The following is a 72,089-nucleotide window of genomic DNA, read 5'->3' as shown; positions in this document are numbered from 1 at the left end:
TTAGTGTCATAGCTTCCCCTAAACTCTTTGCAGTCCTTCATCATGACTCATTTTAAATACATTTTTTAAAAAGGCTAGATTGAGCAGGTCAGAATTTTATTCTGCTTATGTTTCACTTTGTCCTTGTTTGTGAGAATGCATCTCCGAGATGGGCAATGTGATACGTCTTGCATTTCTACAAGCAACTATGTCCTTTTGTTCAAATCAATAGAGCAAATTCATTTTTCCATCCAAAATGTTTGTATTTGGGATTAATTTGATTCCGTGTTTTGCAAATAAAATTTAACTGAAAATTAGAAATGGCTGTTGACAGTTCAGTATCTACAAAGCAGTATATTTTAATGTGATTTTGATGCACGTCTTTTTTTTGTAGCTTGTGTGATCCAGAGTTAAAAAAAAAATAGTAATAAAAAAGATGCTATGTAAGGTTGTAATATTCTGTTATAATAGTATGGTAAACAGTTGGTTGCATTAAAAAATACTGAGAAGGGATCAGTAAAAAATGAAAGCAACTGAGTAGTGGTGGTTTAATTTATTTGCTCTATGAATATGAAGGAAACCCACTAGCTATTTTTCACTTCAAGAGCATAAACAGTAGAAAGAAGACAGCGTGATATGAATTTACAGGTATGTTGTTTTGGTAGGAAATTAGATATTCTGTTGAATGATTGAACTACATACATCCATATCATTTAGTTTTGTATAGGTCCTTATATTAATTGCTTATCTGGTGCATTCTGGAACATTTTTATGCTTCCTATTTTTTTTCCACTGAATATATGATTGACTGATAAGTAATTTTTTTTCCACTTTTAATCACATATTTAGTAAAACTTCACTTTGTTGTCTTTTTGGAAACATTTAGTTGGTTTTCAAAATAAAACTGTACGCAGTAATGTTGGCAGAGCTGAGGAGACTGAGACACAATTCTTCCTGCATAGCCCTTTTTTAACACTCATCTCTGTCCTAATTCCAGTAGTTGAGAGCTGACTAAAAACCTTGTAAGCACAGAAAAACTTTAAAATAAATGAGATTTCCAGTAAGCTTTCTGAGATACATTTTTTAATTGGAGAAACTGGTTGAAATCGTCATTGTGCTATACTGTGTGCTGGGCTCAGAATTTCTAACTTAGGTTGCTGTGTGAGTAAAACATATGCAGGTGCTTTATAAAGTAAACCGGCTAAGAAAATTTAGACAAAGGATTAACCCAACCTCTCTTCTTATTTGTTGCATGTTTTCATGTTTCTCATTAGCGTTTGTAAACCTGTTCTTCTTTTGTACTCTATTTAATCATACACAACAATTCCTGTGGGGCAAAAACATAGAACACTGCCAGTTTACAGAATTGTCCAAAGTGACAAGTGGATTATTGACCAAAGCCTTCATATGTACTTAAATTCTTTTTTGTGCTACTTCACCTGAAAGATTTACCTAAAGTCCTGAAGGGAATCAGAGCAGGCAAGTGATTTTACATTCACCAAGTTAGCTCCACAAGCTCTTAGCAGACTTTCCTTTTCCTATGATCTATAACCTCCAGTTGAGAGTGTTACCTGCATTTGTATCATTTGAGGCTGAAGGTCAATGTATTAAAACATTTGCTTATCATTCAGAGCTATGTTAACAGAATTCAAGTGCATAGATAAAGTAATTGAAAAGGGTCATTAATACTGATGCATGCAATTTTATCTGCTAAATTGAACAAATATTCATGGACACCTTGCTGAACAACTGTTCAGTTGTAAATGGTACATGAAGGCATTGCTCTTTGTTCTTAAAATCTGTCAGTGCTTCCAGAGATTTTATGGTCAAGCTAGGTCAAAGCCAGTGAGAAGGCAACTGTTGAAGATATTTCTCTGTTGCAACCATAACTACAGTGCATGGGTACCCTGTTACTTTTGGTTAATATAAACACTCCCAATCATATTTGAAATATCTTTATTTCAAACAACTGTAAAAAGTACATACTGCTAGCCAGTATTTCACCTGCATGAAGCAAAAATTCTTCATATACCTTTCACATCTTTACATTTGTTGGAATAACAGATGATCACTAGAACCCTATTTTATAAGAAGTTCAACAAGCACGAAGCTTTGAAGCACTTCTGCTGGTGTGGTCCTTAATGCAGACGGTGAGAGTGTTTTACATATATATATATATATATATATATATATATATATATAATTCATTAGATAAAAAAAAATGAAGGTCACATAAGCTACAGATATTCAGAGAAGCATATTATACACCAAAAATTCTCATTAAGCAAGTCCATATGGCTCTGCTTTTGTTTTGCTTTTCTTCCCCAAAATGATTGTAACTAAAAATTTATTTCTCTATTGGTGCTATTTGCTAATTCATATGCTTCTCACTGTGAACTGGATCAGCATCAGACTTCTGTTTCTAACAAACAGTTTTTCAAACCTCTTTAATCAAATGCTTTGATATCTACCCATTTTATCATTGCTCATAGGAGACAATATTGTTATTGAAAACAGGATATCTCCTGGACAGTTTTTACTATCATAATAGATTTTAATGTCTGTACAATTTGTAAAGTTATGGTCAAGAAACTATATAAATGTATTACAATTTCAGAGTAGTATTGTCTGTGGTGACCATCTGTATATTCACTGTTAAAGAGTGTTAAACAATAGGGGTGAAATCCTGTTTTAACTCAGTGGTGAAATTCCCATTCAGTTAAGAAAAGCCAGGATCTTGCTCTCATTTTTCTGTTGCCTTTGATGTTATGGAAATGTTCCTGCTTTCTAAATAAGTTTAGCACTGAGTATAACAAATAAAATGTAACTGATAAATTACATGAGATTTAGGAATGTATGGTCACGGCCAATCTTTTATGCTGAATATGTACACTTTTTCCTCAGCTTTTCTAAAAATGATGTGTGTAAGAAAATGGCTACACAGGTAGACTGCACATCTTATTCCAGACACTGTCCCAGTGGCAGTTGTTATTTTGTTTTTCTCTTGCTGTGTTGTTTCTACATAAAATGTTTATCAGCTGCAAATGGCCTACCCAGGGAAGCAAGAGAGAGAGGATGAGAGGAAGCAGTGGAGAAGGTCAGTGGTAAGTATTGAATACTTCAATTTTTTGATTTATGTATAAGAACACCTTCTACTGATCTTTGTTGGCATTGGAAGAAAATATGGTTTTGATTTTTCCCTTGAAATGTTGAAGAAGTAATTTTCCCAATATGCTGTTGCTGTCAAACTTTTCACAGACATAGAGTCTGTATGAAGCTTGAAAACTTTCTAATGACAAGAAAGTAGTACATTTTACTTCATTATCCTCTGGTACTCTTCAAGTAAAAAGTATGGATTTTTTAATGAGTTTTTACTTATTTTGCCTTTTTACTCAAATATATCCGATAGTTCTACCACATTCCTAATAAAATACTGCATTGAAATTATTTCAATATTTAGTGATCTGCCTCAGATCAGTGTTGCATGAAAGTCTGCACATCTGCCTTTAAAGCTTATCCTAGAATCAACTTCAGCATGTCTCATTGGATTTTTTTTTATTTTTTCATCATTCAGAAATCAATGTACATAGCTGGAAATTCTGCAAGATTTTCAGAAAATGTGCTTTCAGTAATGTAATTGGAGTAGAAATAAAAGTGCTATCAGTTACACTTGATATTTCTTTACATATAATTTTTTTTTACATATTATCATAACGAATAAGTGAAATTGTTCTAGATGCTGTTTTTGTTATTGTTACTGAGGCAGGGAGGAATAAAAGAAATGATGCTCCAAGTCTTTTTTTTCTGTGTCTAATTCTTTTAGCTTAGCCTCGTGTGACTGTTTACAGACAACATCTCTCTTGCTTCATCATAATAAAGTTTATCTGAAGTCTTAATCTAGTATTTAACAGAATCTTCTTATCATTCAGACTTCTGTAAACTAGAGCAATAGAATGCATCATATAAAACAAAGAAGTATAAAAAATCTGTTTTGCATATTAAAAATTATATTTCTCTTTTTTTAGAGCAAACATTTGCACTTCTTTCTTTGCTTTATATCTCTTAAGCTGCAATCTTTATTTCTAATGATTCTCCAGTATAATTTGTGCTTTTTAAATAAGAATGTTAAATATTTGGAATGTAGGACGTAGTACACAGATCAGATCACATATATGTGAAATAAATTATGAAACCTAAGTGTGATCACCTGCTTTCTCAGTATTTTAATTATTTTATTGTAGGAATTGTGTATAAGTAATTGTAAATTTATCAGCTTTGTGCCAGATGATGTTTGTGTAACTAAACCATAGGAAATCGTTGGAAATAGTTCAAAATGACCAGTCCTTGAATCCAGTTAATGTATGTTTTGCAATATATTCTAGTGATAAAGAAGACTGCACAAACCCTTTATGGTTAAGTAGCAGAACAGGAACCTGAACCTGCTCCTGATCTCTATTTCTAAGTCACTGTTTTTTGGAAGGTTAACCCTTTCCTAATAGCTGCAGGTTTAAAAATTGAAGTATAAGAAACTTTTCTTTTAAATTGTGTCTACACATATGAAAGAGAGACTTAGGAATTCATAAGTAAAAACAGGAAATCAGGAATGCAGTATGCATACAACCTAGTGTGGGCAAATCTTGGAAAACCAATTTTATGGTTCCAGGTTCTCTTTTCTCCTGCTTTTATTGCAAAATTAATCCAGCTCAATTTCATATACAGAGCAACAAAAATGATCTGCATCACAATATGTGCTTTATCAGAGATACATTTGTACAATCCTTCTATAAAATATGTTTTGCTTATTTGATCTTTAAATGAGTAATGAAAGTGAGAAATAAAAGTGAAAAACTGATACCTTTGTGCACTGAAATCATATCCCCTAGCAAACTGGAACGGAGCCCTCAGTGGAGACACAGATTGAAAATAGGAAAATCACCAGAAACAAGAAACTTTGTAATTACTTCCTGAAAATGATTATTACAGATATTCAAAACCATTTGCTGCTCCTGCTTTGTAATGAGAAGTGAACAGTACAAATAACTGGAGTAAAGCCTCCATGAAAAAACTGGAAGTGTGAGAGAGCTCTAAGCATACTCTCAGCAAACATCTGTTGATGGCAACAAAGTCCTCCTGGATTTTCAAAAGCCTTTTAAACAAGGTCTCTCATTAAAAGGACCAATGGCATGAAAATTACTACTTCATAGTTCCCACACTGATTGGATAAAACTTCTTCTAATGAAATTATGTACTTTGCATCTTTTTGCTTGGGAAGACCATGGATCGGATCCTTCTGGAAGACATGTTTAAGCACATGTGAGATGAGAAGGCAATCTGAGAACCCTAGCACGGCTTCACCAAAGGCAGATCATGCCTGCCCAATCTGATGGTCTCCTATGATGGAGTAACAGCATCAGTGGACAAAGGAAGGGCAACTAATGTAATCAACCTGAACTTGTGCAAACCTTGAACCTCCTGAACCTAAGCCTGAACCTCCTATAGTGTAACTTAAGGCCGTTACTTCTTGTCCTATGGTTGCTACTTGAGAGTAGAGGCTGACGCCCTACCTCTCCACAACCTCCTTTCAGGTCATTGTAGAGAGTGATAAAGTCTCCCCTGAGCCTTCTCTTCTCCAGACTAAAACATCCCCGTTCCCTCAGCCACTCCCCATAAGCCTCGTGCTCTAGATCCCTCATCAGCTTCGTTGCCCTTCTCTGGACACATGCAAGGACCTGGATGTTTTTCTTGTAGTGATGGGTCCAAAACTGAATGCAGTGCTCAAGGTACGGCCTCACCAGAGCTGAGTACAGAGGGACAGCTCCTTAGTGCTGCTGGCAACAATATTTCTAATACAAGCCAGAAAGCCTCCTTGGCTACCTGGGCAAACTTCTGGCTCATGTTCAGCTAGCTGTTGATCTGCTGACTAATACCCCCAGATCTTTCTCTTCAGTGCAGCATTCCAGCCACTGTGCCCCAAGTCTGTAGCTATGCATGGATTGTTGTGATCAGAGTGCAAGACCAAGCACTTAGTCTTGTTGAACCTCATACAACTGGCCTCAGCCCATTGATCCAGCCTGTCCAGATCCCTTTATAGGGTCTTCTTGCTCTCAGACAGATCAGCACTTCCTCCTCCCAGCTTAGCATCATCTGCAAACCTACTAAGTGTGCACTCAATCACCTCATTCAGTTCATCAATAAAGATATTAAATGGGGCCAGTCCCAATACTGATCCCCGGTGAAAACCACTAGTGACCAGTTGCCAGCTGGATTTAATCACAGTCACCAGCAGATTTCACCCAACAAAAACTACACCTATCCAAACCATGGGCTGCAAACTTCTCCAAGCGAATACTGTGGGAGACGGAGTCAGAGGCCTTACTAAAGTCTATGCAGACTATATCCACAGCCTTTCCCTCATCCACTAGGAGTGTCATCTGATTCTACTCATCCCTCCTCTTGCTGTTAATGTACTTGTAAAAATATTTTTATTATCTTTAAAAATAGTGGCCAGATTAAGTTCCTGCTGGACTTTCGTCTTTCTAGTTTTCCTTACAAATATCCTAGCAACATCATTTTACACTTCTTTAGTTGCCTGTCCTGCCTTCCCAAGATGATATAAACTGTATTTTTTTCATGGAGTCACAGCAAATGTTCCCCATTTAGCCATGCCTGTCTTCTTCTCCAACAGCTCATCTTACAGAATATAGGGACAGCCTGTTCCTGCAATTTTAAGACTTCCTTCTTGAGGAGCATCCAGCTTTTCTGTCCAACAGTATTCTGGGCAACATCAAAAGAGAAGGTGGCCAGCAAGGTGAGGGAGCTGATGGTTTCCCTCTACTCTGCCCTCATAACACCACATCTGGAGTGCTTTATCCAAGCCTGATGCCCCCAGCACAAGAAAGATGCAGAGCTGCTAAAGCAAGTACAGAGGAGAGCCAAAAAGATGATAAGAGGGCTGGAGCATCTTTCCTATGAAGACAGGCTGAGGAAGCAGGGGTTGTTCAGCCAAGAGAAGGGAAGTCTTAAGGGAGAACTCACTGCAGTCTTCCAGTACTTGAAAAGAGCTTACAAGCAGGAGGGGAACTATTCACTGTCTGATAGTGATAGGGCAAGGGAGAATGGCTTTAATCTAATAGGGGGGAAATTTAGGTCAGATGTTGGGAAGAAATTTTTATTCAGAGAGTGGTGAGGCACAGGTATAGACTGGTCAGAGAAGCTATGGATGCCCTACCCCTGGAAGTATTCAAGGCCAGGTTGCATGGGGCCCTGAGTAGGCTAATCTGGGGAGTGGCAACCCTGCCCATGGTAGGGTGTTGGAATGAGAGGTCCGTTCCTACCTAAGCCATTCTATGATTCCATGATTCTATGATCTTAGCTTTCTTGCTATATGTCTGAGACAATTTGTACCTGGATGTTATCTCATACTGTAGGCACAACACACTGAGATACATTTACTTTGATCTGAAAGCAGGTAAAATACTTAAGAAATACTTAAATTTCTGGGGGAGGAAACAGACATATGTCTATTGAGTTTTCATTCACTTTGCTTCTAGTAAAAACTATAAATCAGAACGTTTGCAAGAGTGATGATTGCCCTGTGTGTTTTGAGCTTTACATCTCTGTGAAATGCTAAAATATAGTCAAAAATAGCATAGTGAGAAAAGCACAGAAGGTATGGTGTAGTGAAACTTTGCTCACAGTGTAGGTGGTTCTGTAGAACTGAAAGATATGGTTGGGAGATCATTTTAAAAGAACTTTATGCCAGGAGGAATGAGTTAAAACTGAAAGCATAATTTATGGCAGAAGATATAAAGCTGGATATGTCCTAAAGACTGATGGTAATATTTCTACCACATCCTGGATGGAGAAAAAAAAAATGAAAGAACTATGGATTAGAATTCAGTATCAGAAGGATTAGTTGCAGACTTTTTAGAAACAGAAATATCAGCAGTGCCCAACTGAGGAGTGAAGCCTTCATCTGTTCATCAGTACAATTCTACAGACTTCATATGCTACTCTTTGCAGCAGACTTTTGTTCAAATAAGGAATGATGAATCAGATCCTAAACTATTGTTATAAATATTGAGAATATTACTAAAAATAATATTTTAAATGATTAACTTAAAACTATTCATGTAATACACATATAAATTTCTGTTATCATACCATAAAGTTTATTAGCTCATAAATGAGCAGTAAGTTAAAACCCTCTCACATTCACACATGAAGAAGAAAACAATTCAAACTGGATTACAATCCAGTTAAATGGATGACAAGCTAAGGTTGAGGCTGAGTCAAAGCTTCAATTACAGACTCAAAAATCTTTTTAGTGATGAGAATTTGAGGCAAACAAGAATTTCACGCAGAATAAGATAATCACATAGCAAAATTTTCTCAAAGCATAGACATAATCTTGTGTAAAGATTATTTGTGTAGAATTTGTAAAATCCTTTAAAACTTTAATTTCATCCAAAATAAAATTATTATACCTTTTGCGGTAGGTATATGAGAAGTAACTTTAAGGAATAAATGAAGATTTGAGATTTAGAGTAGGCTGTTTGTTTGGAATGTGTAACAGGTCAGATGTGTGAAGTTACTTTTGGCTTATTTTTGGCTCTGACATCTTCATTATGTGCATTCCTGAGACAGACATATATTACATTGATGGTCTCTCACTTTATAATGTTATCAGGATGTTTTTATTGTGTTTGACAGATACAATGTCATTTTTAGAGCCAAGTTAAATTTGTAGTGAGTTGTGTATCTTTTCAATAGCTAGCAAGCCTGGCTCTTAACTGGAAAGAATGAAATATTTAGAGATTTACTTTATTAAAAACACAATAAATGAAAATAAACACGCCTTGAGACTAATCAAGTATCTGTTGAAACTAAAGTTCATGTCTTGATATTCTATGAGTGAGAAAACAAAGACTGGAAGTCTAAACAATATCTATTGTCACTGCTAAACTTGGAACTGAGAGCTATTTTCATGCCTGAAATTCTTCACTTTATTTCCTGTAGTAATCTGTTGTTATTGATGGGTGGAGTAAATTACATTATTATTCTGAAGCTCTGTAAAGTCTTACTGCCTCTGTCTGCATCATTACCTCCCTATAAAACAACAGAATAAGACGTATCACTCAGAATTTGACTTTTTTTTTTTAAATTTTAGTGCAAAATTTTTTAGAAAACAAGATTTGGAGATTGTTGCTAAATGAAACAACAGTACAAATTACATGGAAATATATATTTTAAAATTACAGTTATCCACACTATATCAAAAACATAACCCACTGATTTTTCCATAAATGGCAAAAAAATGTTTTTTTTTTAATAAATCAACATGAAAAGAGCAAAATTAGTACTGCTAATGATACTTTGTGAAAACAGTTGACACACATATATTATTTTCAGAAAGGAAAAATGCATCTTCCATTGCAACATAGTATGAATGGATGAAGTAAATGCCATCTACATGAATCCACAAGAAATATTTGTTGAAATATCAGTGGGACAAAGCGTAACTTATGGTTTTAGAATAAGAACCCACACATCTCTGTTTCAAGTGACAGCATACTTCAATATACAATGAAGAGGTAAAAATATTTCAATTCGTATAACTGTGACATCCTTCCTGATTCTTATTAAGTGCTTATCAAAATGCCCAGTACTTTGACTTCTTCCAGAACAGGTGGATGTAGCTGAGACCTGGGGCCTATTTTTATTGCTCCCAGCAAACATCCAACTCAAATCTCCCTGGCTCAACTTGAGGCCATTCCCTCTAGTCCTATCATTAGTTACGTGAGAGAAGAGGCTGACCCCTCACCTCTCCACACCATCCTTTCAGGTAGTTGTAGAGAGTAATGAGGCCTCCCCTGAGCCTCCTCTGCTCTAGACTAAACAACACCAGTTCCCTCAGTAGCTCCCCGTAAGATTTGTGCTCCAGACTCCCTGAGTCCTCCATGGGACTCAAATATATGGGTATGGATTCTTCTTACTGTTGAGCAGCAATACAACAAGGCGCAATGGGAAGAAACTGAAACAAAGGAAGTTCCATTTGAATATGAGGAAGAATTTCTTTACTTTGAGGGAGAGAGAGCACTGGTACAGAATGCCCAGAGAAGTAATGGAGTCTCATCTGGGGATATTTAAGACTCATCTGGATGCTTTCCTAAACTTTCTTTAGCAGGGAGTTGGGCAAGAAGACCTGCAGAGGTCTCTTCCATACTCTATGGCTCTGTGATTCTGTGAAATCTTTACACACAGTAGATCTTCAAACAACACCCAGAAAACTTGCTGACAGACTAAGACAAAGAAAGGCTGTTCTTTCAACATGAAGTTCAGAAATTAAGCAGAGAAAATGAAATACAACTGGGACATGAGCTTTTCCATGGCACAGCTATGGAACATATAATGACCATGAGTGGTCAAGATCTCAATTATACACATTTCATGAAAAAAGAATAAAGTCTATTCAACAGCACATTTTCTTTTAACACTGTGGTCTGGAATTTCACCAGTCATGACAAAAAGAAGTGCTACTGCTACAAATCCACTAAAGAATCTGGTTCCTGGTGCTTTTCTAAAAAGTTTCTATTTACCTGAAGGTCAGATCAGATCCTGACTAATTTTGGTTTATCAGATATGAAAAGATCTAATGGAAATATTCCTTGATATTTACAATTTCTTGGTTACATTGTTTTAAGATGTCAGAAAGAGAATTTGTAACTCTAAATAAGATGTATAACACTAAATCACTCCCAAATCCCAGGATTTAGTCTTTTTAGGATTTACTTTACAGCTAGCTTTACCTTAAAAGGTGTATGCATTTTGAAACCTGTTATCAAGAGGTTGTACATGTTACTTTTCCAAAATAACATAACTTTGTGCAAGCTGAAGAAAAAAAATCTTTTTGTGAAATATTAACTTCATGTATGTGAGTTTCCTTCAGAAGGATTAAGCACATCTTTTGTTGTTTTACTGAGCTGGGCTAGAGGCAGTTACTTATACAGTGTATAATTTAGATATGGCAGAAATAGCTGATATATTTTATATGCCATATTCCTGAAAACATTTGAATTAATATCTTTCCTTTTGTTTACGTGGCTCTGAGGTTTAGTTAATACAGGACAGCTAATCTGGATTTGCACATATAGCATAAATGTCAAGCATAAAAAAAAAAAATGCTCACAGTTTTCTTACTTGTTTTCTTGCTTGTTTGCTTTCCTTCTCCATTTGTTTCTTTCTCTTTCTTGTCTGGTCATCGGTTCACTTTAAATACTTTGTGAGTCTGATTTTTTAATTATTATTATTATTACTAAATGAACCTGTTTCTCTGTTTAACCACAATGAGACTGGAATTTAAGGGTTATTTATACATTTTTTTTTACTTAACTGTCATTACAAAGATCAATAAGCATTTTTCATGCCCTTTCAAAAAGATCGATAAACTACTAAATGCCAAGAAATGGAAATAGGTTATTATCAAAAAAAGCCTCAATAACTTATCTAAAATCATTTTTGGTTGATGGTTCCCTAAAGTCCATGGACTCTCAAGCCAGTTCTTTGTGATAATGTAATTACATCTACAGTAGATATACATTTCTATGTTACTTGATATTTTCTATTAACCAAAAGATGTGGTAAATATACTGTAATCAGAAGATGCCTTAGTGGCATGAACAAATAACTGGGATGGGCTTTTCTAACCGTCTGAAAAAAAAATGGACGGAAAGCAGTATTGCCATAATTACATGGTATCCCTCACCTTAAATAAGCACTGGAAGAGTTATGAAGATTTCTTTGATCTTTGAAATAAAAAGAAAGGATGTCATCCTTTTACTTCCAGATGATCCTTAATGAAAAAAAAAATCTAGATCTGAATCTATAAGAGACCAAGAGGCAAACAGTGAATAGGACTTACAGGACTTGATAGATCCCCATTTCTCTTATCCGCATCTTCTTCAACAAGGGGAATAAGAAAGACCCAGGAAACTACAGGCCAGTCAGTCTCACCTCTTGTCCTTGAGAAGGTCATGGAACAATTTATTCTGGATGTAATCTCCAGGAAAGTGGAAGAAAAGAAGGTAATCAGGAGTAGTAGTCATCATAGATGCACCAAGGGGAAATCATGCTTGACCAATCTGGTAGCCCTATATGATGTCATAACTGGCTGGGTAGATGAGACAACAGCAGTGGATGTTGTGTACCTTGATTTCAGCAAGGTGTTTGATACTGTCTCCCACAACATCCTTGAAGGTAAGCTTAGGAAGTGTGTGTTACATGAGCAGATGGATTGTGAGGAGGCTAAACAATTGGCTGACTGGCAAAACTCAGAGCATTGTGACCATTGGCACAGAGTCTAGTTGAAGGACTGTTATTAGCAGTATTCCCCAGGGATGGATAAAAGGTCCAGTCTTGGATGAAAGAATAAACTATGCTCTCAGCAAATTTACTGTTGATTCAAACCTGGGAGGAGTGGCTGACACACTAGAAGGCTGTGCTGCCATTCAACAAGACTTGGACAGCCTGGAGAGTTGGACAGAGAGGAACATGATGAGGTTCTACAAGAGCAAGTATATTCTTCCACCTGGGGAAGAATAACAGAATGCATCATTAGAGTTTAAGGGCTGGCCTACTTGAGAGGAGCGCTGCAGAGAAGGACCTGTGTGTCCCGATGGACAGTGGATGGGCTATGAGCCAGCAGTGTGCCCTTGTGGCCAAGAAGGCCAGTGATATCCTTGGCATACATTAAAAAGAACTTGGCCAGCAGATAGAAGGAGGTGATCCTCCCCCTCTCACCCCTTGGTGAGACCACATCTGGAATCCAGTGTCCAGTTCTGGGCTCCCCAGTTAAAGTAAGACAGGGAACTTCTAGAGAGAGTCCAGCAGAGAGCCACAGAAATCGTGAGTGGCCTGAAGCATCTCCTGTACAAGGAAATGCTGAAAGACCTGGGAGAGTTCACCGAATCATAAAATGGCATAGATTGAAGGAGACCTTAAACATTATTTAGTTCCAATCCCCCTGCCATGGGCAGGGTTGCCACTCACTAGATCAGGCTGCCCAGGATCCTATCCAATCAGGCCTTGAACACTTCCACCCAAGGTATAGGGCATCCACAGCCTCTTTGGCAACCTGTTCCAATGTCGCACCACTCTCTTAGTAAAAAATCTTTTCATAACAGCAAACTTGCTGAGGGTGTAGTTCAGCCTCGAGAAGAGGAGACTAAGAGAGGATCTTAGCACTGTTTATAAATATCTAAACCGTGGGAGTCAAATGGATGTAACCAGGCTATTTTCAGGGGTGTCTAGTTTCAGAAGAAGGGGCAATGGGCATGAAGTGGAGAATAGGAAGTTCTATCTGAACATTATGAAAACACCTTTATCTTGGGAGTAACTGAACTCTGGAAGAGGATGTCCAGAGAAGTTGTGGAGTCTCCTTCTCTGGAGGTGTTTAAGACCCACCTGGACACTTTTCTGTGCAACATACTGTAGGGAACCTGCCTCAGCAGGGAGCTGGACTTGATCTCCAGAAGTCCCTTCCAACTGCTTCTGTGATTGTGTGATTCTTTCCTGTAAGCAACAAAACAACCTAGTCAAATATCATGTTGCTGCATGTTTATTATTACGTACTAGTTTTAGAAGTTAGTTTTTTTATAGCTTTTCTAAATACTCATTTTCCATGAATGAAAACAACATTTGCTTGTGATAATCCTGACATCCTCAGCACTTAGTCTATGCAAGTGATAGATGATGCAGTGAATGAATCTGAATTGCAATGTTCTCCTTAACTGTTTTGCTAAGTTAAAGAAGAGAACACAACACACATTTGCATTAAGCATAGTCTCTTTCTGGTGAAGAAATGAGCATTTGGAATTTGAAAACTGTCAAAAGAATATTTTGTTGAAAGGAAAGCCTTTTGATTTTGGCATGTTTCACTAATGGTTTTTACTGACAAAGTTTCTTTCTGAACATCCATTTTCTACTTTTGAATATCTTGTCACTTAGGCTTTAAATCTTCTGTGTTGTCCTTTTCCCTGAAGTTGGAAATTTCAGCTACTGTTGGCTCTGCTGTTAAATTTTACAGCTCAGTGATAATAAAATATCAAAGAAGCTATTTCATGGCCTTTTAGCAATGTAGATGGATGGATTCAGATCAGAGGAATGTATTTGACCATAGAACTCATCTAACATATGCTGTTATTTAATTGATGACAGATCTATTAGCTGAAAAAATACAGAACTGGAAATTGGTTTTATAATTTAATCCCAGTTATGTGACTTTTTTTTCCCTTTCACAGAAACATTTAAAAGATGCTGACTCTTAAACCACTGATGGCCATGCTTAATAAGAAATACTTCAATAGCAGATGGTGGGATGAACAACAAGTATAAAGTATGAATAATTTGCTAATCCCCTGGAGACAGTATATTACCTTAAACATTCCTAGCCTTGATTTGTTATAATATGTATTATAAGGCTTTATTTGCATCCTCCTTTTAAAACAAACATACTTCAGATTTTCATTTTCACAGCACAGTTGTATCTTTTGGGCATTCTGAAACTGTGAATAAGTAATACTGACTCCATTTCTAGGCAACAAGGCCACAGTTTAATTTATATTCCATTTAAGTCTATTTTTTTTTCTCTGTGATAACTTTTATATATCAGTGTGCTGAATTATAGAAAGGAGCTAGGAAAGATATTGTAATAATTGTACTTGTACCAATTAAGTTGTTGCCTTTCTCATACTTAAACATTGGTTTTGTGAATCAGCGCACGAACGTTACTCTAGAAATAAATATTACTACTCTGATCATTTGATTAAAATTACAGAATCAAGGCTCACATTTGTAACATTAGATCTAGGATTCAAATTCCTTAGTGTATATTTCCCGAAAAGATTGTAATCATGCTTAGAAGAAACAGTCTTTTGGTAAAAATCTTACGAGAAGGGTCTTGAAATTAACATTCACACTTAGCTATACAAAATGTATGCAGGGGAATTTTAAAGAGGAAATTAAGAATTCATTTACTTTATGTGTTACCTTTGAAGTATTATGACACCAACACAGATAAATATTCTAGTTTCAGAGAACATTTTTATATTCTGCATAGCAATAAATAATATCATAAATAAAACAATCTGGAATTGTCCTATCTCTGACATCTTCATAAAGACATGCTTGCCAATAATACTTGTTTTTTTCTCCTAGTGTCTTGTAACAAAATATTATATATTGATTTCTTTTAGAACAATGACTAATAATTTAACCTTTGAGGAACTGACAACTTCCAAATGAAAACACATTTCACTGCAGAAGTACACAGGTCATCACAGCAGGTAAAATGTAATTTAAAGTACACTATTTGTAAGGTAACATTCCTCATGTGAGTGAACAAAAATGCCACAGGCACATGACATAATTTTCTTTTAGGTTCATCCAGTGAAGTTAAGCTGACCTCTTTATTTTGTGTTAAGGGACAATGTTTTGTGGAGTTGCAAAATTCTTTGGTAAAACAGGAATGAAGGGTTAAAAGTGTAATGCTGATAAAGGCCAGTACCACTCTAGGCTTCACAAAAAATAACTGATGATACCTTGACTTTTAAAATTTTCCTGTCTAATGCAAGATTGCTTGGATATTAAGCAGGTTCCTTCACATCACAATTGATATATGTGAAACCTAGTAGAAACAGAGTATGTTATAAACAATTGCTAGATGTGTGATAAAAAGGGAGTGTAAGCAAGAAAAGTAAAGTTTTTATGGCCTTCTTGTGTCCTTGCAGTTCAGCAAAAAATATTCCACAGTTTGAGAGGTCATCCTATAACATAGATTAAAATGAACAAAGAATTAGAAATATGAGTAGTTTTTAAGTATCTTGGCCATTAAAATCCAGAATCCACAAAGAATCTTTATGTCTGGATCCTGTGCCATTTTAACAATGGAAAATTGAATTTACTCTGTAAGATATTTTCTTTACTTCCAGTGATGGTAGTCTCAGCATGAGTGAGAAACAATTTATTACTCAATGCTGCTATGGGCAGAAAGGATCTCTTCATATATATATGGAACTAAGATTTCACCATTAGTCTAAATATCTAAGGACCTCAGGAAAGCCTCAATATTAACATGATTTAAAAGGTAAAAAAAAAACTCCACACAGACTCCTTTTTTCTGGTGGGGTGATCAGATTTCCAGTTAATCCTTTTGCATCCTTAAGCTGACAGTCTCACTGTTCTACAAGAACAAGAGGCAGGATTGCACCAGGTTATCAGCATCCTAGGTATCTCCCTGTGAGAGGTATGATGCAAGGATTTCTTCCTCTCTGTCTTGGCTCTGGCTTGGGGTAACTTTTTCTTTTTCTTTTTCTTTTTCTTTTTCTTTTTCTTTTTCTTTTTCTTTTTCTTTTTCTTTTTCTTTTTCGTTTTCGTTTTCGTTTTCTTTTTCTTTTTTTTCTTTTTCTTTTTCTTTTTCTTTTTCTTTTTCTTTTTCTTTTTTTTTCTTTTTTTTCTTTTTCTTTTCTTTTTCTTTTTCTTTCTTTTTCTTTTTCTTTCCCATTCAGCTTCCTTCTCAGACAATGGAGCAGCTGTTTGACACACTCTGACTGCTCACCTTGGCCAGAATTGGGAATCACAATCCAAGCTGAAACAGGAGAATGCTCCTCTCAGCAGCTGTTAGCACTTGCAAAACAAACTGAAACTGGATCAGTCTTGGGCAAGGCCAAGGAAGTCCAGAGATCTGCACTACTAAATCAACACAGAGCCCATGGCATTTGGCATTTGGCTAGTGATGACAAAATCATATCCTGTGGATCACACGAGGCGCTTTGTAATTAATATACTGTGGATTAATTTTTGTCGAGAGTTTGCCTGTCATATCCTCCTGTAGAACAAAGTTTGCATCTTAAAAGGGAAACCTTCCATAACATGTAGGAGATTTCTTGTTTCCTTGTATTTTTCTTCCATAAGAAATTTCTTGTTTTCTGACTCATATTTTGGAAAATTGCAAAATGAGTTTCTTTTTTATCGTTGTTTTTTTTTTTTTAATGCCATTTTGTAGTTTAGACCAAAGGAAACTAAAGTCAAGCAACTGAGTTTCTCTGTCTACCACTTAATTTTTTTGTATTTCTTATTCTTGTCAAGTTTGAAAAGCAGATAGAATAGGAGTCAGCTTCTGAAAAGCAGATAGAATAGGAATCAGCTTCTCAACTAAATAAGGCGATTGGAGGTTTGGGGGCTTTCAGAAATGAAAAGAATATCTAACCAAGTTAGTCTGTAGTTTCAGAAATAGTAGTCAGGAAAAAATCTTTGCTTTGTAATTGCTACTAAATGAATTTTTAAAACTGTTGTAAGCACATTACCTTTTGTGTCAGCTGAAATCTGTGCATATGCCAAAGGTTCACTGTTGCTGCTTCACTGAAAGCAGAATCCTGTGGATCCCAATTACAGGCTTTTTCCGTAGGCTAACATCACAGAAACTGAAAATTGGGAGTCACCTACTTTATCTCTGCTTTGAATCTTGTCTTTGAACTGCAGCAATAAAGGCTATTTTCTGTCAGTATTTCTTAACAAGTGTCTGCAGAGTGTAGGAAATATTTGAAGACAAGTCAGTTTCCTGTAGAGTTAAACAGAATAATTCAGCTGCAGAGGCTATATTGTGAATATAGATATACACATTTTTTCCTTGGTTCAGCTTGGTGAGAAGTAACTGAAACTCAAAGCTTGGTAACCTCATACTGGCTTGACAAGTACACCAGGTTTCCTACTGTTGCTCAAATTAATTAAAAGACTTAAAAAAAGAGAAAAAATGTGTTGAAGACAGCAAAATATTAAGCCTTGGTGGATCTTCATCATCAAAGCCACTCGGGTCCTTGCCAGCATCTGAAAGGCTAATAATCTTTCCCACAAATGCATTCAAGCTACAGTAATTTAGTACTGCTATGCATCTGTAACTTTTAATTATCTGTCTAATCAGGCTGTGAATAAACTAAAGTAGGTTAATTTAAAAAATCCTACTTGTAGCAAGTGTTTTGATTAGCTGTGAAACAGAATCAGTACCAGTGAGGTCATGGAGATGAGAAAAGACAAATATAATATCTGGAATTTGTGATATTATTTTGGATATATCACAACATTACTTTGCATAAATCAGCAAACTGATTACTACTGTTTGCAATTAATGTGTTAAGTGGTCACAAAAAAAAACAAAAAAAAACAACCAAATGACTAGTGAAAGTCTGGACATGAGTGAAAAATATTTATAGTTATGTATCTTCCACTGTCTCACTTTCCAAAAGGTTCCCCTGCACGATAGTCTGCTAGGTCAATCTGTGTTGCATATCTATGTGAACCAGCACTGAATTTCCCTAATCCAGTTTATAGCCTGGAGAAGTCTGTTATTGCACAGCATCTTTTGACTACTTGAAGACTGTTCGTTTGCATGTCATTAAAGTGTAATAATAGTCTGGTGTCTGTAATGTGTATTGTTAATCTTGATGTTCATTATCTCCATTGTGTGCCTTCAGGGACTGCTATTTACATGGCTACGGAAATGCTAATTAATTTCTATATTCAAAGTGTCAGCAACTAGCCTCTCATTTCCACAAAAAATATGTACCATTTACATTGTCTTGCAAGAAAATTTAGGGGAAAAGAAGTTTTCTGAACTGCAGGGTGGAGAGGAATATTGAAGTTTAAATCACTCTGCACTACACTTAAATCTGCACTATGCTGAGCATTCATTCAGTACAGTACGTAATGCAGTGGAGCTCTGTTTTTGGATTGAAGACCATCGTTGTGCTTTCCAGTCACTTTTCAGGCTGCAGGAATTGAATGTGCTTTACTGAATATATCTGTGTGACTGTAAATTTACGAATATAAGAAAATGGCCAGGAATGTATATCAACTAAATGCTTTCTTCTGGTCTCAGAGACTGTTCTCATATTTTTTTCAGCTACCACTGGGTATATCAGATAATGATGAAAATCTGCTTTGGGCTTGAGATAAATAATCCACTCAAAGTATTGGTGTGTGCAAGTATTCAGGGAATAGGGATTTGTAGTTTTGTGATATATATATATATATATGAATTGCCTCACTGGGCCATTATGCAAAATAATTAATGCTCTTTTTAACCTTGAAAGGGATGGGAATTTGTTATTTCTCACATCACTACAGTTACGTCTTACAGCAATTCCAAGAGAAAAGTTAAAGTTGGCAACCAAGGAAACATACAGACATTTAAAACTTTATAATGAAAGAAGAAAACAGTCTTTAAAATAATGGAACAATCTCCCTTGATATTGTTCAGATTTGCAGAGAGGATTATCAGAAACCTTAAAAACAGAGCCTTCACAGATTTTGCAAGGTAATCATTTAAAATCTGAGAATCTCCAAACTGCTGTGTTTTGTTACTTGTACAAAATGTGCAGGAACAACATATAGTAATTTTCTAGCTTTACTAAAACATTTTTGTGATCAGAAAATTTGATAAGTGTATTTTTTACTCTACAAGATGTAACAATGTACATGAGTTTCTGTTATAAAAATGAGAAGCACGTGAACATGTAAGTAAAAATTAAAGCTTCCAACATACATTTTATCATTGATCAAACACAAAATTTATGAGCTATATTCCAAGTTAGTGTAAAATAAGACAGCTCAGATTGGTTTAAATTGTGTCACCAGAAGAATTGGCTCCAATTGTCCAGAAGGCCAGTTTGTTCCTTACGAAAATGAACTGCGTTGAGGCGATGGGATGTCAGACAAGGTAAATTACAATTTACTGTCTTCTAAAATGCTCCATTCTTTTGAATATATAAGTAGATGTGATGAAAAGGAATCTAATAACTAATTTTTCCTAGCTCACAGAAGTGCTCAGTAATAGAAAGGGGTTGATGGAAGCCAAATATCATACTTTTCTGGAGTATCAATTCTTGTAGCACAAAACAGACTGGGGAGGTTATTTAGTGCATAAAACATGAAACAGTTTTTGGGAACAAACTCTGGTGCTACTTTGCAAGCATTTTAAGTGTGACTGTAAAACAGTTGCATAAACAGGCCCATAATTCATACGTGCATGTTTTTCAAATGCATAGAAGTACAGGTGGACACTCAGCTGATACTACTTTTCACTAAAGGACTTTGTGAATAATAAGAAAAAATTCTATCATTATCTGTAGAAAGCAGATATAAAACAAAATATGTCCTATACGACTGTATAACAAAACGTAATCTAGTATGTAGCTTGGCAATAAGATGCAGCTTTTCTCCAAATACTGTTAGTTTTGAGATATTCTAAAAGTATGGAATTACATGCTTTGCTGTGACCTTATCTGTGCAGGGAAAAATATATGTGTGATGTTGTGAAAAATCACAAAGAGCTACACCATGTTATACAACAGATACAGACCAGATTTCAGTTCTTTTCACATAGAAGGTGTCTAATACATTAATTAAGAAAAAAAAAAAGAGGGGAAGAAAGAGAGAATTAACTATTAATTATATAGTGTAAATCTGATTAGCATGCAGTGTAAGTACTATCTCTACATCATATATGCAACATTGGTCTTCTGAAAGATTATGATTTCTGCATTTTTACTTAGCCTCATTTTCTATTGTGTTGGTCCATGGTGGAAAGGTTTTACAATGGAATAGATTAAGCTAACAGAGAGACTCTTTGTAAAGAAGTTTTGTGGAATAAAACCTTTACTGAATATTATCTACAGCTAGATCTACTGTTTGCCTGAAGAGATGCAGTAACAGTGATTTGTGAAGAGAGATTTTCCACAGATAAGTTTTGAGATAGCTTATGATCATTAGGCATACTAAGTTAGTGTGTTGTACATTTGAGTGCTTTTCTTATCTTTGCAAGGTGATGGTGTTATGACAAACTGATACATCAGGAAAATTAAATTTCAAATACTCATGTAATCCTCCAGCGCTCATGTGGCTTCGGAAGCTAAGGTTGGCTGAAAATCATCTTAAGTGGTGGCTTTTAAAAGGATGTGTATACAAGGAGTATAAAGATACAATTTTAGTAAGATTAACTGTCTGGACAGTATGATTTAAAGCTTCTGCTTTACATGAATTCTTTCCTCTTACAAACTGCAGTAAATTCTCTGACATTAAACTGTCATAAAAAAGAATTTAAACATTTTTTATTGAATCATACGGACACATTTCCTTTAAAATTTCAGATTTCTTTTTTAAAAAGAATTGAGTGTTCTAGGGAAAATGCAAAACATTGAGCTTATTGCCACGAGGGAGCCTGTAGCAGTTGTTTTCATCCTGTCTTTTAATGTTCGAGATTAGAATGTAACAGGAAGCCCTGAGTGCTTGCTTCACTACAGTTGAATGGATCTAAATCACATTCAGCAGTTGTTGTCACACATGCAGAACTATAGATTGAATATAAAAGGCAATGAATGGTTTGATGGGGCTATGGTAGACTTGGGAGCCTGCCTGCAGTTGACTGAGTCATAGCCTTTGTAGTAGCAGAACTCAAAATAAGGTGGTTGGGTTTCAGAAGGAGGTTTGCTATGATACCTGAGATGAGTAGACAGACTCAGTCCTGATTACCAATACAGTACCTAAGAATATAAGGCATAAACATTGCTCTGCCTAGCCGTGAATTCTGCCTTGGACACTTGCAATAGAAAACACAATTTAGAGAGGTTGTGCAAGACTGCTCTTTTTCTGTGGCCCCTTAGCATCCAGAAATGTTTTGTGGATAGTATTCCAGTATTTGTTTACAATTTGTCTGCAAATTTCTCTTTTTGAACCTGAAGATACTGTGTACCTCTACAGCCTCCTACAGAAGCAAGCTCCAGAAAATCATTACCCATTACATAAAGAACTAATTTCTTTTATCAATTTTATAATACTCTCTGATTAGCCTTATAAAGTGTCTCCTAGTTTTTGTGCTCTAGGATTTGTATACCAACAGTCCTGCATCTTATTTACTCTAATAATGGTTTTGAGCACTTCAGAAGACCATGCCCCCTCAGTCCTCTCCTCTTTGAACTGCAGCCTCCCTTCATACAGCAGCTGCTCCATCCTTGTTGAGTTGCCCTTCTCTGTACCTCTCCTATTACCACTGCAGGATGAGGTCACCCTGAAGGAGGTTGTCATCCTTCCCAAGATATGCTCTTGAAAGGGCCATAACTCTGTTCGTGTGTATTGCTTTTAGTTAATTGGCTTTCTTGAGTCAGATATTTATGATATACACTCATAGGTCTCTTCCTATCATAGATGATGTTATTTTAATCTTTAATATCTTTTTGCAGTAAAGCAGTACCAACATTCCCATTTAGAAGATAGAACACTGAGGCACAGAGAGTTTGGGAGCATCTGGCAGTAATTAATCGAATGTAAGTCTCTTAAGCTGATGCCATCATCATGGAAGCATATTCCTGCAGCCAATTAAATATGACTTTTTTATTATTAGCAGAAAGATACAGGCCTATTAACCTGGCATCATAAGATTTCAGGAGATTTCTGAACTTGCTTTGTCTAAGCTGATTTTCACTTGTTTTGAGAATTGTCCAGTCACTGAGAGGATTACTTTTCACCTGTTTGATTTAACATCTCTAAATAACTTAAATGGTAATGGCTTGGTTGTCTAGGTAGTTACTGTATGACAGAAGTACTCTTTAGGAGATACGGGACCTGAAGAGGCAGCCGCGTAATTAAAAAAGTCTATCTGGGAACCACTGAGAAGAAAGCAGACTGTATTAAGAAAAAAGAGTAAAAATAGCTCCACGCAGACTCGGTGCTGAGAAAGATGGTATTAACAGAGTATCATGTTCCTCTTAGCAAAGATGTTAGTTGGAACTCTCCTTCCTTTCTTTCTGAGGAAGACTGAACTGTCAGCCTTGCACCGGGGATAGTGAAAATGTGGGTAAACACCAGGCAGAAAAGTGGGAGGGGCTAGGAATTTTCTGCGTAGGAATGCAACTGTGTTAATTATAAGACTTTTCCATATTAATTAGATAATGCAGACTTTTATACTATTAATACATTAATTGGACTAATAAAAATAATTAGCTCTATTAGATGCATGGGTTCACCAACAGTAAGATTTGGCTTGTAAAACATTGCTTTCTTCCTTTACATTCCAGCTTCAAAGAATATTTAGTTTTAATTAGCCTTAATTATTAACTTTGGCTAGAATCATATACATAAAAAAATATGTGAGTCTACCTTGATCACAAAATATAAACTAATCTGTCTGTAATTAACATATGACTTTGAGTCATACATAACTTGTATGGCTAGCTCTAGCCTTCTGTAAGCAGTTCTTATGAAGAGCAGCTGATGGAACTGGCGTTGTTTAGTCTGGAGAAGAGGAGGCTCAGGGAGACCTTATCACTCTATACAACTACCTGAAAGCAGGTTGTGGTGAGCTAGGGGTTGGCCTCTTCTTTTGCATAACTAGTGACAGAAGTACAGGGAATGGCCTCAAGTTTCACCAGGGGAGATTCAAGTTGGATGTTAGGAAAAATTTCTTCTCCAAAAGAGCGGTCAGGCACTGGAACAGGCTGCCCAGAGAGGTGGTGGAGTTACCATCCCTGGAGGTGTTCTAGAAATGTTTAGATGTTGTACTGAGGGACATGGTTTAGTGGGGGAATATTGGTAGTAGGTGAACGATGATCACTGGATGATCTTGTAGATATTTTCCAACCTTGGTGATTCTATGATTCTATGATTTACTGTAGTTTTGGATTAATTTTACAAAGACAATGTTTTGGAAATTGAATGTTTTCTGAAAATCAATTGAATAATGTATAAATTCAGTTAATATGATTGTCCTGCTAAATAAAGGGCTCAAACTTGTAACTAATTAAATCATATGGCTTACATTTTCACATTTTTAAAAGCTCTTTCCAAGATGAAATTCTATGAAGCTATCAATTCTTCAGCTATATTGTAATGCCAGCTCAGTGATGAGTTAAATTAACAAATTGACAGTTATATTAACAAATTGTCTCCTGAAACAGCAGAGCTGATGTATTTCAAGCTTTCTAATTTACAGATTCTTCCTGTACTTATTTGACAAGATCAATATATGCCCAAATTCAGCGGTCAAAGATTAAGGGAAAAAAAAGGTATTACATTAACTTTCACTTTATCTTATTTATGATGGGATAAACTTGATATTTTAGTATTCCTTTGCTATGCATTGGAATTACTAGGGAGTATTCATAGGAAATAGTAGAATAACTTCTTTTTGAAATCTCACTTCATCAAACATCCCTTCACAGTAACTACATCTTTTTTTTAACTATCAGCCACATATACTCTCTTCATAGACATTAAGCACTTTGAGCTGATAGAGACTGGTTGTCCGTTCTGAGTAAGTATTAGGATGACATACATTCCTGTTTGTCATAATCTAACTGAAACAAGAAAAGACATCATTAGAAACAAAGGTTATCTACATGGTCAGGCAGAAAACCAGCTATTTGGTCTGGAGCTTTTCTGTTACCTGATAGAGTTGTAGAGGTGCAAACAAAGAGGAGTCACAGAAAATATTCAAGAAAATTACCAAGTAATAGTCTGGAGCAGGACCTACAGTATTACTTCTATATTATAGCTGTATTGGCACTTGAGCTTCTCATTGGGGTCACTCATAAATTCTGGCGTTTTTTTGCACTTAAACACAGTTTCTCGTTAGGCTTTGGCAATGTATTTGACCTAATGAAGTATGAATTTTACACTGAAACATGTTGATTACTACCACCAAAATATCCATTTATTATTTATTCATTTATAGTATTTATATACTATGATTATTACTGGACTCTGAATAATACAAAAATCCACTACTGTGGATTAGCAATCTAAAAATAATGGAAATACTTTCCTGATTCATAGAAAGTCTGTCAGGCTTGTTCAATGCGGTATAATCATATTTCTAAATAAGACATATTTATTCTGACCTACTATCTTATCAAACATTGTAATGTTTTATTATGTTGTATGTAAATACTGGATGAATTTCCCTACATCAATTACAGTGTCACCAAGGGTTGTTGTTGTTGTTGTTGTTGTTGTTGTTTTTAAATGAGCAATACCAAAAATACAGTATATTGATTCTAGAATGTTTGTTTGTGTCTGGAACAGTGTTAAGTTGATATAAAGCACTTATATTAAGATTTGGAAACTGGTTTGTATGTTTATATTTTACTATCAATACGTTGATTAAGTTGTTAAACTGTTTCTGCAAGCTTGTAAGTTTTATTCATTAAAAGGGTGATCATTTATGTCATATACTATGTTTTCAGATTTATGTGTAAACACACAGACTAAGGATTTCATGGTCAATGCCTGCATTGTTTCTCAGTCATATCCTTCTTTTGAGATCTTAGTTTATATAAATTACAAGTTAAATGAGCTGCTGTTTCAGAGTTAGGTTAAAAAAAAAAGTATAGTATGTGAATATTTACTGAGTGCATTTATGATGCTACATATTATGCAGTCAATGAAGGATTTTGCTGGGATCTGGAATAGAGAAAAAGAAACCTCCAAATTAGGGTGAATCACAAATACTTCCCTAATTTCAGTAATTTGCTTGTAAGGTTTCTTGTTCCCTCTGAGCACGTATTGCTGTAGGTGATATTCATCAGATGAGCATTCCCCTAGATTGTTGTTTTTAATATCTTTCAAAATGCTTGATGAATACCTTGGATGTGAGAGCAAACTGGGAGTTTTATATGACCTGACTTAAACTTTCCAGAAGTTCAAGCATTCTTCTGCGAATAAAATACAGTACATTCTAAGATCATATCAACTGTTACAATACCCAACATGAAAACAATAACTATTTCTTATTATCTCATTTTTCATTATTACAACTTTGTATGTTTATTAATGTTTAATACAAAGACTATCACCTGCATTTAACTTGCTCTTTACCATGGACATTTTAATATGATCACCACTGGCACTTTAATATCATAGGCATAATTCTAATTATGCCTGTGATAATATAGTTCTTGTAGTTAGAAGTTCTTGGTCTTTAGGAATGCAAGGAAGTAAATTCAGGGAAAGCCTGGTTGGCGTTTTCTTTTGGAGTAGTTGAAAAGAACGAGAATTGTAAAAAAAAAACCAAGCCAAACAAAAAAAACAACCAACCAGCCAACCAACCAAACCAGCAACATGCACACGCCAAAACGGTTCTTCAGTTACTGGTATAATTCTTGATCGATGTGGGTTTTTTGTTTTGGCTTGGTTTGTTGCTTTTTTTCTGTGAGCATGAAACTTCCTTTAATATTTCCCACTGAAATTCTAAGGTTCACCTACGTTGCAGAAGCACTGTGCAGAATTAACATCTGTTTAAAAAAATATACAAGTTCTAAACAGTCACCATGTGGATGGTGACAGACATCCGCATTGCAAGTGTTCTTCACGAGTATGTATTTTAGGATTTGGTACAGATTATTTTAGACTATGTTCAGAACACCTCCTAACTGTCTAAATTACATGTTCCTGGGGTATCCTTACTCTCTACCCAGAATGACACCAACAGTGCACATAAACGCAAAGTGATGTCTTTTAAGTTAGCCTACGCATAGCAAGAACTACCTGGAGAAATCTCTGGAACTGACCTAATTTAGCTCCTGGAGCTCTCTAGAAACAATAAAAATAAGTTGCTTGTAAAGAAGGATAGGAGTCCAGAAACATCACTGTCTTCAGCTGTCTCATTCTATTGTCCATACAGACAGTACTTGGGGAGTTCTTTCATTGTCCAGGCAGTTCGTGACTAAGGGCTTGGAGTATGCACATAGACACAGCCCTAGTATACAACTTGTAAATACAGAACAAACTAGAATTTCAACTTCATATAGCAAATATGCCTGAAATTTCATAGATCTTAAACCCTATTAAATCAGATTTTGCTTTTGATTAAAGAAATATAGAGGGTTTTCATACTTTCAGAAGTAAAAAATTCTATTACATTCAGTTGAATTACTTATCTCAAAGTTCGTTTTTCTGTATGTTCCAATATTTTTTATCTCTCTTACATTTGGAATGTTTGACAGAGAGGGTATATTAAATATTCTGTGTGATATATGCTAATATTTTGAGTTATCTCTCTTTTCTATTAGCTTCTAGATAAAAAAAAAATAAAAATCTGCAGTACTTCATTACCTGCTAAGATACTGAATAAAATTACATTCCTTTTAAAAAATCAATGGTAATCTTACAATAAGGCCATTTTATTTATTTGCTTTGTTATTTTAATTTTCTAAAGCTTATATTCAGTAGGTCCAATAAAGGACAAAGCTTTCAGAAAAAAAAGCACTCAGAACATGAAAAATAGTCAAATCAAGACTCTGGGGTACTTTTGAATATATGATCAGTATAAGGCAAGATAATATAGTCTTAGATGCTTTGTTTATAAATGTTTACATTTCATCTATGTTAAAACAGGTCTTCCTTGGATCCCTTAACTGATAGAAAGTGTTATGTAGCTCAGTTATTGGTCCATGGAGAGAATCACCTTCTCCCAGTGTTGATCTAATAAAGAATTTTAGGAGGTTAGCCTGGTAGTTTAGCAGACTTTTATTAGGCAACATGAACACCTTTACCTCCTTCATCTCAGCCAAGGAACCTGTTCCTTGATATTCAATTCCTTTACTCATTGTATTTACACATTGTAATTTCTTATATTTTTTAACAATAATAAAATAAAAAAGGAGTAAAATAAGAGTTTGGAATGTGGATGACACATTAGGCTTAGGGAACCAAAATGCAAACTGTACGTTGAGAATTGTAACATGGTCACAATGGTCTGGTGACCATTAAAGAGAAGTTCTTGTTTGCAATCTCTAGGTGACTGTAATTCTTATCATTCCTTTCTTGGAAGGAAAAGGTCCAAGGCTAACACTAATGCTCTGAACCTTCTCAATCTCAATGTTAGAATTTCTTTTTTCCTGTTGCAATTTTCCTGTTACTAATTTATCATTGTAATAATTTATTACTGTGCTTATCCTAATTTGTCATCACAGTTTCATGATCTCCATCAATGTGAGCTTGATCTTATCAGTACTTTAGGACTGGAAATATATCACCATGACAAGGAGTGAAATCACTAACTCATTTCATGCTGCATAGTAAGAGGTTATGTGAGATGTTTACCTCATTTTATCCATTACCATTGAAAATCTTGAACTGATTGAAAGAGAGACTCTGGAATGCTGACATTGCCAACTCTCCTTTATAGGAACAGGTCTGAGGTAATACTGTACAGTGTTATATTTCTACTAACTATACTTCAATAGATGTGCACAATACAGTCCTGCACAAAGGAGATTCTTAACTACCTATAACTTAACACATACAAATAATCAGGATACATTAACTGTGTAAACAGATGTACATTCAAAGAATGGAGGTAGATTTCTAGTGTTACTCTAACATGTCAATAAAATCTACTTCAGAGGCAAGAGTATTACTTTAAATAAAAAGAAAACAGGTAAATCATTTTGAAACCTTAACACCAAGATGTAGTTTAACATTTCAGCTTACCTAATCAAATGACTGTCCACTGCTAAAACTTTCTAATGCTTTTTTTCTCCCTTCCAAGTAATACAACCCAGGTAGTCCACAGGTTACAAGCTATGCTTTTTTCAATCTAAAATTTCCTGTGAGAGTCATATTTAGTGTGTGCTTATACAGAGGAAAGGTGAGAGGATAACTCAGCTTCCTGGAATAAACTGGTCTCTAAGGTGTAAAGATTGAGTATACTATTCATTACAACAGCCCTTCACCAAGCACAAAACATAACAGCCATATTGCTATAATTCACAAATAATATCAGGGTACATCTCTTACCCATCATTGGCATCATAGTCTGTGAGAAAAAAAAATAATAATAGGCGAAATTACTAAGTCTACTTCAATTGAAGCCTTATTTCTGTGCTCTACCCAGTAGTTATAAACTGGATTAAGAGTTAGGGGTGAGAATATGCAAGAATGTGTGTGACACCACAAATTTAGATAGAATGTAAATCAGAGAATATGATGTCTCCAACAACAAGGGTAAAATCTGAGAAAATTAAATCAGCTATATCACAGTAGACATGGAAATAAATTGGTATAACATGATAGAAGTATTTAAATGAGTTGAATTGTCTCACACAAGACGTAAAATGTGTTTATTTCATATAAAGTTTGATATCAAGATATTATAAACAGCTTTCCGTTATTAAAATGCACGCACACTCTCCATAGGAACTGTGTTTTAGGTGTATTATAAATGTCAATGAGTTTTCTCACAATCCCAATTGCTATGTACAGTAACTTTTTGAGTTTTTGTAGAGCTTTACATGCAGCAGTCATTGGTTGTGGGAGTTTGTGTGTTCACCTGAAGCCAACAACACCATAAAAAAGGAGAGCTCTTGTAAGAAATACTCTCAAAAATGTTTAGTGACAAATGTGTGGGAGTCAGAGAATGCATCACAAAGATTAGCAGAAAATTTGAGACTTAAATGTTGACTGTGGTGAACTAATTACAAGTGTTAGCAAGAAAGAGTAAATTTAAGAAATAGGTTATGTATTTCCTTTCCTTCATGTAATTTGCCTCTCAGTCTGGTATCTATGATTCTGAAAAGTAAGAAACATGTACTGTGTGTTAGCTGCTATCTTTTGTTTTGATTTGATTTAAAAATGATCAAAATAAATGGAATAATTGGACATTCTGTAACATGGATAGAGAACTATATCAGGTATTATAATTAAAAAGTGCAGAATATTGTTCCTAGCACCCTAAAATATAACAATCGTGTCTGTTTTTGGAGTACTCATTTGAAAGCCAGAGGTGCTGTCACTGCAGCAAAATATCCAGAGTACACTATGAACAGAATTTCAGTACCTAGTTCTTTATCATGCCAGCAGTCCTCCTCTCCTCATGGGGCAAAGAGGAAAAAGAGGGAGGGAGGGATAATTCTATCATGGTGCTTCACCCATTTTTGCTTTCTTACTTACTGAAAAGGTATAACCTAACCACTTCCTACTATCTATACTGAACGTAACTTAATGGTTCTAAGGAAGTCTCCTTTCTCACTTACATAAATATCCAGAAGTTTAGGAGTGATATCATTGCTCTTTAAGAAAGCAAGAGTTAATATCTGAAGCTAAATCCAGGATTATCAATACATGACAATCAAACTGTGATTGCCCAATGGAATTAAATTTGAATCAGTTAATTCAATATTTTTATAGCGAGAAACATTTCAGTACAGGTTGCCAATACCAGCTATAGTACTATTTAAGTCTGTCATAAGAGACCTTGGCAGGAGTCCAGTCCCATAGAACAATAAATGTAATGCTTGTGTCAGGAAACTAAGAAAATTATCAGAACAGTAAACCAATATTATATTTCCCCTTCTAAATCTGTCTGTAATTATTATGGTAACAAATTAGTCATGTTTCTCATCTGGACAGCTATGAACACAGGAATCATCTTTTTAAAATTCTAACTTCGAGCCATTTTATAATTGCACTAAGACACTGCAAGGCATATGTCACTGTGCCTCTGAGATGCATGTTATCTCACAGTAACACACACCTTGTCATGTATTATTTATTACGCTACAGTGTCTTGTAATTTTCATTAACAGTTAGATGTCTAGCTTTAAGAAAGAGGAAGATACTTCATTTTAACCATTTCAGATAAAATATCTTCCAAACTTTCTATGCAGATACCAACTTCAGGATACTGGCAACAGAACTTGCCATCCTCGCTAACATGCTGCAGAAAAAAAAAGAAAAAAAACCAAACCCTTCCATCACCTGGAAATGAGAACATTTTCATCCCTTATCTAGGTGAATTCTGCTAACACTTCCAATGGTTCACCTACTGTGCTGTCCCCAGGGTCTCATGTATTTTTCTTGTGGCGTGACAGATGCAATGCCTGATATGTGACTAACTATAAGCCAAGAATCACTTGGAGAAAAGCAGGTGGGGGAGTGTAACTTTGGGAAACTGGGGAAAGGGAAAGAAGAGGACATTTTGACTAGGGAATATTACGTAATCACAGAAGTGAATGAAGAGTGAATGGAATTCACTTCACAGAAGTGAATGGAGCGTATACACAGGAGGGGGATCGATTGTTTGTGAGGGTGGATAGTGATAGGACAAGGGGGAATGGTTTTAAGCTGAGACAGGGGAGGTTTATGTTAAATATTAGGTGGAAGTTTGTCACACAGAGGGTGGTGACGCTCTGGAACAGGTTGCCCAGGGAGGTTGTGGATGCCCCATCCCTGGAGGCGTTCAAGGCCAGACTGGACGTGGCTCTGGGCAGCCTGGTCTAGTGGTTGGCGGCCCTGCACTCAGCAGGGGGGTTGAGACTTGATGATCTTTGAGGTCTTTTTCAACCCAGGCCATTCTATGATTCTATGATTCTATGAAGAAAATCTAAAGAGAGATTCAGTATTTTTGTAGAGGAGTGCAGAAAGAGGTGTCTCAAACATTATTGCAACTGAAAGCAACCAAAAGATTTTTTGAGCTGTACTTTAGGTACTAGGTGAATTGAAGACCACAGTTATTTTTGGCTGTGTGGGTTTGTTTTAATTTTTTAACGTCTTCTTAGATTACAGTGACCATTCAAAGGTAGTTGTCACATCACTGAAGATCCTTTAAGTTTAGCTTTTCTTGCTTCTGAAACAGTTCAAAATAAACCACAAGAAAAAGGGATGAAACTTAAAGTTTCCACATGACAAAGTAACTTAATATCTTCAGCTGCTTAATTATGTCAGCACTGTATGGAAGAGCCTCCTATACAGATAAATTATGGAGCATCACATTAGCTTTCAGTGCAGAACAGCTTCCATCTTGCATGCAATTAAACAGATTTGTTCTCAGCCATGCAACCAAAACAGGCAGCCATATTCTTACTTCCAACAACAGATGTTGTTTGAAAGAGTTAGAGGAACAAATGTATTCTCAGAATAACTATTGGTCTGTGATATCTCCCTGTTAGCCATTTAGCTGGTAAACAGATACACTTTATCTGCATCAATTTGTACTACCAGACTTACAGTCAAAATGCAGTTTATGGCAAGAAATTTCTCTATGATCTAAATATTATGAAAGGGTGAGAGGTTTTTTGGTTTTTGTTCTTTTTTCAGTACAAAACCCCAAGTACATAAAGAGAATGTAAAAACATCTGGGAGTCCACTTTCCATTTTCCTTCATAATCCATATTTGAAAGCTGTCCCATTGATGTATTTACTTTGGTGGCAAAAAAAAAAATGATATTTTGCAATAACAGTATTTAGAACTTAAGGTTAACTGTTCATTGAGAAAAATTGTGTCTATACACATACTTTAGTCATGTAAATGACATTAAAGAAATAGAAAATTGCCTTTAAAGTAATAAAATATTAATTCTCTTATATATATTTATTTTCAGGAGAAGAATAGAATAATTCTGTGTTATTTGGTACTTGCAAATCCTCAGTCATCTTTTGCCAGCTGTCATAAAATTACTTTGAAAGATGAAATATTAGTGACATATGTTAACATTTGTATTCTTAAATAGCATCTCTCATGAAGATTTAAATTCACATAATTCTGTGGTTGTTTTGCACTGACAGGAAGCTGAACGCCACTACAGTGTTCTCTCACACCTCATTTTTAAAGGAAGAGGGGCAGAAAATACAGTGAAAAAAGGTTCAGGGGTTGAGATAAGGACAGGAAAATGGCATACCAATTACTGCCAGGGACAAAACATAAGAAAAAAAAAAAACTCAGCATAAGAGAGTTTAATATAATTTACTGCCAACTTCTTACAGACTATAGATGTGAGAAACTAAAAGCAAACTAAAGGCGGAGATCTGCTCCATGCAGTGCCCACAGGCTGCAGGGGGACGGCCTGCTCCTCCATGGGCCTCTCCTGGGCTACAGGGAGCTGCTGCTGAGTGCCTGGAGCTCCTCCTTGCTGCCTGCAGAGCTGCCCTCTCACAACTTTCACCTATCTCTCCCAGCTGATGTTGCACAGCAGATTTTCCCATTTTTAAATATGTCCTCCCAAAGCATACCCAGCTTTGCTAATAGCTCAGCTCTGGCAGCAGTGGGTCCCTGTTGGAGCAGTGATATCTCTGATGTGACACGGGACAGTGCTGGGCGTGGCTTACAGAGGTCACCCCATCAGCATACTCCTCCCACCCCTCCCCTCTACAAAAACCTTGACTCAGCTGTAGAGCATTGAGTATATGTGTTGTTAGGTTGTTGGTTTTATTTCTTCTCCTGTGTAACATACTTGAATTTAACATTGCTGAAATTTACCAGATTGTAAACCTAGGAGGCTGAACTTCCCCCATTAACATAAGGGTAAATGAAGACATCAATAACAGATTTCATTTGTAGCTTAACTTCTTGCTCATGTCACCTCCTTTGACAAAAACTACACAAAAGCTGTAGATCTTTCTGAGGAATGATTTCACCAAAGGTAGCGGAAAAACCTTAACTGGTTTCAGGCAGGCTAGATCTGTGGATGCGGAGCAGTATAGGAAACATAGTTTTGTTTAGTTTTACTTGTGTATTGCAACAGTTTAGAAAGCCAGACTTCACCTCCAACACTATCATAGTCTCCCTGCTGAATCAGCCACAGTTAATTATGGAAAATGTGTGACAATTAAGGAGGCAAGTGAAAGGAGAGAAGAGCTCATTGAAAGTCCTTAAAGAAAAGACAAAAGTTTTGGTGGACTTCAGATACGGTATTTTATTTCAATTGATCAGTGGAGAATACTTTGTTTTGAGATGAATCAATATAAAAATTATCGTTTCCCTTTTTTTTCCTTAATGTTTGAATTTTATTGAGGATGAACTTTATGTCAAATATTGGAAGCACTCTGTGAGAAAACAGAACAAATGCCTAAACTGTCTAACGAGAGAGTAAAATAAATTTCTGTAAGTTGGAACAGAGAGTTCTCTGAAAGGTTTAAGAAGTCAGTGTATGATTTTGCATTTTAATTTCCATCTTAAGGATCAAATTTATCTTATTAGTGATATGAAACACATTTATATAAATTCTGTTTATAAGACAGACTACTTCCTGATATATTTCTTCTTACATACTTCCTATTGATATACTTAGCGTCTCTAGAGATAAATGTAAACTTAACTAGCAATAGCAAAAAAGAACAACAATCTCACAATCAAAAAATGTCTCTTCTTTAATCAACTGATATTGGTGTTTTTGTTGTTGTTGTTGCTGTTGTTTTTAAGTAAACTACACATGAAGAAAATATTTGAGTATTCTAGATGGCTGTAAAAATAGTGAAAATGTGCATTGCTTGCACTGACAGCTACATGAAAACTCAATTTGAGGGAGACCACATTTTTTTAGTCTTAATATAATCCAAGTGTTTCATATTATTGCTCCTTAATATACCCTGGAAAAGAGCTAATGATAACTCTGTTAATAAAGCAGCTATGCCTTTTAAAGAGAATATGTGAGCCATTTTTTTAATGTTGTTTTAAGGACAAATGCAGCAAAAATGTCATAAAATTTGTTGAAAATATAAAAAAATGTATTCAAATGTTGTTCTCTGATTTCCTGAGCAAGAACTGTGTGTGAAAACAGGATTTTTCTAGTCTTAAAAAATACAACATTATAACTGAGAGGAGACTTCAAAGATGATTTAAAAAATATTCAATTTTACCTGAAATTCATTTTTCTATGGAACTAAGTTAGGATGCTGGTTATTGTGGGAGTGAAAGCATTGCATGGTGTAAATTAATAATGGAACACTGTTCTCCTAAAAAGGCTATATGCTATGTACAAAGTTAAACTGATGGTCATTTCTTTCATTACATATGTTTCAGCCCTTTAGTATGCTACAAACTATACTATCATCAAATGGAGATTTGCAATAGATTACGTGTTTCTATAAGGCTTTCTAGACAGTCTTCAAATATCATCCACTTTAACCAGTCAGTAGACAGATTACTGCATTTCCCTACAGATGGAACAACAAAATTCCAATCTGAGAGAAAGCATGCAAACTGAAACTATTCATTACTGGCAGTGTGAAGAGTTGGATCTTCTCGTAGGCTTGCACCTGAGGAGTGGATGACTTTTCTGACCTTTTTACCTTTTGATGTAATGAAAGTTTGAGTTTATAATAGTGTGACTGGAGCCATCTGACAATGGTAAGTCACTTCTGTGACTGAAAAGTAGTTAAGAGATAAATTTAGAGGAAAAGAATTTGGATGGCCTTTTGTTCAGTTTGAAATCACCGTAGTTCCCATCAAGTGTTTATCTATAAAAAGGAAGGCATTCATTCATACACTTTCCCAAAATTATAGTCTCTCCCCAGGGATGGTTTTCTTCGTATTGTAGTTTGCGGTCTCTATAGCAGAATCTTTTGAAGAACACTATGGTATATTTCAAGGTGATAGTGATGAGGGTAGTTTTCCTTTTTAAGTAAGAGAGCTAGTGCAAAAGAAATAAAAATCCAAATTTGCTTCATCTCTAATATTTTTTTATTGGTTTACAGATGACACAATTGTGAAAGAAAGATCTTTCATGCTATCCTTTGCATATCCATCACATATTTTCAGGTGAACAACCAGATCTTAATCCTTTAGGGAAATATGCCCTCTAGTCATGGTATTTCAGAGATAAGCTTTTGTTATTTTTTGTTGTTATGGACTCTTTCTGAATAGAACCGTAAAGAGAAACAAGTAAGGAAGTTCCTGAAACCTGACAATCTGACTTTTCAATATCTGTTCTGTATCATATCTAAACCCATATTATCTGAAGTTTAAGAATGTTTTTCGAAGGAAATATTTTAAAATTCCATCATGGTGGAATAAAGATGTTATTTAAGAACACTTGCTCTAAAGAGATTAATCTAATTTGGCCTGTTGTAAAATAATAAGAATCTGCATTTGTAAAAGACCCTGCTGTAGGCTAATTCACAGATGCTAGTTACTACTTTCTTCTCAAGAGGTGTTTAATAAACCAGTGAGTATGTTAGGATATGTGACAGGGTTGCCATGGAAAATACAATGTCCTTGCGTTGAAGGTAAAGTATCTGGGAAACTCTGAGAAGAAGGTATTTTATGCCTGTGTAATGAGGGCTTGAAGTGGATGTATAGGAATATCTCCAATTTATATTGAGTGGGTAAAGTAAACGTGCTGTTAGGAACTGAGAGATTTTTTCCCTCTAGTAGGTTGACCTCGGCCAGCAGCCAGATTCTCATCCAGCTGCTTCCTCACAGGATAGGAGAGAAAATAAGACAAAAAACACCTCATGGTTCAGGATAAAAGCAAAACCTCAGCAAGAAGCAAGGCAAAAAGAAAAATTCATTCACTACTTCCCATCAGCAGAGAAATGTCCAGCAATTTCCTGGAAAGCAGGGTGTCAGCACAAGTAGCAATTGCTTCACAGTGTGTCTTAAGCTCCAGAGTGCAGCTAAACCCCACACAGCCAGTTGCTCACTCCTACCCACGTGGCTGGGGAAGAGAATTGGAAAAGTAATAGATAAAACTTCTGGGTTGAGTTACAAACAGTTTTGTAGGTAAAACAGTAATTGCATGGGCAAGCACACAGAACTAAGGAATTCATTCACTACTTCCCATCAGTAGGCAAAATTTTTTTCTGAAAAAGTAGGGCTCTGTCATAAATAATAGTTACAAGGGAAGACAGATGCCATTTGTCCTAATGTCCTCCCTTTCCTCCTTTTCCATAGCTTCTATTGCAGATCATGTCATATGGTATGGAATATCCCTTTGGTCAGTTGGGATCAGCTGTCCTGTCTCTGTCTCTGTCTCTGTCTCTGTCCCCTCCCGTTAAATAATCCCTAACTCTATCAGATTAACATGATATTGCTAAATTTATTTACAAAGAAATTGTTTCACGGATTTATACTAATACAACCCCATCACTTTTCTTGATTACATAGAGATCAGAGTTAGCACTGATAGTGTACGTTAGCAAATGCAGAAACTAAGGGTTTCCTAGATAAAAAGTTTATCAGAAAAACTTGGAAGCACAGCTATTGGAATTTGATACATTATGTGATAGTGTAACATGGATTTTAACAATTGGAGATGGTATAATCATTGGTGAATATTAGGAACACATATAGCTCTGTAAGATTACTTGGATTTTGTTATTCAAAGTCAAATTTGCTCATTCTTTGCGGTTGCTGAGAATCTATTTTCTCCTGAGCAATAAGGTACAATTATTTTAATGAATTTATGAAGTGTTTTTTCTCCTGCAAAGTGTACAGATGGTTTTGAATAGATAGTAAAATCAAAACTCCATTGAGATCCAAAAATCCTTTGTAGCGGAATGGTTATGTCATGGCCTGAACTGATGATTGAGCACTGGTGAAGGGGGTGGCTGACCCAGGAAGCACAGGTGCAAGCAATTCTCTTGTGCTTCCCACGTGACCAGAAGGGGTGGCCCTCAGGTCATTTAAGGGCTAGTCTGGGAAGGGAAAAGGCCTTCTGGATAAAGGTCACTTCCTGAAAAGGAGTCTTCTATAGGTAGAGAGCCTTATCATCAGTTAGGTGAGTCAACCTTTTTATATATGGTTCTTGATATTCCTAATGGTACTTTCTCTAGTATTGGGAAGAAATTATCAGAAGCAGTTTCACTGCTTCCAAGAACCAACATCCTGAATAGTTCTGAACCTGAAGTTTTCCAAGTAATACTGAATTAGCTAGGGGGTATGTTTATACAACATAACCCTGTTTATCTTGGCTATGTTAGATGCAATGGTTTCAGATGTAGGGAAAGATGTGTACTAAAGGCTAACCATAGGAAGCTCACAATATTCTAAAAATACTAGCAACGGAAGACTACTGGTATAAATACCAGCTGAGACAAATTAAAGCTCCACAGCTCATGGTAACTATGTGACAGTAGTTGAGAGACCTGAGTGCTCAGTTCTTGTCAGTTTAAAGGCCTAAAATCATTATGAACTGCATGCTCAGTTTAAGTATTAGAATGTGGAAATCTAAGGTAAAATCTGTTTTAGTATACACAGCCATCATTTTAACTCGGATATAACCAATAAAGTAAATGTAAAAAAATTCAAGTGTTCTCTGTTTAAGTGCAGTTCTACTTCAGAATGCTTGAGTTTCAGATGTATAAACCAAAAAAAAAAGTACACGCAAACATCTCAGTAGCTGACAAGAATATGTAGGAGATCATGGGATAGTTCAGCGTTACCTTAAATTTCTGGAACAAAAACTTTCAGCTAACTATATTTCCATGTCACTATTTTCATAGCACAGAATGTGTTGCTCAAAATGATGTGCAGCATTACCTGTGACATGTGGATAATACTTTAGACTGCTGATGAAACAACATTCTTTATCTGAATCCAGTTATTTTCCATTTTTTTATTTATCATACTTTATGTAAAGACTCTTCAAAAATCTTAGGATTACTAAATTACATTTATATTTCATTATAATGATTGAAATTTCCAAATAAATATTCATCATATATCAAGTTAGTACAACTTTTATTTTACTCTTTTTAGTTATGTTTCACAAAGTACATAACAAATAAAAAACCCTAGAAATGATCCACTATCCATTTTAGAAATGGAGAATAGTTGCATAATCTCATCACACAGTGACCATGTTATTAGTTATATATGTCCACACAATCAATAAAAACAAATACAAAAAAGTATGATATGGCCATTAAACTCTTCAATGTATTTATTGAGACATATTACTGTTAGTCTCACAAAATTTATTTTAGATTAAGTAAGGAATAAATGGAAAATACTAAACTAAAAGACGTGAGCAGTGTTTTAATTTTTATTGACCTCAACGTAAGAAGATCATAACAAGAAAAACAGATTAAATTTTTATATATTGTTATGTAACAAATGCTACCATGGTGATACCATCAGAAAACAGGAAAAGTGTTGGTCTGCACATTGTTTCAAGTTTAAACATACATTTAATCAGAGTTTCTGTTATAACTGGGTTTAGGGGGGGAAGCTTAAACTGTGAACAGTATCAGGAAGCAAGAATTGATTCCTATATGGTGGAAGGGCAGTGAATGCCCCAGAATAGCAAGCAGAATAGCTTGCTGGTTGTGACCAGGCTGTGAATTCTGATAGAACCCGGACTAAACAAAAGTGGCACATCCTGAATCCTTCACTGTAATGTAAGGAGACACAAGACAGAATCTCCAGTTTGGAGGTTTATCACATGCTGTGCTTCTGCACATATACTTTCAATATTGAGAAGTATGGGGTTTTCTGGGCTTGAAATGAAGAGCTGATGCCCAAGACAAGCATTCTGCAAAAGCAGAATTGGTCTCAGACAGGTGCAAGTGACGCTCCTGAATGAAGGAAAGATCCTGAATGAATATGCCTGGGAGGTACAGAGACTGTGGCTGCTATTGTCTGAGGTGAGCAGAGTAGGAAACAACTGCTCAGCTGTCAAGGAGCAGCAGTCTCTGCCCTGGTGGGAAGCTAGCTGAATGAAGAGCATGTTGGACTGAATGTGTGAGAAAACTGAGAAAAGCAAATGTTCTGATCTCATTAGTTCTTAAATGTGAATGCTCCCTCCCTGATAGTGTTCAGTGCTAGGCTGGATGGGTTTTTGAGGATCTTGATCTACTGGCAGGTGTCCTTGCCAGTGGCAGGAGTGTTGGAACTAAATGAGCTTTAAAGTCCCTTGCAGCTCAAATCATTCTGTGATTTTTTTTTTTCCTATGATACTATAAGTTTTGGCCTCATTGTTCTAAGTGAAGTAAATCATATAGTTTCATTTTTATTAATGTCTTTAGAATTACAGATCTGTGTAATATAAAAAGTTGTCTTGGCTGTTTCTGCAATTGTCTTCTAGAGTCATTGAAACAATTTTAGTGTAAATTCTGATTCACCTTTTTGTGTGTGAGTTTTCAGTCCAGTGTTAAGCTCATACTTCCTCTAACATCACACTTGTTCTAGAAGAACTTCTGATAACTTTTAGAATGGATAAAATCTTACTGTGAAAGTAGAAGAAACAGAATCAAAGTGCAATTCCGTGCAATTCTAAGATATCATTCTATGACTACTTGATAAGACCAGAATCTTTTACAATGTGCAGATTATTCAGCAGAAAGAAAATATATTTTTTTCCTCCAAATGTCAATGTAGCTCAGAATGATTTGCCTCAGAAAGGACTATTCTTCTGATTCACCACTGGTTCTGTGCTGGTGTTGGCCATAGTATTCACAAACAACAGTCATCATTCATTCAGGCAAGACTGTAACAAAAGCTCCAAACTCAAATAGTAGTAAGACAATACGCAACTGTTCAAACAGCCTTTGAAAAAGGCAAGCACCGTTTTTACAGGTGTGTTTGATAAATTCCATGCCAGAACTTGAAATGCAATAGTGGTCACATATTTAATTTATCACTAGGGACTTCAAACTGCTTTATCATTCTTTTTCACACTTCTTAATTGCTTTTGTTCTGAAACTTGTCCTTTCTAACATCTTCAGTCCTAGGTGTGTTCTCTTGGTCTGTGTCAAACTTGTCATGAAATCTGAGATAATAAAAGGGAAAAACACAAAAGAGGAACTTGGGCAAGTGGAGACATCCTGTTTAAATAGGTTGTACATACCTTTGGTACGTATTCAGAATCAAAAATAGAAATGTACTAATGCTAAGAATATAGCTAGTTGGTAGAACAAACAAATTTTTCTTAATACAGAAAGGCAGCGCAGAGTGAGATCAAAGACAGAGAATTAGGCCATTGTGCTAAATGATCTGTATGAGCAAGAAAAGGAGCTCATAGAATATGATCAGTTAATAGGAGAGATAAAAGCCACCATTACTTTAACAGGCTGGAAACAATGTTGTTCCCAACATTTTTATCAACGGGTTTATTTTATTTTTTTAAATGATTTTCTCCAAATTATACCTCCTTTACTTGATTATTTTCACTCCAACCTTATTTATTCTCTCCACTTTATTCCAGATATATAAAAGAAGGTACAGGTAGTAATAACTGTGCAACACATTTATTTTAATGAATCTTAATTGCTGTTTTTACTCATTAAAAGCCTCTTAATTCTATATTCCTTGATCTTCAAGAGGTCAAGTACACTGTATATCCAAAACTTCAACTGATGAAGCTGATGGGAACTGCAGCTCATCTCAAACTTCTTCAGGATGCTTCAAATAGACCGCAGAACTGAAATTTAATATTCAGGTATGGCAATACTGGTACATGCTTTTATGGCTTTAGTCACGTCAGCATGTCAGCATTCCCTTGAAGATATTCAGTGCATATTGATGATCTGAGGTATTTGCACTGACTTTTTTTTTTGCACTGACATTTTCCATTCAAATGTTGTGTTTTGATGGGATTACTAAGTCTGCTGCAAGTCCTCCATGGGATTTCTGTAATGTATGAATCACAAATAGGATATGGAAGGAAATGAAATTTACAATTTGGGATCTTAAAAATGTAGTTTCAAATCTTTCAATTGATATTGTTATGTGAAGCAGTACAGATGTTACAAGCTAAAAAAAAAAATCAACTGCAGCCTATGTGGATGCTATCTACTCAACAAAATAGGAAGTATCTTGGCAGTTTTGCTTTATGTTCCAAAATACTCACACACAAGGTGTTTGGTCTGGTTTCTAGAAAAGCACTCCCTGCAGAGTATCAGCAAAAAGCATACGTTCATACGTTCAATAAAAGATGTTTTTTTTAATAAGAAATCTGTGTTTTTTCACTTAGAAGTTGTTTCTAAGGATATTAAAAAAAAAAAAAATCTTACATTCAATTTTAAAAGCCCTTTAAAGTTACCCTCTGAGTGTACATAATCATGCAATGCCTTTTTGATAAGAGCCTGCAATGATAATTATATTCCTTATAAATACAGTGTGCTTACTTGAAGTTACTGCATCTACTCAGATACTAATATCAAAACTCAGTGTTATGACTGTTAGGCCAACATAGCAAGCTAGAAATGGTGACTATAAGGACAGCCTTGGGACACTGAGGTTCATGATCAGCACTACATGATTAGCTTTGTCTGTCCATAGGGTGCATAAATCAAGTTTTCATTATATTAGGAAATGAATGAAACAGGTGACAATAACTCTTAATGCAGAGCATCAAAACAGGATCTGAAACAAAACAAACCTCTAAATTATAATCCTAGGACTCTATTACTCTGTCTTCTATTATTCAGTCGTCTCAGAGAGCTGCCTTTATCTAAGGCGAGCTTTTAAAGAAACTAAATTCCACCTGCATGTTCTATGTTTCCTTAATGTTTTATTCCCATTAAATTTTACTACTCTTAAAAATATTCCTTTCTTTTCATGAATCTTATATCTGATGTTTCACATCAGATTTACATTACAGTGACCTATTGTTCTGCTACTGAAATTCAGCGATTTAATTATATCCTGGTATATTTCAAGTTCATCATACATGTCATAATTCTTTAATTTGTTCAATGTATAAATTACATAAGATATCAAAGCATAATAGGATATAAATCAAATAATATATGTAAAGATATAAAAGACTAAAGAGTTCGAAAATATTTTTACATACCACTTTATTTTTCTTATTTTGTTTCCTTTGTCTCCAACTATTCCTGAAACACATTAGAAGTGGTCAAGATAGGAGAGAAAAACATTCATTTCCTGTTAGTTTCTTAAGAACACTTTAACTGCGAGGTCTCCTTTGGCTTAGTGGCTGAGGGTAAAACACATGAGGACCATACATTTTTATGACACTTCTGTTACATTTTCACTCTTTATTAAAAGATGTAGAGATGGACAAAAGCCTGTGACCCATAAATTCAGGCAACGGGCTCTATTTTCAGCAGCAGCAAAGCTGGCCCTCACTTTCAGTTCTGGTCTGGCCAGTGTACTATTTATATCACCCACTTTTCTGGGAAGAATTAAGTAAATAGCAATTCTTCTAGTCTATTTCTCACGAAGTTATTGATGCTAGTAGATTTTTAATGCTCACAGATTTCCAAAAGCAGTGTCTGTAGCAAACAGAACCTTTGTGGGTCTCAGGATTAATATTAACACCTTCGCTTACATTTCTGATTGATGGTTTAAAACTTCCTATTATCATGCTGCTTTAACTGACAGGGATCTTGAACTCCTTCGTTTTCCCTTTCCCTTCCTGACACACTGTAACTAGTCTGAAATCTCTAGTTGTGTCTTGCTAAGATTTTTGACTTTAAAAAATGACTGAATGTTAGAAGCAGAGGGACACAATCGTATCATTAAAAGACTTGAAGTTGTTTGTTTATAGGACTATCTGGCATTATTTTCTGCTGTTAAAATGACAATCATAGAATGGCCTGGGTTGAAAAGGACCTCAAAGATCATCGAGTTTCAACCCCCTGCTGAGTGCAGGGTCACCAACCACTAGATCAGGCTGCCCAGAGCCACATCCAGCCCGGCCTTGAATGCCTCCAGGGATGGGGCATCAACAACCTCCTTGGGCAACCTGTTCCAGTGCGTCACCACCCTCTGTGTGAAAAACTTCCTCCTAATATCTAACCTAAACCTCCCCTGTCTCAGTTTAAAATCATTCCCCCTTGTCCTATAGCTATCCACCCTCACAAACAATCATTTCCCCTCCTGTTTATACGCTCCCTTCAAGTATTGGAAGGCCTCAATGAGGTCTCCCTGGAGCCTTCTCTTCTCCAACCTAAACAAGCCCAACCTTTCTTCAAAGAAGAGGTGCTCCAGCCCTCTGATCATCTTGGTCACCCTCCTCTGAACTCGTTCCAAGACTCCCACGTTCTTCTTGTGCTGGGGGCCCCAGGCCTGGATGCAATACTCCAGATGGGGCCTCGCAAGAGCCGAGTAGAGTGGGACAGTCACCTCCCTCTCCCTGATGGCCACTCTCTTAATGCAGCCCAGAACATAGTTGGCCTTCTGGGCTGCGAGCACACACTGCTGGCTCATGTCCAGCTTCTCATCCAAGTACTTGTGTGTTCTTTTTCTGATCGCTGTTCACTTTTTAGCATCCTCAATGCTTCCTTTAGTTGCAGAATATCAAACTATTTCACTAAAAATAACACCTTATTAGTAATTGTAAACCTGTGGCTCAATCTTTTATATTCAAAGGCAAATGCAGTGTTTCCTTAAACTTTTGAACTTCTTGTTTTTCCTCTCATCAGCTAATTATAATGTGTTTTTTTTCTGAACAAAATAATATATTTTTTAACTTTCCTCACCAGAAGTAGCTTTTTGATTGAATGTTAGGAAGTTAGATGAGTTTTCGGAAAGGAAAAAAAAAAAAAGTAGGCTCCCAGCATTGTGCTTTCGCACAGGTGAATTGTTTCATTTGCAGGTAATAAAACCATTCAATAGCAGAGAGAGATTCCAGGCAAAAAAAAATCTATAGATACTTCAAATAAGAGATTGATTGGACAAGGTATTTCCCAAGAATAAATCTTCTAATAGTTGGATTATTTCAAATTTCACCTGCAGAAATTGCACGATTCTCTTTTAGTTGGAGAAAAATTAATATTTCCTACCTGCTACGCCTGCATCTGTAGTTATAAAGTTATTTTCTTTTGTTTATTCTTGACCTCTTTTGGAGGAAGGAAAGGGAGAAGTAACATGTTCTGCAAGAAACATGCTCCAGAAAACTCATTTTGCAGAAATACAGCTGGAAAAAAGACCTTGTAGTGTAGGAGTCATAAACTGTACAAGCTGAAATCTGTTGTCTTAAAAGGCAAACATTTTTCCAGGTCAAAACACAACAGAGAAGAATAGTCTGAAGGCTATTTTTTCTGGGTGGAAAGACAAGATTTATGGAAAGTTTATTGCAATTCTGGGAAGGAGAGGTTAATAGAATGAACACTTACAGGACTGGAAGAGCAAACGTCTCTTAGCTAGATTTTAGAGGTTTTTTTTTTTTAACCTATAACTGCCAGGTTAAGGAATAACTAAGACCAAAATAATAGATTCTCTCAGGATTATCATAAACAAGTTATTTATCTGCAAATCCCAATTTCATGAAAATATCATAAAAAAAATTCTCATACACTTTTGGGAGAGGATGTTGTGCTAGGTAGGAAGTTGAAGATTGAACTTCAGCCCTAAATTACAGGTTCTCTGTTTTAAGCCTGTATTTAAGCAATACAGATGTGATAAATTAAAAATAAATTAATAGGGACGTGTTTGTGTTCCTTCTAGTAGTAAAAATGACAGGCTTGTTATTGGGAAGTTGCTGAAATTGAACAAACCCACACTTCTTCATTCAGAACAGTAAATACAGTGAATGCATTCCTCTTTACTTTTGTATTGATTACTTCCAGAAGTGCAGACAGTGGCACTGTTTTACTGAGAACAGACATCACAAAGAAATCCAGCTAATTAAAATTATAAGAACTTAAAAAAATAGCCCAGTGTAGCTGCTCTTCTACTCAAAGCAATACAAATAGACCTTAGAAAACCGAGCACTTTAAAATTTTAGGATTTAAAAAGAATGCATAAATAAATAGATACTCTCTTTAGTCTTCTTTTGTTAATCATGTGTTCATAAATATCAGAAATATTTAATTAGTGCCACCTACACAAAATGAACCTTATTCTCATTTAATCTACTACTTGCTTATTTCCCATCCAATGAAAAGGAGTATCTTTTAAGAAAAAGTAGATTACACAGAATTTTCCCTAATAATTCATGGAGTAGGCTTGAATGTAGTCTGGTAAGAATCTTACATGCTTACTAATAGTAATGTGGAATGAGATTCAAGTAAATTTACCTCAATCACCACTATCCAGTCACAACAGAGTAAGAGGTCATTTAAACTTAATATAAAAAGAGGTGGTGAAATTTAACAAATATTATCTTTACTTAGCAATAATTAGCTATTGAACTAAAATATGAGCTGACAATAGAAGGACCTTAAATGAATACAGAAAAATGGTATTACTAACAAGGTATGAACACTTGAAGATGGGGTTATAATTCTTGGCATAATCTTAAATATTGATTCTCATTAGAAATACGCAATGACTTATAATTAGTTTTCTATGCATTTCAGACTCTATCATTGTCAGTTTTGAGATACACTCCCTAACAAACTTGAAAATCATTCACCAGCTCTGAAGACTCAGGAGGAAAGGTTTCCAAGTTTTTGTGATTATTCCCAATGGTTATTAGTTCTCTCTCTGTAGTTTGTAAGCAGTGCTTTTTGAGGGAAATGCTCATGAAAGAGACAAAATCTAGACTCCTGAAGAAATAACTATTCTCCTGTAATCCATTATAAACTGCTTTATTAAATTGTTTTTGTTTGTTTTTGAAACAGCACAGTGGAGAGAATAGAAGGGAAATTATATAATTAATATGTTCATGTTTTTTTGTTTTTGTTTTCATATTTTCAACTTTTCTGGCACAATATCTTTCCTTTCCTTATGGTAGACTCCCAGGGTAGCACATAAATTAACAAGGCAAAGATGAAGTTAAAGATGCATATTGTCCAGTGTTACAAGTTTCATATTCTTGGTTCAGTCTTTGGAAATCTGTTGTTTACTTTGTTCTTTGAAATCCAGGAACTGTCTTTGGCCAACATGTAGCTTTCTGAAACAAAGGGAGTGTAACAAGACTGCTGAGGAAATTACATTATCCAATGTAATTTATACAATCTCTTAAATACATTAAATTTTGATAGTTAACATTTAGTTATTGTAGGAGAATTCTTCCCCACACACACATTTGCCCCCTTCCCATTTAAACTGTCTTCAGATCAATGTGTCTCTTTGAAATCAGTTTGCTTGTGGGCACTATTCATTTGGGGGTGGGAAGGAGGTGAATCAATAGAGCTCACTCATCAGTCTCCATCTTTCTTTGAAAAGCACACTGGATTGCTGTTTGAAAATGAGAAAAAAGAATAAATGCATTATTCCTTTAGAACTTTGCTTTCTTGTTGTTTTCCTCAGTGTAACAGTAAATGATTGTAGTGCATCATGCAAAGGAAATTTTCAGTTTTAAACTTCACAAGGCATTTAGCTGTGTAAAATGCCGAAAAAAAAAAACACCAAAAAACCCACCAAACCTACAACCAAGAACCTCTACTTTATCTTTCTTTTTAACACAGATAAGAGAACTAGTAATTAAATTATTTTTTAGGAAATTCTAGAGATTTCATTGGGATATAAGTATGAAAATACCAACTGAAGAATGTTTTCTTTACTCCTTAAAAAAAAAAAAAAAGCACGTGCATAAAGTTTTGAGATTACTTCCTGATTTCAATGTCATTGAACTGTAGTATTCATGAAAAACAAGTACACAGGTTGCTTTGAAAGTAATGCCTTCTGTGGAAAGTAATTTCCATGGAAACAACAGATACAAAGAGTGCAATAGCACCTCTTGATAGAGCAGATTCTGAGCTACAAAAATACTGACTTTCAACAGTCACCCCCATTTTTGTTAGTGATGGACAAGAGTCTGAATGCTGCACTCATAAAAATCTGCGCCAATGAAGGTGATGCATTGTTTCACAGCTGCTGTGACAGTGTTGCTGCTGGGAAAATGTCGTCCATGCAACACTTCACAGAATCATAGAATTGCTCAGGATGGAAAAGACCTTCAAGATCATCAAGTCCATACTACCCTAACTCTAACAACCCACCACTAAATCATGTCCCTGAGCACCACATCCAAATGGTTTCTAAACACATTCAGGGATGGTGCCTCAACCACCTCCCTTGGGAGCGTATTCCAGTGCTTAACAACCCCTCCTGTAAACAAGTTTTTCCTGATTTCTAACATAAACCTCCCCTGGCATAACTTGAGGCCATTTCTCCTTATCCTGTCACCAGTGTGAAGGGACGAACCCTGCTCTCACTGCAATCACCTTTCAGGTATTTGAAGAGAGCAATAAGGTCTCCCCTTGGCCTCCTCTTCCCCAGGCTAAACAGCCCCAGTTCCTTTAGTTGCTTCTCGTAGGGCATATTTTCCAAGCCCTTCACAAGCCTTGCTGCCCTTCTTTGAAACTTGATTTTGAAAAAATTCTCCAAGTCAGTACTAGAGTCAGAAGTATCATAACATTACATAGATAATGTTCCTAGGTAGACAAAGGTGAAAAGCGCTACAAAATCTGCTAAATTTGTAGCACTTTTCACCTTTGTCTACCTAGGAACATCTCGACGTAGAAGTCAGAAGGTGCCAAATCTGGACTATAAAGTGGATACAGTAGGACGATCCAGCCAAGACTCATAATGTGCTCCGTGGTCTTCAAACTGGTATAGGGGCTATTGTACTGGCTGGCATTATTGTACTGCAAGAAAGAGGTTGTCTTCTCTGGCCTTCAGAGAAGTTCCAGAGAACCTGCAGCTCAGTCAGTGTCACAATGTAGCTATCAGAGCTGATGGATTGTCTGGGTTCCAGAAAATCCGGGAGGATCACTCCTTTCCTATCCCAAAAGACAGTGAACAACACTTTACCCCCTGAGGCCTGTGTCTTGAACTTTTTCATCTATGGGGAATCCACATGTCACCATTCCATTGACTGTTTTTTTGACTCTGTCTCGTAGTGGTGACAGCATGTCTTGTTACCGGTGATGATGCAATCCAGGAAACTGTCACCTTCAGCCTCTTATTGGTTCAGGCAGTCCTGACAAAATTGCGTATGGTGTTCTTTCTCTTCTTGTGTGAACGTTCATGGGACTCACCTGCTGTAAAGTTTGTGATATAATGATATACTGTCATTGCCACCATATTTCCTACATATGTAAGCTGATATTCAGTTCCACACAGTTTTCTGGTCATAATCTGCCAATTCACATGGATGAGCTCATCAAGACACTCTTCATTTTATGATGTGAAAGACGTGCATGTCCATGGAACATGGCTTGTGTTTCATGTCACTGTTGTCACTGCTGAAATGTACTCCAATCACCTCACTGTGTTCACATCCACTGTTTGGTTTCCACAAGCATTGATGAATGTCAATGCGTTTAACTTTTCCTGCATGAAGGAATTAATCTACACAGCTTTGTCTCTTAAGCAGCACTTCCAGGTCAGACACTATTTGTCAGACTGCCCTCTGCTGTCATCTGTCGCACAGCAACAATATGTAATGGAATGTTGGCAGGAAGATTAAACTTCTACCACCTCACCACTAGGATCTGCCTCTGATGTCATGGGCCAACATAATAAAATAGGAGGTATTACTTTCAGAGCAGATCTTTTATTTATCATTTAGCAGAAGCAGTATAACCTAGAATTGGCACTGCATGTATGTCCCTCTTGGGAATGACTTAAGAATTACAGATGTCATTAAAAATTTTACTTGTGTGAGGAAAACACTGGAAAAACACTGACTAAATGGTTGTCAAGCTTTGTCAATTTTTTTTTTTTTTGTATTGGACACACCTTAAACAAAGATATTTTTCTCTACAAAACAAGAGTGCTCTGAATGTTTTAGAGGATCTGTATCTTCTATGCAGTTTATATTTATTCTTGTGACAGTCCAAACAGTAATTTATTACAGAGGATTATATGCTGTTACAACTGAATATATGTACATACATTTCAGTTAGGGGATTAGAGATTGCTGTGACTGGAATGTTTAGAAGACTGATAAATCAAGCCAGCTTCAAACTTCAAGAAAAAAACTTTAACAGATTCTTGCATTCATTAGCAACCCACTGCAAGCTAATGGTTTGCTCCTACACATCAATAATCATTAACACTACTTACTTACAATTCACACACAACTGTTAGTCCTCAACAGTTATGTTTGAAGTTAACAGTGAGTTCACAGTATCCTGGAGCTGATACCACAGTCATGGTCATGGTCTTTGGTGGTCTTGAGATGCCAAGGTTAAGGGTGACCAGCTTGGAGAGCTCTTAGACAAAGTCAGAAAGGAACATCCTGTCTTCTCCATCCTTCCTCAGTCATTCTTTTTGTTTTAGCATTCTAATTCCTCCTTTCCCCATGAAACATTGCTTTTGATTTTGATATTCATCCTTCTAAGATATTTGGCAGAATGTCCTGCTTATTGGTTATTCTTCTTGCATCTTCTTGGGTGCATCTCCCTTTAGCCACACGTATCTTTCTTATCCTGTTATTGGTCACAATGCTCTCACATTTATAAAAAATACATTTCCTCTGACTATGCCATCATAGTGTTACAAAGCACTTATGAGCTGATCTCAGTGACATCATTTTAGTATACTACAGCAAGCTAGTTTTGATTGTACCCTCGTTAACATGCTTGGAAGTTACAAGTGAGGCAGACAGTGCTTTGTATGCAATGTGAAGGAACTCAGCCAAGTCTAGCAGTGGAATATAAGATGTTTCATGTCCTTGAAACACATTTAAATTTTGTTGTGACTTGAGTTTCCATTATCTAGGAAATGACAAAGTTTTTGTGAAACATTCGTCACTATTTGAAATACTGCAGCTCTGTTTTTAAAAGTTTGCCTCATTAATAATTTCTGATTATAAAATACAGTATAAATTAATTTATGACCCTCAAAACTTCCAAGAAATACACCATGATATATCAGACTATCTAAACAGCCCAGACACTTGTTTTTAAAGGAAATTACACAGCAATGAGTTTACAAGTGCAGAAAGAAAAGCAAATTTCAAAGAAAATCCTGAACAATTAACAACATGATTAAAAATGGCTTACAGTTTAGAAAAAAAAGGTATATTAGCCTCTCCTTTTATTATTACTTTATCACTTCCAGACATATATTATTATTTAGACTTCATCTTATGCTTTGATTCTTGGGAGTATAATCTCTGCAATGACAAGTCTTTAAACAGAGGATATTATTTAATTAAAACTTATAACGCCAGTGAAAAGCAGATAAAAATTATGCGTATATTTGAGGAAATAAACTGATACTGATAGCAATTCTGTTTTTTGTTGTTGTTGTTGTTTATTTTAGAGTTTTTGGTTGTCTGTTGTTTTTGCGTTTTTGTTTGTTTGTTTGTTTTGCTTGTTTGTTTTTTTCCCCTGGGAAAGAGTCTTTATAAAGCTATGGAAAATACAATCATATTACCTGTCTACAACATTCTGCATTGGAACACTTTTTCATATGTCACTAGTCCAATTTATTCTAATTATTTGCAATTAAATACAGTTTGTTCATTTTTGATGTTTATTTATTTTAACTTTTCTGTTTCTTAAAAAAAAAAAAAGTAAAAACCTACCTACTGCTAAAGAAAAGAATTTTTTACATTTTTTTCAAACAGCAGACAGAGAAAACTGCCAGTTACATGACAAAGTATGTCCCAAAAGAATTAACAGAAAATTTTCTAGAAACTCAGTTCAGATGAAATATGCATATGTATAGTGTTTAATGTAGCCAGGAGAAATGATGACAGGAATGAGATAAAAGAGAAATGTAATTTTGTCTATTTTCTTAGTTAATTTGCTTGTTTGACAGCAGCTAATATTAAGTAAAAACTAAAAAAGTGTAGGATTTTGATGTGTTATTATTAAAAACTCTTGGAGAAGCTCTAGAAAGGCTTTATTACTTAAGTAATATAACTTATAACTAAACAAGTCTATTTTTAAAAACTGGATTTTAAAAAATGAATAGTATTTTTTTAAATAGCATGCAGTTTAGACTAGTCTAGACTAACAGTTAATTGTTCATGAAAAATGCTAACCTGTTTCTGAGGTACAGAGTATGATATGAATTCAACGTATTTTCTGTGTATCTTCATTTAAATCCCTTAATTTAAAGATATTGTAGAAAAAAAGGGAGTTCAAAGTCTCCCCCTCTCTGTACAATAGAGAATCCATTCTGTAGGAAAGGAAAAGCTTCTAGTTCAAGCATTTTCATATCAGCAACATTTATGAAACACTAACTTCAGATCAAATATACATTTCTAAGAAGAAGAAACAATAGATTCATAGAATCATCTGGGATCAAATTTTGCTAAATTGAATAGAAGCTGTTTTTGCACAAGACTACAAAAGAAAGGCTACCTGGGTGCAAATGCTGCAAGAATTTGGATTTAGTGGATACTTCTAACTGCATTGTTTATCAGATGCTGAAAGTGAATCACGAAAACTATCTATACATTCATCTTTCAATTTATTGTAGGTATCTTGGATGTTATTCCACTTCTTAGTAAGGAGCATCACAGCACTAAAACATACAAATTACCACCTGCTGTACAGCAAGTGGCGGTATACTTATATTACAGAAAGTACAGAAGTGACAATTACTGAAATTATAGAAAATAAATATGGAAGTCCTGCTGCTTCCAAATGCCTGCTGACAGGCAGAGTTCCTGCTGATATTTTCCTCTTAACATCACTTTTTTGTTATTTATTTCTTTCTTCAGAAGTAAGCAAACATTGATGAGTGTATCTGAAGAAGTCCCTGTGAAGTGGTAGACCATGTAAGGAAGCATATTGCAGCATGTGCTTAGATCCTTACCACTTAAGTTTAACTTAAACACAGCTTTCAAGATACTCATGTAATGAAGTGCTGTCCAAACAGGAAACAGGCTCAGAGAAAATGAAACTTGCCACCCTGAAAATTAATACAATTCTATATAGATAGTGAAATTTGAGCTGATAGAATGAGACTTCTAGATTGTAATGTAAGTCGCAGTTACACCTATGGTAATCTTTTTTCAGAAGAGGTTCAAAATAGTTGGAAAGTAGCAGCATATGCCCTCTGCATGGGCATATTGTCAATCTAGTTATTACATCAACTTCACCTCTTAGATTTTGCTGGTCTTAATGATGTGATTTATATATGTATATTTTTTTCCATGCACTCTTCAAGATGGGAAGTAAATCTAAGGGTACATTCCTAACTGTGAATTGCAACCTTTCACAAACTGTCTCTATTTGCCTTTTTGTGTACAAATTTTCCATAAGAACTTATAATTATCTGTAAGAAATAACAGAATGTTCAAGGTGAGGCACAAAACTGGAAGATGTAATTTCAAGAAACTTAATCATTTGTTTAGTTTTTGATTAGGAAAAGAGAAGAAATAAAATGTAGGTCCATTCAACATTTCATTTTCATAAAATGATCTAAGGCTTTATTCCATTAAATTCAACTGAATACAATACAGAACTATCTGACAGAAGATACCATTTCTAACAATGGGTCTGTCTCCTATGATGATAATGTTTCATGAATTCACATATATCTCTGATGTTGCAAAGTTTCTTGTTTATTACTTAAATCCTGTCTATTGTTGAAAATAGTTTTACAGAGTTTCCAGGAAACAAAGTGCCGCAGCAAGAATACTCAGCTGAAATTGCACTGATACAATGCCTGAGCTAGTGATTACTTTGGAAATGATGGAATAGTCTGTCTTGTTAACATAATATCTCTTCTCTGTATTTATGTGTATATTGGATTAAGAAATGCTAAAATAAATAGAAATAAAGCCTTATTAAGACTGTGCTTAATAGTAAAAAAAAAGTAGACAAAAGCAACCAACATAACAGAAGGCCATTCAAGTACCTTACATTCAATATCTTAAAAAAGTTTTGGCTTTAATGATAGGCAGATGAGGAAGGTTGTTTTCTTTTTATATTGATGCTTGATACTTTATGGTTGTTTTTTTTTTTTTCCCTACTTCTTTGAGAGGTCTCCAATTCCCCAGTATGCCCTTTTAGAAATAAACTTTCTACTTCCTATAGGCTATTAAATCTCAGATTTGTCCCTGTTGGGATCTCCTTATTTATCCTCTACCCAGCATTTTCTGCAGCATCTCGAGTCTCCTGTAATGTCTGTGGCAGTACCAACTCATTATCAACTTGTTTTGCCCATTCTTTCCTCATTATATTGTTACTGTTTCCTCATAAATGTCCTTGGAATATTAGTTCTCTCTTTTCCCAGCAGAACACTTTTATGTGTGCAGCTGGTGATCTTCCTTCAGAAAACCTCAAGCTTCCTCTCTTGCTGCACTACACCAACAGTTTATTCCCTATTTTGACATGAAACAAGTACACACATAAAGGTACTCTGCTGAGGCTGCCTGCTGCCTCTCAACTGGAGATGTAAAAACTCAGCAGGGAAGGAACACCAGCTTCAAATTTCTTTTTGTTGCCCCCAACTGTGCAGGATGTTGCCATGCTGTTAAATCCAGCTGACTTTCTGGAAGATGTAAATTTGCCAAGATCTGAGGGGACTATGATCATCCAAGTTCCTGATGATATGTTCCACTGGAAGTCATTCCTGTTCTCACCACTTCCCAGTCATCAGTCTCCTCTGGCTCTTTTCCAGCCCTTCTCATTTATTCTTACTATGATCGACACTAGATACATTTCCTTTCTTTCACTTAAAAAAAAAAAAAAAAAAAGAAAACCAACAAAAAAAAACCCAGTATGATTCCAATTTGTTCACATATCTGCCAAAAGGTGTAGTATACGCTGCAGAAACATTTCTTTTTACCCATTTTTATTTTTTTGTTAAATTTTCATTTCATATAAAATTGCTCCCTAGATCTAGCATTACTTATATTAAGCAACATATTAAGCATTTATGCTTAACATATTATATCGTATATTTATGCTTACATTAATAATGTGCATTTTCCCCAGAGTACATTTGTAGGTTAAAACTTTTCCCTTTGTTTTCAAGTGGACATGCTGCTTTCAGCTACTGAAAGACGTATCTCTATATCTATATCTCCTTTAGCTCTTTCTATTTCTTACAACTAATTCCCAAAAGAACCTCTTGATGCAGCTTTGCACAACATTTCATGCTATCACATGTATAGGCTTATGGCTATTTATTTCAAACCTGATTGTGTGAAGGTCCTAATTAGTTTGGGAGACAAAATACATTTGTACATTGGCCCTACCTCAATGGAGCAGGCAGTATACAGAGATAACAGCAACGAGTCTTATCAAATATGGTCCAATACCAGACAGATTTGATGAAAACTTTAATAACGTTTTCACAAAGAGAAAGGAGGAGTAAAAATTCACTAGATCCTTTATGTGTTCAATGCTAATTGTTATCATTTTTTACATTGTGTGTGTTTCAAATGATCTTAGACTTATTTTGATCTAATTTCTTCCTTCCATCCTTGAGAAGGTCAAACTTTCTCTCACTGATGTATTTAAAAAAAAATGATTGTACTTTATGTAATATGACTGAGCTGAAAATGTTTGAGTCAAACGTAATACAGACAACTGTAGGATAGATGTTATAAGCTTACGTGTGGGAACTATGGACAGTTTCCTACTTGCAATGGGGTATTTTTATTTTGTGGCCCTAAATGAAATAAAGATAATGCTGGTGTCCATGTAACTGTCATACCTGTTTTTGAACTGGAAAGCAAAAATGAAACAAAACAAAATATCTTACTTAAAAACCTTTTTTTTTTTTTTTATCTCTGAGATTAAGAGAGAGAGCAACTATTCTTTGAAATAGCTGTAAGCAGTGAGATTTTGCTTCTTGGTTTAATTAGGAAAATAATGTAATTTGTAATTGCATTTAGACTATATTATAGATTTGTGTTTTCAACAAAATATCTACTGATGTCATATCACTGAATCAAAGAGGGAGTTAAGGGAGTTTGGCTCCAGGTCTGTCCATAGTAGCAATGCTGACCTAGTAGACAATAGCCAAGAGGGGGATTTATAGAAGATGGCAGGAGGTGCTGAGGATGTGGCAGCTGCTCTGTGCATATTCCAGTGCTCCTTCCTGGAACCATCCTTGTCTTGTTTCCATGGGGGCATAGAGTACTCCAGGGGTGCTTTGGAAATTTATTGTCTTGCTTAATTTCATCCAGAAGGTATCCAGATTGTGTGCTCTGAGACTGCCCTACACTGAGAGTGAAAACAGAGAAAATAGGGATAATTAATAAATTTGTTTCAGAAGAAAGCCAATGGGTTATCTTGAATGATTTCTAAGACACCCACAAGGAAACCTCAATTTGACTAAACTCTGTTTGAAAAATGCCCTAATAATCACTGGTATCTTACAAACTGACCAATAGTGAGACTCCTCCATCTGCATTCAGGTTGTACTGTGAGTGATGAATTTGCCTTTTTGATGGAGAAACATGACAGCTGAATGCCTGCTCACAGTGTGCTGTCACTAGTAGCTTTTCAGCTGAATTAGACACGCCATAGCTCTCAGTTCACCAGTGTACTTGCCACAAAGTATTTAATTTCTGTTTTTCAGATTTGAATAAGTAATTTGTATCATATTTATTATGCTATACGTGCTTTTAATCTATTTTAAAAACAACAAAGAAAATGGTATTTTGCTTATCTGCAGAATCTCTACTTTCAGAGATGACGGCACATTACTTTTTGTGTACTCTACATTCATATTCTGAGTATGTGGTGTCTACAGCCTTTACAAATTTCAGAACGAACAACAAAATTGTGTCACTTTTCTCTTCTTAATAAAGATGTGAGATTAGGTATGGGCTTCAGATTTCTGATTCATTTGCATTTGATTTATTTACATCAAAAATTAAGAATATATTCATATTATAATGATCAAAGATTATAGTCATCAGAACATAAACAATATTACTCTTACGTGTGTAATAGAGATTGAATAACGGAATTACATCCACAAACATTATTTTTATTTGGTAACAAATGTTTTCCTTTTTTCTTTCTTACTTTTTTTTAACCTCTTCATATTAAATAGCCAGCCATGTCTCTAATTTACAGTCTATTCTGAGTTGTTTTATCATAATTTGTTTAATTTGCTTGTTTTGCATATGATTTATAAAGAAAGTTCATTCAGTGATGTAAAAAATGTGTTACTGAATTATTACTGTTGTGACAAAATGCTAATCTTATTACAAATACCCTTTGAATTACAACTTCACTGACACTCTAGTAGCTTTAACACAACTGTCCAGATTTTACAAAATTAGATGCATCAGGATCTTTTTATTTCTGTACATTGAAGGCCAGTGGAAAATCCTTTTTAGCTAATAAACAGATTTTGAGCTATTTGGTAAATCTCTGTAGCATTTTAAAAGAATTTTCGTTATTTTCTGTTAGAATAAGGAATCAAAATTTTTGGAGTGCTATTTCTGTATGTTTTATTAATTTCCTGTGTAACTAGAGAAATTCTATGATTCTATGATTCTATGTCTGATTTTCTGTACTCAGTCTGCCTATCTGTAAACAAGTCATAAAATACCATTTAACTCAGAGATATCACTTAAGGTTTAATTAAGGTTTCTGTGATGCTTTGAAATGAAATCTAGAATAAATATTGTGGAGGATGGAATACCTTTACCACTGTAATAATACAACAATACAATAACATAATAAAACATTCGATTGCATTATTCTTTTTCTTTGTCTGTGGGAGTTCTTGATTCTTCAGATAAAAGAGAAGAGATGAGACGAGACAAGACGAGACGAGACAGAAGAGAAGAGAAGAGAAGAGAAGAGAAGAGAAGAGAAGAGAAGAGAAGAGAAGAGAAGAGAAGAGAAGAGTTGATAGGAAAGAGGATAATAAGTTTCCTGATCTCCTGGTTTCTGTATTCCCTAATGGTATTTTTTATTTTATCTCACAATTTATGATTTAATTTTGAATGTCTTCCATCCACTTCCTTCAGTAACTTGCTCATTTTTAGTAGATTTTTCATTCTGTTGTCATTTTGTCACGATTTCACCAGCCATCTGGCCTGCTAATTTTCCCCTGACTTTTAGTACTTTATTCATCGTTGCCTCATGTACATTGGAAAGAAGTGATTACATCCTGCTGTCAGCCTTTTTTTTTTTTTTCCACCACGAATACATTTTTCTTTCACTTATTGAGCTTTTTGTTATGCAATTGTGTTCAGGAAGAAAAAAAATTGTACTTTCATGAAACATCATCAGTTTTATAACTCAAAGAGGGAAAATGAAGATTGAGAGTAGTTTCAAGGCAGAGAGGATAGTAAGGGTATGTTTTAACTCAACTGTAGTTAAAAATCTTCTTTGTATAAATCAACAACCAAGGAAGTTGCTTGAAAATAAATTTAGTATTCACTGGAGAGAAACAATGCTTTTGGATTGTGATTTTGATGAGCTACTTTAAACATCTATGCAAGCATGAGATAACTATTAACCTATTTCTCTCTAGTGACTGTAACAACTGTGTAGACTCTTAGCTTAAATGGATGAAAATGCATTTCACCAGATGAATCCCATACTCCAGTTCTGTATTCCACTGTGCACACCAAATTGTATCAATGGCAAGCAAGTGTTCAGAAAAAAACTGCGGGAATGAAGGATTTTCAAGGAGAAAGTAATTCAAGAAATACATATGGTTTATATGATTTAGTAATCAGACTAGATTACCATAGTAAAGCCTTCAGACTTTTATTTTGAAATTATTTATTTCAGAGATGGCAGCTAGTTGAGATGTCTCAATTTTATCTTGCTCCAGCTGAAGCACAGTAGTCTTTCTTATTTTTTTCCGAAAATTGAATAACTACAGTTTCATCTGATGTTAAGTACTCCTGGAGATGAATCTTCAGCTGCTTCAAAGTAAGCTTTGAAACCTAAAAGCAAGAAAAACTTCAATCTGCCCATATCCCAGTGTATATTTTCTTTCTCTGGCAGTGTGGACCCTGATTCATTTCCTGAGGCCCTTTGGGCATTTTCACAACAAGACAATAAGGTTCTAGCTAAAAAGTTTCTGATTATTACAAGATTATAGCCTTTCCACCCCTCAGTTCTCTTAATATACACAATTTTAATTGAAGATTTTGATATTCCCTTTTGAGGGAATTCAGAAATTGACTTATTCCCACAAATATCAGCACCAGCTATGTTGACCTGTGGTGCATGTCAGGCCAGAGACACATTATGGGTATTTATGAACTAAGTAAATATTTAACTTTGTGTGTGACAGAAAGGAATGAAAATCAATGAACTAGTGCTCCTTCCTACAAGCAGATGAAAAACACGAAACTTTCATTTTTTACAAGACCAGTTGGACCATCTCACTTGCAGCCATCTGTGCTAATGTGAATGACTAACTACATTTTCCATGGCAATATAACAAAGTGTGGTGGTTTGTTTTTTGTTTTTTTTGTTTTTTGTTTTTTGTTTTTTGTTTTTAGATAGGTATTAGTAAACTCTATCAATGCAGCTAACCATTAAGAATCACACTTGTTCTGACCCAGAACACACATAGATATAACACTATTTAAGAGGCTTATTTGCTCAGTCACCATGCTGTGCCTATTGCAGTTGAGTCAGAGATGATCCATGGCTTGGAGTGTTAAAGAACTTGTGTTCTGAAAAAAAAACATGTTATTTTTGCTTTTGTTGTAGTTTATATTCTTCACTCCACCATGTGACCCAGTTGGTTGGGAAACAGTCCAGGAATTACACTGTGAAACACCTCAGATGCCTTCTCAAGGTGTTAGCTTTTCTGAAGGGAGGTGAATAGATACAGCATACAGTTTCTAGTTGTTAATGGCTAATCTTCTAGTAACATGAGAATGGGAGCACTTATTGTATCTGAGGAGACAACAAATGGCTTATGCCTTTGAACCTGTGTTGTGCTTCATGAACTGGGATGTCGGTTCTGCTTTAAGAGGCAGGATCTAGTTCATTTCTTTACACATCCTTTCACCTTAAAATACAACATACAATAATTAACCAGATTACTTATCGTGGATTAAAAAAAAATAAAAATAGAAACTAAATCTTTAACTTGAGTAGACCTCAAGGAACAGGGACAACAGATCCAGAAGGCAGCTGTGGTCTTGCTGAAGTTTATAGATCATGTTAGTTAAACTAATATCAAATATTTCCCTTGTCATTCATTAACTTTGGTCCAGAGACATTACTGTGGTTTGAGTACCATTGTATAACCAAGCTAGCCCACCTGTGGATTTGTCACTAGGATGTAGCTGTTCAAAACATGTATTAATAATTTTGCAATACATCTTGTACTGTTGCCACTGATGTTTGTAAAATACTTGATGCCATTCACTCCTAACTTTAATATCGTTGTCTACAAAATGAGTCACTGCTACTACAGACACTTCTACAATGGTACTCGTGAAATCATCTTATATGCCACAGGCTGTTTGACTTCTTTCACATTATGTGGTGTTTATCTTTATTTGATGGAATCATCTTTTCACTGTTTAGGACTTTAAAGGTAGAATTGTTTTTATGTTGGGAATATCCCATGACCAACGTACCTCCTCTCATAAGAGCTGTTTCTCTCTAGGAATTTTTCTTGCTATTCACTTCTTTTAAATAAGTAAAAAAGGTATTTGCTTTTTGTAAAATGTCTCAATAGTTGATAGAATAACTATATTTAAATGATACAGGATAATGTAAATAAATCAAATGCTACTGTAATACCAGAGGGCAGGAATGTTGTTCAGATTGTGAATAGAAACATCTTTGATACAGCACATAAATTCCTAGTGGAGTTTACATTATAGATATTAACAACTAAAATGTCTATTATGCGTTTCCTTTATTCTTAAAATTTTACTGATTTCAGCAACATTGAAGTATGAACTGAGATTTATACTGCAGTTCTTTATCACTATCTGGAAACCATAAATTATTCTTTTTATATTACTGAACAGGAATTAATTATGATACTATAACTTTTTAAAATTATTATTATTATTTTGCAAATGTGTCTGATATTCACAACTGTGAATTGTTCAATCCCTTATGGGTATTTTAAAAAATAATTTTATCTATCTGTGAAGGATATTTTGCCTTAATGATAAATTCCCTTAAATGATAGACATATTCCTGCTAGGAAAATCACAGAAGTGCATACTATTGGTAGCTGATGACATTTTGCCACTTAATTCCCTAACTCAATACATTCTCAATGTCTAAATTGTCTCATGCTGCCTTTCCATGTTTATTTTCATTTCTGTTTCTTCATTTATTTTTCTTATTGTTTGCCCTTGCTTAATTTTGCAGTAGAATTGGGGAAAATCAATAGGGAAGGGAAAGACACGCTCACAGTTATTTTGTAGACTATGTGCTGCCTGACTGGCGAGCCATCTGGACACATGAGATGCCTCAGATGTCTTGGTCTCACAATTGGCTGCAACACTTCCTTGATTCTGAGGGAAGGAGTGAAATGCTGAAGTCTTATTCATCAGGGGATGTGCTGCTGAGGCCAGAATTAAGCAAGTTTGAAGGGGACTACTTGTAAAGAATAGTCAAAGCTTAACCTCTCTGCAAAAGAGGTGAGAACAACTTGGCCTTTGTGACTTGCATCCACAAAACAGAATTAGTGATGACTAATGCTTTATAGTACATACTTCAGATGTCAAAGCAAGAAGTTTTCTATGCAGTGTGTGGCTGAATTAAACTCTTTGTTTGGATTTGCCATTTATGTTAGAAAGCATGATACATGGAGATCAGAAAGAAGTGAAATATTATTGCACAGATTTATATCTAATGCCTGATTGGTATAAGAGGACTAACAAGGCTGGTGGCAAATGTGAAGAGGGACCAATAAAAGTTGTTTCCTGTAGGCAGATGGCTGCTGAATTCCTGTGCTATAAATTAAGACAACTCACCTTTAAAAGTCCATTTATCGTGTCTGAATAATGACAAGGTGATCTGTGCGGCTGACTCACTCAGAGTTCTCAAAGACCTGTTCAGAAATTTAAACAAAACAGATTTGCTTTTGTTTTTGTTTATTTATCACTGAGGTAAATTCCTTATGATATTTCCTTTCTGTAAAAGTCTTCAAGCAATGCTGAAAAGCTCATAACAAAGACTGCATTTATTGAGTAATGTACTGCTTGAAGATGGGGATCAAAAGAATTAAAAAATGGTAAATACTCCCTGTGGTGAGATATTTATTCAGCAATTCAAATATGAATAAGGAAGTTAGATAACCACCTCTGGTAATACTGTTCGTTGTTTTTTGCTTGTTTGTTCACTTATGGTTTTGCCAAAACTTCAAGCAATATGTAAGATCTTTGCTAAAATGATTTAACTGACAATAAGGCCCACTCACTACTGACATGAAATAGATACTCAGGTTCTGGAACTGGCTTGTAGCATTGGCATGTCTGACCTTAACTATGAATGACATAAAAATACATTTTTCTGACTATGGACATCAATTCTGTGAATAAAAATATGAACATTTCTAACACAAGCGTTCCACTAACTTTTTTGGCTACAACTTTGTTTCTATAGAAATTTTGTGCTAACATTGTGCTGGCTGAAAAAGCTATGCGATTTCAATTCAAGTTCACTGCAGTTTTTCTATTTTTAAGTACAGTTCAGTAATCTGAGAATAACATGACTATACCAGCAAGAGTCAGAACACATCTATCCTGTATGTAGGAAAATATCTTTTTCTTCCATTTCTATAATTACATTTTCATTTTCAGGCTCTTCTCTCATAACCGAAATATTTATTTAAAAAGAAACATAGTTTTTAACCACAGTAAAAAATGGTTTTGGAAAAATTCATATAGTGGGATTTGTTTCAACTTTTGGAACTCTCATTGTTTTAAAACAAAAAAAAAATCACTTTTTTTGCATGTCTTAAAATGATATTTGATTTGCAACATTAATTTATAATTTCAGCCTTACTTCATTAAAAAGTCAGTTGAACTACCATTATTCATATGATATTTTATACTTAAAAAAATGTTACTTTGAAATTAATTTGCTCATTTAACTCATACAACACTTCTATTTGTTAGAGGCAGATTTTGACAGGAAAAAAGTTATTATGTTTGTGTAGTTGCATAATCTTTCCATGTACAGGTGGATCTACAGTAGTGAGGACAGACAACCACATTTATAGATGTACTGTCCGAAGCTTTCCTTAACAATACCCATAAAGTAAGTTATAAAGTTGTCAGTTTTATTGGAAACAGTTGTAATTTTTCAAGCTTAATGTTAGTTGGTAATTTTAAAATTGAACGTTTTAATAAAATTAATTGTGTCTTTTTATGCACAGCAACAAAAACATGAAAATAATGTGATCATTTCATGTGCTCTTTTTTGTTATTTTAATATTATTTGCCACCTTCTTTTTGTTTTCTGCTGAAAGAATATACGACATATAGTAGATTTTGTACTTTCAACTCTATTTATTTTGTCAGTGTTTTATGTGTATTGCTGTAAATACTTAATGGCAATGATAACAGATGCCAAGGTGGTACCCACATCCAAATGTATTAGGTTTACATTACAAGGCTTTGGCTAGGAGGAGGACTGAAGGAGTGGCCTCTGTGAGAAAAGTCCAGAAGCTACACCATGTCAGAGCAGAGCCAGTTCCAGCTGCTCCAAAAGGGACCCAGAGCTCTGTTGGGAGCTGCTGCCTGTGGGTTACCTGTGCTGGAGCATTTCTTGAAGAGTTAGGGAGGGACCTCACTCCAGAGCAGAGGCAGAGAGTGACCATGAAGGAGTGGCAGAGATGAAGCATTATGGACTGACTGCAGACCCCATTCCCTGTTCTTCTACAGCACTTGTAGGGAGGAGATAGAAGAGGGTGGATGGGAGGAAGGTGTTTGTAGTTTCCTTTTAGTTCTCAGTGCTCTAGTTGTTATCAATAGGTAATAAAATATATTAATGTCGCTTATGCTGAGTCTGTTTTGCCTATTATGGTAACTGGTGAATGGTGTCTGTCCTTATCTCAGCCCATGAGCTTTTTTCCACAATATTTTCTCCTTTTTTCTCCTTTTTTTTTTTTTTTTTTTGAGGAATGGGATTGAGAGAGAAGTGTGGTGTCCATCCATATGAAACCACCACATGAGGTAATTAAAGATAGAAATGGAAGATTTGGAAATAAACCTGGAATCACAATCAGTTTGTACACAGGAAGTTCAAAGGAAAACAAGTCACTGCAAAGTGTCTCAAAATATTATCACTGAAATAGCTCTATAATTTTCTTTTTTCTTTTTTTTTTTTTAAGTATACCTTTGAACAGAACTGTGAAAAGATGGAAGACACATACTCTTAAAGTACAATCATTTATTTTAGCCCCAGATAGGACAGCCTACTTGTGTAGCATGCCAGGACTTCTTGCTAGTCTTCCTTTTGCTTGTGATGGGGTTAATTACATTTAGGCATGATACAAATAAGTTAAAAGATAATAAACTTCAAGCCTTACTGTAGCCTTGTAGCCATTCCTATTATCATTAATAACAGCTGCTTCCCAATTGTTTGTTTTGGTTTTTTTTGTCAGTTATATTTATATTTAGACTCTGAAGACTGAAAACCAAGAAAAGAATACGTCATCAGAGGAATGTTCTAACGTTAGTATATTGTTCTCTGAGGAAATTCTACAAAAATATAAGTCTTTTCTATATTCTGAAGTAACTATTGTTAGCTAAGCTTTTTGTTCTCTGTTTCTGAAGTCTGATACTCACTGCTGATTTCTCTTTCTGTTTTGAAACTAAGATGTATCACAAATGTGACTGAATTTTATGCAGTGCTCTACACTTTCTGAATTGTCCCGATGCAGAAAGAGAAAATTTCATTTTTCCTCCCTTTTAAAGGATGCTATGCTAAATGCACCTACTCAGCTAATTTATTGACCCTATCAGAAAATAAATACAGTAGCTCTGTGCCTCATTTATGCTGCCACGTTCAGAACCAAGTCACAGAAGGTGCAGTCACATCATCCCAAGAGGAATAGTAGAAGTAATGGATTTTTAAGATCTACAGTCTTCCCAGAGCTCTGGGACAGAAAAAAAAAAAAAAAAAGGCAAAGGAAAACTTATCATAAAAGAACATTGTTGTGTGTTAGATGTAATCCTTCCTACATAGAAACAGAGACGCATTCTTGTCACTCTCAGCAGTGCTATAAATTACTAACGAAACTGTGAAGTAAGTTGTCTGTTTGGCCAAAGAGTGTTTTAAGGTGAACATCTGCCTGCTTGTTGATAAAAGAAAAACAAAAAAGGATTTTAAGTAAATGTTTCCCACATTATATTTTTTTTACAATATTTAAGAAGTCCATAGAAAACTGGTGTATCTGTTGTAAGAAGGTAACTAGACTAATTTAGCATTGCTAGGTGAGATTCTCCCTATTATTTACATTTGATCCCTTAAATTTTCCCTTAATTTGGGCTTCTTCAGTGTTTTCTCAACTATTTCAATATTGATAAATGCTCTGTCAAGCAGCAGTAAATGTCATTTTGGTATTAGCACTGGAAGATCAATTATGACAAAAATGAGCATGCTCTGTGAACAGCATTATCAACCAGAAGGTCCAACTCATTTAATTAGTTACTATTTCCCTAAAGCTTTGACTGTGTGTTCTACAAGCAGTGTGATATTTTATTATCACTTTACACCAGGTCCAGGCAAGGAGTATTGAGACAAATTTGGATTTTCTCACAGGAAATTGGACCAAAAAAAAAACCTGCTGTCAACCAGGAATCCTGGGAATTGAGCAGCTAAAAGGATTACAAAAACCCCTTAGTCTGATGACATTTACTGTGGAATTATAGATTTATTTTTTAATAGATATTGGCTCTAAATTCATTAAAAATGTTAATACAGGAAACAATTAAGAGCTAGCAGAAGGGATTGTGCAAACAAAAAGATTAATCAAGGGTTCTTCAAAATGAAAAATCTCTTTAGAAATTATGTGAAATATCATGTGGTTGCAGAATGACATCCCAAATTGTTCTCAAATGTACTACAAAATAACAAAAGTCCAGATGGAAGAAAGCTTGAAGTACTGCATTCATTAGGGCTTGTAAATCATGCATTCTATTGAGATATACTAAATCATGTTGGATCACAGTGTACATTACATTGTAAACTAGGTCTCTGAGAATATACACGCATAATCATAACCATGGTCTTGGATATGTAAGTGCTGAAAAACTCAAGCATTACATTTCCTCCTTTGAAAATACGTAAGTGAAATGTTGTAAAAAATAACTTCTTTTTTTCCCCCGCTTCTGATGATGTTTTTATTATGAATAATTCACAGTATTTTCCACAGAGACGGAGAATGGGGATCACTCATTGGACTGTAACTGCGTACATTTCCTTTCTGTAATCACCCTGGGACACTGAAGCAGAACGATGAGATTGACTTAGGATCCCCTTCTGTATCATAGATACTAAGCAAATCACTTATATTTGATATCCCAGTTTGTATTCTATGACTTGGGAAAAGAAGTGTGTACTAAATTTTCATTTTAGCTTTACTAAACAATGCCCTTATGCCATTTTACTGAATCATTGAGACTCAATCACTGAAACATTTTAGCCAATTTTCACTGAAGAATATCCGAAGTGTTCTGAACTTTGGTTTTATTCTTCAGTGCTTTTTATTACTACGGAAATAAATGATGCACTGTTCTTACACTGGACATGGTATGGCATTTTCTAGTAAAGTTGTTATTCTCTCTTTTTATGATGTTGCTGAATCACTTCTCTATAGTCTTAAAGAATTCCCAAATTATACTTAAAAAACAATCTTCTACCTAGGAAGGAAAGAAGGATTGTATTCTTCAGTATTATTCATATTTTATTACAATGTTCTTTTTTTTTCTTTACATGAAAACAGTATCCCTTCCAAAAGTAAATCAAAATGATCTGTATTGTTTTCAACTCCCTTGCAGCATATCAAATAAAGGATCACAAATAATCCAGTTACATGATTAATGTTATCACAGAAGTTAAGGGAAAAAAGTCTAATTTGTCATATTAGTTTATCTTCAGCAATCTTTACTCATTTTTATTGTTGTAAACTCAATAATTTGCTAGGAGATTAATGCCCTAGATTCTGATGTTGTATTTGAAAATGGGAGCAAGCCTAATCATTCCTTATGCGTTTTGAAAAATGAACCTTTTGTCTATTTCCTTGCCAACACAATTTTGTATTTCATTGTATATTTATTAGTATTTTGGTTTGCTGTTTTTCATCTGACACTACTCCTCTCCCTTGCAACTATTCCCAAGCTTAAAGGATTTTATTGTAGGAAGTTAATTGCCAAACACAGTTAAACTCTTTCCACTTTTAGTCTAAGGCTCAGAGAATAATAGGATGGCTTGGGTTGGAAGAAGCCTGCCATGGGCAGGGATGCCACCCACCAGCTCAGCTGCCCAGGGTCCCATCCAGCCTGGCCTTGAGTGTGTCCAGGGATGGGGCACCCACATCTTCTCTGGGCAGCCTGTGCCAGAGCCTCACCTGAGTAAAGAATTTTCTCCTAGTATCTAATCTAACCCTTCTCTCTTTTATTTTAAAAGCATCCCTCTTGTCCTATAACTATCTACCTGTGTAAAAAATCAGTCTCCCTCCTATTCATAAGCTCCCTTCAAGGTTAATTTACCATAATTACAAAGTCCCAAAATATTGCACTCTATTTTTCAAGAACAGGTACGATTGCAACCCCTGGAGAATTACTGAGTGCATTTCAGAATGAAAGGATCTCAAAATGACTACACGGATAATGATGAATAGGGATTGCATGATTCATGCAGAGAAACTGCAGAGCCAAAGTGAGGTGCACGAAGTTTTCTACTTCTATTCTCTGTTCTTTGGTTGCTTTCAGTTCGCTCTATTAAAAAAAAAATAGAAGAAAAAAGGAAAGAAAGAAATTGACCATATTTTTTTTCTGTTCATTTTATTTATTTATTTATCTATTCATTTACTTGTAATTTCAAAAGGTTTTCAGACACTTTGAAACTTTTTTTGTAATTAAAAAAATTGCCTGGGATGATGCTCCTTAAAGAAGTTTCCAGTACAAAATAAGACAAGTGGAAAGGCTTTGCTAGTATTTCAGAAAATCTGAGAGTTCTAGACATAAGAAACTGAAAAGAAAACATGGAAACACCATAGTAGGGTGATTAGTAGAGGGAAGAAAAGGCGAACAAGCAAGGCACATCAAATCAAGGGTGTAACATAATGTGAGGTGCAACTATTACTTCAGCCGTTATAAGATTTAAGCTACAGCTTTCATTATCCTCTGTGCCCTGCAGCACTAGACATCCAATGTATTAGTTCAATTTCTGTGGAATGAATTTTGGAAGACAGAAGGTCTTGCAGCAGGTCACTGTGAGTAAGGGATCTCACATGGAAACTCACTTTCCCACTCAACAGGACTACAAATCCAAAAGTTATTTTACCTCAAAAGGCTTTTCTTAAAGCTGATCCCATCTCAATTTTGTTGCTTACAACTGCAAGCGAGACCAAAGTGAAATAAAAAGAGGTCTTTTAAAACTTTTTTCTTTAAAATTAGTATTGCATGTAATAATCAAAATTTTCTGAGATGTACTTTAAAATAATATTTTTTTTTTACAAATATGAATCTTGGAACTATGTTTAATCAGAAGACAACTGAGAAATGACAAAGAAAGGCAAAGAAATAGTGCATTAAAATTATCAGTCAATAAATATAATGAACAGATTTATCAAAATATAGAAAGGTTCTATACTTAGCAAAAACTGTAATGAGACTAGTATTACTAATGCTAGCTGACTTTAAAAACAGCTTTTTTCAAGGGCAATGTTACAGGTAAAAAATGAGAATTGTATCAACAACTGATTATTAGTCTGAATGTGAAATAATCACTGGAAAACTATTTCTGAAAGGCCATTGCTCAATAACTTTATTGGCTAGGACAAAAAAGACTAAGTGATCAAAACGACAGTATATACTGTGAAATGTGAAATGTCTGGCTGTTGCAACTTTCTGGACAACTCAAATATACAATTTTAGATACTGATATTTATACCTCAGTTCAACTTAATTAGACTTTATAGCTAATTACTATTAATTACTATTAGTAATTAATATTATTACTACTAGGATTACCTAAACTCCATCTGCTCTTCCAGTAACAGTACAAAATTATGAGGATGCTAGACATGTAAACTGTACCTTAACAATACTAATTTGAAACTCTGGAAAGAGAAAGCACCAGAAATAGAAGAGAAATTAAGTACAAAATTCCCCACAGAAATCGTAGGCATGAATGAGAAGAAAAATCTTTATTGATTTTCAAGGCCAGATAGGAGTTCAACAAAAGAGAAAGCTGGCAGTTGAAAATGCTACATATGTATATATCACATCTATCCATATAATCTTTCAACAGTCCTGGCCAGCCAGGGATGTCCCAGTGGACTGGAAACTGGCAAATGTGACAAATGTGTCTACAAAAAGGGCCAGAAAGATGATCCTGGTAGCTACAGACTTATCAGTCTCACCTCGGTGCCAAGGAAGGTTGTGGAACAGATAATCTCAGGAGACATCATGGATCAATTAAAGATCAACCAGGGGATCAGGCCCAGTCAGCATGATTTCATGAATTTTAGATCCTGCTTGACAAACCTGATTCCGTTCTATGACATGGTGACCCACTTAGTGGATGAAGGTAAGGCTGTCAATGTGGTCTACCTGGACTTCAGTAGAGTCTTTGACACTGTCTCCCACAGTATCCTCACAGAGAAGCTGGCTGCCCAATGGTTGTTGTCAATGGATCTACATCCATGTGGAGTTCGATCATGAGTGGTGTCCCCCAGAGGTCCATCTTGGGACCAGTGCTCTTCATCTTTACCAGTGACATAGACAGTGGGATCAAGTGTACCCTCAGCAAGTTTGCTGATGACAACAAACTGAGTGGTGAAGTTGTCACAACAGAAGGAAGGGATGCCACCCAGAGGTACCTGGATAGGCTTGAAAAGTTGGTCCATGTGAACTTAATGAGGTCCAGCAAGGCCAGCTGTAAAGTTTTGCACTTGGGTCGTGGCAATCCTAGATAGAAGTACAGACTGGGAGAAGAACTCATCAAAAGCACTCTGCCAAGTAGGACTTCAGGTCCTGGTGGAAAAAGATCTGGATGTTACCCAGCAGTGCGCACTTGCAGCCCAGAAAGCCAACAGTATCCTGGGCTGTATCAAAAGGGTGGTCAGCAGGGAAAGGAAGAACTTGTATGCTTATAAGCTAAAAAAAGAAAAAAAAAAGTTATAAGATTAGAACTTTAGAACTTTGACATCTTACTACATAGTCAAATTTCCACATTTCTAATGCCAATATCATTTTGAGTTTGCAAATCTTCTGTCAGTGAATTCTATATTGCTTGAAGGAGAAATGCTAAACACACTGAACACACAAAAAACATTTGGCCTTTTTTTACTTTTCAACTGTTCCTCTATACTCCTTCACAATGATTAAAACACCATTTCAGTGTGACATGGGTTTAATGTTGTCGTTATATACTATACAAGCAAGTGGGAATAATGTTCTCTTTAATTAATTGTTTGTTGTATGAATTGAGTGCAATATCTTAAAATTTCTAAGGAACAATTTAAAGATATGACTGAATTTTCATTGTACCTGAAGACCAAAATCTCAGTTAGAGGTTTCCTTTCTTGATATGCGCAGTAATGTTTAATTAGCAATAATTCTAATTACATATGAATGTGCATGAAGGTAAAATAAAAATGTCCACTTAACTGTAAGTGGATACAATTCCAATGGAGTCTGGAGAGCTACAACTTCTACATGAGGGGAAACAAAAAAAAAAACAAACCAAAAAAACAACGCACCCAACTGTTAAGTGAGATAAAGGAGCATGGCCACCTCCTCCTGCCACTGCAGCTCCTGCCCAGCTGCTGGGGCTCAGCCTGGTGCCCAGTGACTCAGCCTTTGCTCAGACTGGGGTGCATGGCAGCCACTGTCCCTTTTTGTAGGATGAACCAGTAGCAAAGCTGAACATGTATTCCAGACAGAGAGAGACAGGTCACACAGGGTGCCTTCAACAGCGCTTACACATAGGACAAAACAGATGAGTCCCCTTCTTCCTCTCTGTCTGGTAGAGATAGGAATTCACTAGTGAAGGCACACACACAGCACTCTCTAGGTTTACACACATTCACAGATGCACTGAGTACTGGGTATGGTTCCTCTGTCTGTCCAGCACCCCTGCCTGGATCCTGTTCCCACATACCTGATTCATAGTTTGCTTACTCACCATCTAGTCCGGCCTGAAATTTTCTGCATGCATACATGCACTAACACACATTTTTATCGTGGCCTGCAGCCCTGCTCACTGTCCCACCCAGTAGCTGGTTTGGGAACAAACACACTGCTCCTGCTCCATGGATGGGAGTAGAAGAACCCACTGACTCTAGCATCTGGCTAGAGCTCTGTAACAACAGCTCTGTTGTTGCTGCACTTCCCCAGTCTGGGGGACCCTGGTTCATTTTGCTTTTTGAAGTCTGTGTCTCAGCATTTTGCTTATAGTTTCCCCTTTTTTACTCCTTGTCATCCTGATTCAGAGATCCTCACTCACACAACCTTGCTTGAACCAACATTCCCACATTCTACCTCTTTCCTTATCAGTTAGTACAACTGACTAGGAATCTCTTGTGATTGTCTCCCAACCTAGAAGTCCTCCATCAAATAACACTGCTGGAATAAACATGCCCACATTCTCACATGATCTCATCAATTACTGTGACTAACCAGACTTGGCTGGTTCCTTGTTTCTTTGGAAAAAGTTCTTGACTCTTAAAGGACCAGACACTTTCCTTCTGTGATGATCAACAAACACCACCACCAAAAAAAAGACTATGCCATTTTGAGTATTTGAACCTGTCTGCCTTTATTTAAGATACATGTAATTCATTTAACTTAGTTATCCATTAGGATTTAAAATCAAAACTAGAAAATTGAATTTGTTGTAAAAAGTCTTTGTTTTCAGAAAGGAATGGGAACATCAGATTCTTAGACATGACTCTTAACTAAAAGATAAAAAAATAAAGAAATTATTTTTTGCAAGCTACAGGTTTAATGGTGAGGAAAAAAAATGTAGCAGAGTTCCTCTATCCAGCTGTCTTTTTGTGTTAAGTTGCTGTGTTTTACTCGGTGGTCATTGTGATCTGAGTAATTACAAATAAAAGCCATAAATAAAAGAGAAAAGGCGACCTTGAAAAAGGTGTAATGAATGCAGCGTGCAAAGACTCAGCTGCACATTTGTACACAATCTATAGCTACCAATGTTTCTTTGTCACTCTTTATTTGGAGTTATGTCTACAAATAGACTGCACTAAAATAGCCAAGAGGAAGAAAAGAGAGATTTACTATTTGGACTCCATCCATTTAAATACACACTGTATTAAACTTCCTACAATGTCTGACTCTTTTATTTATGGAAAATTAGCCTTTCCAACCTTGTTATACAGTCTCAAGGAACTTGATTGCTAGCTCTTGCAGTAGTCT

At 35.5% G+C, this 72,089-nt stretch overlaps 2 long non-coding RNA genes across 2 annotated transcripts; both read left to right on the top strand.

Moving 5' to 3' along the window:
- Window positions 12,194-16,819, top strand: LOC110393091. The gene is made up of 4 exons (XR_002434786.1): window positions 12,194-12,234; window positions 14,277-14,371; window positions 15,231-15,320; window positions 16,542-16,819. It is a non-coding gene; the product is annotated as an uncharacterized LOC110393091 (long non-coding RNA).
- Window positions 37,409-41,168, top strand: LOC110393028. The gene is made up of 3 exons (XR_002434748.1): window positions 37,409-37,514; window positions 40,462-40,588; window positions 41,057-41,168. It is a non-coding gene; the product is annotated as an uncharacterized LOC110393028 (long non-coding RNA).

The sequence above is a fragment of the Numida meleagris genome, chromosome 2 (assembly GCF_002078875.1).
Source record: "Numida meleagris isolate 19003 breed g44 Domestic line chromosome 2, NumMel1.0, whole genome shotgun sequence".
Taxonomy (NCBI): domain Eukaryota; kingdom Metazoa; phylum Chordata; class Aves; order Galliformes; family Numididae; genus Numida; species Numida meleagris.
Note: the sequence above shows the minus strand (reverse complement) of the source record. Positions and strands in the feature narration are given on the sequence as shown.